Raw genomic sequence first — 72089 nt, 5'->3', positions numbered from 1 at the left:
CGGTGTAGATATTTCCGTGTTCATACAGATAGCGTTGTAGATATTTCCATGCTTATACCGATTGCAGTGAAGATGTATGCATGTTTACACAGACAGCGGTGTAGATATTTCCATGTTCATGCAGATAGCGGTGTAGATATTTCCATGTTCATCCAGATGTCTGTGTAGATATTTCCATGTTCATACAGATAGCGGTGTAGATATTTCCATGTTCATACAGATAGAGGTGTAGATATTTCACTGTTCTTACAGATAGCGGTGTAGCTATTTCCATGTTCATGCAGATAGCGGTGTAGATATTTCCATGTTCATAGAGATAGCAGTGTAGATATTTCCATGTTCATACAGATAGTGGTGCTGATATTTCCATGTTTATACTGGTAGCGGTGTAGATATTTCCATCTTTATACAGATAGCGGTGTAGATATTTCCAGGTTTATAAAGATGGCGGTGTAGATATTTCCAAGTTTATACAGATAGCGGTGAAGATATCTCCATCTTAATACAGATGGCGGTGTAGATATTTATATGTTCATACAGATGGCAGTGCAGATATTTCCATGTTCGTACAGATGGCGGTGTAGATATATCCATGTTTATAGAGATAGCGGTGTAGTTATTTCCATGTGTAAAGAGATTGGTTTGTAGATATTTCCATGTATATGTAGATAGCTGTGTAGATATTTCTATTTTCATGCATTTAGCGGTTTAGATATTTCCATGTTCAAACAGATAGCGGTGTAGATATTTCTATGTTCATACAGATAGCGGTGTAGATATTTCCATGTTTATACAGATAGCTGTGAAACGTATGCATGTTTACACAGATAGAGGTGTAGATATTTCCATGTTCATACAGATCGCGGTGTAGATATTTCCATGTTCATCCAGATGGCTGTGTAGACATATCTATGTTCATACAGATTGCGGTGAAGATATTTCCATGTTCATACAGATAGCGGTGTAGATATTTCCATGTTCATACAGATAGCGGTGTAGATATTTCCATGTTCATCCAGATGGCTGTGTAGATATATCCATGTTCATACAGATGGCAGTGAAGATAATTCCATGTTTATACATCTAGCGGTGTAGATATTTCCATGTTCATACAGATAGTGGTGTAGATATTTCCATGTTCATACAGATAGCAGTGCTGATATTTCCATGTTTATACAGGTAGCGTTGCTGATATTTCCATGTTTATACAGGTAGCGGTGTAGATATTTCCATGTTTATACAGATAGCGGTGTAGATATTTCCATGTTTATACAGATAGCGCTGTAGATATTTCCATGTTTATACAGATAGCTGTGTAGATATCTCCATCTTAATACAGATGGCGGTGTAGATATTAATATGTTCATACAGGTGGCCGTGCAGATATTTCCATGTTCATACAGATAGCGGTGTAGTTATTTCCATGTGTAAAGAAATAGCTGTGTAGATATTTCCTTGTATATGCAGATAGCTGTGTAGATATTTCCATTTTCATGCAGATAGCGGTTTAGATATTTCCATGTTCAAACAGATAGCGGTGTACATATTTCCATGTTTATACAGATAGCGGTGAAGATGTATGCATGCTTACACACTTAATGGTGTAGATATTTCCATGTTCATACAGATAGCGGTGTAGATATTTACATGTTCATCCAGATGGCTGTGTAGATATATCCATGTTCATACAGATAGCGGTGTAGATATTTCCATGTTCATACAGATAGTGTGTAGATATTTCCATGTTCATACAGATAGCGGTGTAGCTATTTCCATGTTCATACAGATAGCGGTGTAGATATTTCCATCTTCGTACACATAGCGGTGCAGATATTTCCATGTTCATACAGATAGCTGTGCTGATATTTCCATGTTTATACAGGTAGCGGTGTAGATATTTCCATGTTCATACAGATAGCTCTGTAGCTATTTCCATGTTCATACAGATAGCGGTGTAGATATTTCCATGTTCATCCAGATGGCTGTACAGATATATCCATGTTCATACAGATGGCGGTGATGATAATTCCATGTTCATACAGATAGCAGTTTAGATATTTCCATGTTCATACAGATTGTGGTGTAGATATTTCCATGTTCATACAGATAGCGGTGTAGCTATTTCCATGTTCATACAGATATCGGTGTAGATATTTCCATGTTCATCCAGATGGCTGTGTAGATATATCCATTTTCAAACAGATGGCGTTGTAGATATTTCCATGTTCATACAGATAGCGGTGTAGATATTTCCATGTTCATACAGATAGCGGAGTAGGTATTTCCACGTTCATACAGATAGAGGGGTTGATATTTCCATGTTCATACAGATAGCGGTGCTGATATTTCCATGTTTATACAGGTAGCGGTGTAGATATTTCCATGTTTATACAGATAGTGGTGTAGTTATTTCCATGTTTATATAGATAGCGGTGTAGATATTTCCATGTTTATACTGATAGCGCTGTAGATATCTCCATTTTAATACAGACGGCCGTGAAGATATTTGTATGTTCATACAGATGGCGGTGCAGATATTTCCATGTTCATACAGATGGCGGTGTAGATATTTCCATGTTCATACAGATAGCGGTGTAGTTATTTCCATGTGTAAAGAGATAGCTGTGTAGATATTTCCATGTATATGCAGATAGCTCTGTAGATATTTCCATTTTCATGCAGATAGCGGTGTAGATATTTCCATGTTTAAACAGATAGCGGTGTAGACATTTCCATGTTCATACAGATAGCGGTGAAGATATTTCCATGTTTATACAGATTGCGGTGAAGATGTATGCATATTTACACAGATAGCGGTGTAGATATTTCCATGTTCATACAGATAGCGGTGTAGATATTTCCATGTTCATTCAGATAGTGGTGTAGATATTTCCATGTTCATACAGATAGCGGTGTAGCTATTTCCATGTTCATACAGATAGCGGTGTAGATATTTCCATGTTCATAGAGATAGCGGGGTAGATATTTCCATGTTCATACAGATAGCGGTGCTGATATTTCCATGTTTATACTGGTAGCGGTGTAGATATTTCCATGTTTATACAGATAGCGGTGAAGATATGTCCATGTTTATACAGATAGCTGTGTAGATATTTCCAAGTATCTACAGATAGCGGTGAAGATATCTCCATCTTAATACAGATGGCGGTGTAGATATTTATATGTTCATACAGATGGCGGTGCAGATATTTCCATGTTCATTCAGATGGCGGTGTAGATATTTCCATGTTTATAGAGATAGTGGTGTAGTTATTTCCATGTGTAAAGAGATAGCTTTGTAGATATTTCCATGTATATGCAGATAGCTGTGTATATATTTCTATTTTCATGCAGATCGCAGTTTAGATATTTCCATGTTCAAACAGATTGCGGTGTAGATATTTCCATGTTCATACAGATAGCGGTGTAGATATTTCCATGTTTATATAGATAGCGGTGAAGATGTACGCATGTTTACAAAGATAGCGGTGTAGATATTTCCATGTTCATACAGATCGCGGTGTGGATATTTCCATGTTCATACAGATGGCTGTGTAGATGTATCCATGTTCATACAGATGGCGGTGAAGATATTTCCATGTTCATACAGACAGCGGTGTAGATATTTCCATGTTCATACAGATAGCGGTGTAGATGTTTCCATGTTCACACTGATAGCGGTGCTGATATTTCCATGTTTATACAGATAGCGGAGTAGATATTTCCATGTTTATACAGATAGCGGTGTAGATATTTCCATGTTTATACAGATAGCGGTGTAGATATCTCCTTTTTAATACAGATGGCGGTGCAGATATTTATATGCTCATACACATGCCGGTGCAGATATTTCCATGTTCATACAGATGGCGGAGTAGATATTTCCATGTTTATAGAGATAGCGGTGTAGTTATTTCCATGTGTAAAGAGACAGCTGTGTAGATATTTCCATGTATATGCAGATAGCTGTGTAGATATTTCCATTTTCATGCTGACAGCGGTGTAGATATTTCCATGTTCAAACAGATAGCGGTGTAGATATTTCCATGTTCATACAGATAGCGGTGTGGATATTTCCATGTTCATACAGATAGCGGTGTAGATATTTCCATGTTCATGCAGATAGCGGTGTAGATATTTCCATGTTCATACAGATAGCGGTGTAGATATTTCCATGTTCATCCAGATGGCTGTGTAGATATATCCATGTTCATCCAGATGGCGGTGAAGAAATTTCCATGTCCATACAGATAGCGGTGTAGCTATTTCCATGTTCATACAGATAGCGGTGTATGTATTTCCATGTTCATACAGATAGCGGTGTAGATATTTTCTTGTTCATACAGATACCGGTGTAGATATTTCCATGTTCATCCAGATGGCTGTGTAGATATATCCATGTTCATACAGATGGCGGTGTAGATATTTCCATGTTCATAGAGATAGCGGTGTAGATATTTCCATATTCATACAGATAGAGGGGCTGATATTTCCATGTTCATACAGATAGCGGTGCTGATATTTCCATGTTTATACAGGTAGTGGTGTAGATATTTCCATGTTTATACAGGTAGCAGTGTAGATATTTCCATGTTTATACAGATAGCGATGTGGATATTTCCAGGTTTATACAGATAGCGGTGTAGATATTTCCATCTTAATACAGATGGCGCTGTAGATATTTATGTGTTCATTCAGATGGCGGTGCAGATATTTCCATGTTCATACAGATGGCGGTGTAGATATTTCCATGTTCATACAGATAGCGGTGTAGTTATTTCCATGTGTAAAGAGATAGCTGTGTAGATATTTCCATGTATATGCAGATAGCTGTGTAGATATTTCTATTTTCATGCTGATAGCGGTTTAGATATTTCCATGTTCAAACAGATAGCGGTGTAGATATTTCCGTGTTCATACAGATAGCGTTGTAGATATTTCCATGCTTATACCGATTGCAGTGAAGATGTATGCATGTTTACACAGACAGCGGTGTAGATATTTCCATGTTCATGCAGATAGCGGTGTAGATATTTCCATGTTCATCCAGATGGCTGTGTAGATATTTCCATGTTCATACAGATAGCGGTGTAGATATTTCCATGTTCATACAGATAGAGGTGTAGATATTTCACTGTTCTTACAGATAGCGGTGTAGCTATTTCCATGTTCATGCAGATAGCGGTGTAGATATTTCCATGTTCATAGAGATAGCAGTGTAGATATTTCCATGTTCATACAGATAGTGGTGCTGATATTTCCATGTTTATACTGGTAGCGGTGTAGATATTTCCATCTTTATACAGATAGCTGTGTACATATTTCCAGGTTTATAAAGATGGCGGTGTAGATATTTCCAAGTTTATACAGATAGCGGTGAAGATATCTCCATCTTAATACAGATGGCGGTGTAGATATTTATATGTTCATACAGATGGCAGTGCAGATATTTCCATGTTCGTACAGATGGCGGTGTAGATATATCCATGTTTATAGAGATAGCGGTGTAGTTATTTCCATGGGTAAAGAGATTTGTTTCTAGATATTTCCATGTATATGTAGATAGCTGTGTAGATATTTCTATTTTCATGAATTTAGCGGTTTAGATATTTCCATGTTCAAACAGATAGCGGTGTAGATATTTCCATGTTCATACAGATAGCGGTGTAGATATTTCCATGTTTATACAGATAGCGGTGAAACGTATGCATGTTTACACAGATAGCGGTGTAGATATTTCCATGTTCATACAGATCGCGGTGTAGATATTTCCATGTTCATCCAGATGGCTGTGTAGACATATCTATGTTCATACAGATTGCGGTGTAGATATTTCCATGTTTATACAGATAGCGGTGTAGATATCTCCATCTTAATACAGCTGGCGGAGTAGATATTTCAATGTACATACAGATGGCGGTGCAGATATTTCCATGTTCATACAGATAGCGGTGTAGTTATATCCATGTGTAAAGAGATAGCTGTGTAGATATTTCCATGAATATGCAGATAGCTGTGTAGATATTCCCATTTTCATGCAGATAGCGGTTTAGATATTTCCATGTTCAAACAGATAGCGGTGTAGATGTTTCCATGTTCATACAGATAGCGGTGTAGATATTTCCATGTTTATACAGATAGCGCTGAAGATGTATGCATGTTTACACTGATAGCGGTGTAGATATTTCCACGCTCATACAGATAGCGGTGTAGATATTTCCATGTTCATCCAGATGGCTGTGTAGATATATCCATGTTCATACAGATAGCGGTGTAGTTATTTCCATATTCATACAGATAGCGGTGTAGATATTTCCATGTTTATACAGATAGCGGTGTAGATATTTCCATGTTTATACAGATAGCGGTGTAGATATTTCCAGGTTAATACAGATAGAGGTGTAGATATCTGCTTCTTAATACGGATGGCGGTGTAGATATTTATATGTTCATACAGATGGCGGTGCAGATATTTTCATGTTCATACAGATAGCGGTGTAGCTATTTCCATGTTCATACAGATAGCGGTGTAGATATTTCCATGTTCATCCAGATGGCTGTGTAGACATATCCATGTTCATACAGATGGCAGTGAAGATAATTCCATGTTTATACATCTAGCGGTGTAGATATTTCCATGTTCATACAGATAGTGGTGTAGATATTTCCATGTTCATACAGATAGCGGTGCTGATATTTCCATGTTTATACAGGTAGCGGTGCTGATATTTCCATGTTTATACAGGTAGCGGTGTAGATATTTCCATGTTTATACAGATAGCGGTGTAGATATTTCCATGTTTATACAGATAGCACTGTAGATATTTCCATGTTTATACAGATAGCGGTGTAGATATCTCCATCTTAATACAGATGGCGGTGTAGATATTAATATGTTCATACAGGTGGCCGTGCAGATATTTCCATGTTCATACAGATAGCGGTGTAGTTATTTCCATGTGTAAAGAAATAGCTGTGTAGATATTTCTTTGTATATGCAGATAGCTGTGTAGATATTTCCATTTTCATGAAGATAGCGGTTTAGATATTTCCATGTTCAAACAGATAGCGGTGTAGATATTTCCGTGTTTATACAGATAGCGGTGAAGATGTATGCATGCTTACACACTTAGTGGTGTAGATATTTCCATTTTCATGCAGATAGCGGTGTAGATATTTCCATGTTCAGATAGCGGTGTAGATATTTCCATGTTCATGCAGATAGCAGTGTAGATATTTCCATGTTTATACAGATAGCGGTGAAGATGTATGCATGTTTATACAGATAGCGGTGTAGATATTTCCATGTTCTTCCAGATGGCTGTGTTGATATATCCATGTTCATACAGATGGCGGTGAAGGTATTTCCATCTTCATACAGATAGCGGTTTAGTTTTTTCCGTGTGTAAAGAGATAGCTGTGTAGATATTTACATGCATATGCAGATAGCTGTGTAGATATTTCCATTTTCATGCAGATAGCGGTTTAGATATTTCCATGTTCAAACAGATAGTGGTGTAGATATTTCCATGTTCATACAGATAGCGGTGTAGATATTTCCATGTTTATACAGATAGCGGTGAAACGTATGCATGTTTACACAGATAGCGGTGTAGATATTTCCATGTTCATACAGATCGCGGTGTAGATATTTCCATGTTCATCCAGATGGCTGTGTAGACATATCTATGTTCATACAGATTGCGGTGAAGATATTTCCATGTTCATACAGATAGCGGCGTAGATATTTCCATGTTCATACAGATAGCGGTGTAGATATTTCCATGTTCATACAGATGGCTGTGTAGATATATCCATGTTCATACAGATGGTGGTGAATATATTTCCATGTTCCTACAGATAGCGGTGTAGATATTTCCATGTTCATACAGATAGCGGTGCAGATATTTCCATGTTCATACAGATATCGGTGCTGATATTTCCATGTTTATACAGATAGCGGTGTAGATATTTCCATGTTTATACAGATAGCGGTGTAGATATTTCCATGTTTATACAGTTAGCGGTGTAGATTTTTCCTTCTTAATACAGATGGCGGTGTAGATATTTATATGTTCATACAGATGGCGGTGAAGATATTTCCATGTTCATACAGATGGCGGTGTAGATATTTCCATGTTAATAGAGATAGCGGTGTAGTTAATTCCATGTGCAAAGAGATAGCTGTGTAGATATTTCCATGTATATGCAGATAGCTGTGTAGATATTTCCATTTTCATGCAGATAGCGGTGTAGATATTTCCATGTTCAAACAGATTGCGGTGTAGATATTTCCATGTTCATACAGATAGCGGTGTATATATATCCATGTTCATACAGATAGCGGTGTAGATATTTCCATGTTAATACAGATAGCGGTGTAGATATTTCCATGTTCATACAGATAGCGGTGCTGATATTTCCAAGTTTATACAGGTAGCGGTGTAGTTATTTCCATGTTTATACAAATAGCGGTGTAGATATTTCCATGTTTATACAGATAGCGGTGTAGATATTTCCATGTTTATACAGATAGCGGTGTAGATATCTCCATCTTAATACAGCTGGTGGAGTAGATATTTCTATGTACATACAGATGGCGGTGCAGATATTTCCATGTTCATACAGATAGCGGTGTAGTTATTTCCATGTGTAAAGAGATAGCTGTGTAGATATTTCCATGTATTTGCAGATAGCTGTGTAGATATTCCCATTTTCATGCAGATAGCGGTTTAGATATTTCCATGTTCAAACAGATAGCGGTGTAGATATTTCCATGTTCATACAGATAGCGGTGTAGATATTTCCATGTTTATACAGATAGCGCTGAAGATGTATGCATGTTTACACAGATAGCGGTGTAGATATTTCCACGCTCATACAGATAGCGGTGTAGATATTTCCATGTTCATCCAGATGGCTGTGTAGATATATCCATGTTCATACAGATAGCGGTGTAGTTATTTCCATATTCATACAGACAGCGGTGTAGATATTTCCATGTTTATACAGATAGCGGTGTAGATATTTCCATGTTTATACAGATAGCGGTGTAGATATTTCCAGGTTAATACAGATAGAGGTGTAGATATCTGCTTCTTAATACGGATGGCGGTGTAGATATTTATATGTTCATAAAGATGGCGGTGCAGATATTTTCATGTTCATACAGATAGCGGTGTAGCTATTTCCATGTTCATACAGATAGCGGTGTAGATATTTCCATGTTCATCCAGATGGCTGTGTAGACATATCCATGTTCATACAGATGGCAGTGAAGATAATTCCATGTTTATACATCTAGCGGTGTAGATATTTCCATGTTCATACAGATAGTGGTGTAGATATTTCCATGTTCATACAGATAGCGGTGCTGATATTTCCATGTTTATACAGGTAGCGGTGCTGATATTTCCATGTTTATACAGGTAGCGGTTTAGATATTTCCATGTTTATACAGATAGCGGTGTAGATATTTCCATGTTTATACAGATAGCGCGGTAGATATTTCCATGTTTATACAGATAGCGGTGTAGATATCTCCATCTTAATACAGATGGCGGTGTAGATATTAATATGTTCATACAGGTGGCCGTGCACATATTTCCATGTTCATACAGATAGCGGTGTAGTTATTTCCATGTGTAAAGAAATAGCTGTGTAGATATTTCTTTGTATATGCAGATAGCTGTGTAGATATTTCCATTTTCGTGAAGATAGCGGTTTAGATATTTCCATGTTCAAACAGATAGCGGTGTAGATATTTCCATGTTTATACAGATAGCGGTGTAGATATCTCCATCTTAATACAGATGGCGGTGTAGATATTAATATGTTCATACAGGTGGCCGTGCAGATATTTCCATGTTCATACAGATAGCGGTGTAGTTATTTCCATGTGTAAAGAAATAGCTGTGTAGATATTTCTTTGTATATGCAGATAGCTGTGTAGATATTTCCATTTTCGTGAAGATAGCGGTTTAGATATTTCCATGTTCAAACAGATAGCGGTGTAGATATTTCCGTGTTTATACAGATAGCGGTGAAGATGTATGCATGCTTACACACTTAGTGGTGTAGATATTTCCATTTTCATGCAGATAGCGGTGTAGATATTTCCATGTTCAGATAGCGGTGTAGATATTTCCATGTTCATGCAGATAGCAGTGTAGATATTTCCATGTTTATACAGATAGCGGTGAAGATGTATGCATGTTTATACAGATAGCGGTGTAGATATTTCCATGTTCTTCCAGATGGCTGTGTTGATATATCCATGTTCATACAGATGGCGGTGCAGATATTTTCATGTTCATATAGATAGCGGTGTAGCTATTTCCATGTTAATACAGATAGCGGTGTAGATATTTCCATGTTCATCCAGATGGCTGTGTAGACATATCCATGTTCATACAGATGGCAGTGAAGATAATTCCATGTTTATACATCTAGCGGTGTAGATATTTCCATGTTCATACAGATAGTTGTGTAGATATTTCCATGTTCATACAGATAGCGGTGCTGATATTTCCATGTTTATACAGGTAGCGGTGCTGATATTTCCATGTTTATACAGGTAGCGGTTTAGATATTTCCATGTTCATACAGATAGCGGTGTAGATATTTCCATGTTCATACAGATAGCAGTGTAGATATTTCCATGTTCAAACAGATAGCGGTGTAGATATCTCCATCTTAATACAGATGGCGGTGTAGATATTTATATGTTGATACAGATGGCAGTGCAGATATTTCCATGTTCATACAGATGGCGGTGTAGATATTTCCATGTTTATAGAGATAGCGGTGTAGTTATATCCATGTGTAAAGAGATAGGTTTGTAGATATTTCCATGTATATGCAGAGAGCTGTGTAGATATTTCTATTTTCATGCAGATAGCGGTTTAGATATTTCCATGTTCAAACAGATAGCGGTGTAGATATTTCTATGTTCATCCACATGGCTGTGTAGATATATCCATGTTCATACAGATAGCGGTGTAGATATTTCCATGTTCATACAGATAGCGGTGTAGATATTTCCATGTTTATACAGATAGCGGTGAAATGTATGCATGTTTACACAGGTAGCGGTGTAGATATTTCCATGTTCATACAGATCGCGGTGTAGATATTTCCATGTTCATCCAGATCGCTGTGTAGACATATCCATATTCATACAGATGGCGGTGAAGATATTTCCATGTTCATACAGATTGCGGTGTAGATATTTCCATGTTCATACAGATAGCGGTGTAGATATCTCCATGTTCATACAGATAGCGGTGTAGATATTTCCATGTTCATACAGATAACTGTGTAGTTATTTCCATGTGTAAAGAGATAGCTGTGTAGATATTTCCATGTATATGCAGATAGCTGTGTAGATATTTCCATTTTCATGCAGATAGTGGTTTAGATATTTCCATGTTCAAACAGATAGCGGTGTAGATATTTCCATGTTAATAGAGATAGCGGTGTAGATATTTCCATGTTCATACAGATAGAGGGGCTGATATTTCCATGTCCATACAGATAGCAGTTCTGATATTTCCATGTTTATACAGGTAGAGGTGTAGATATTTCCATGTTTATACAGATAGCAGTGTAGATATTTCCATGTTCATACGGATAGCGGTGTGGCTATTTCCATGTTCATACAGATAGTGGTGTAGATATTTCCATGTTCATCCGGATAGCTGTGTAGATATTTCCATGTTCATACAGATAGCGGTGATGATATTTCCATGTTTATACAGGTAGCGGTGTAGATATTTCCATGTTTATACAGATAGCGGTATAGATATTTCCATGTTTATACAGATAGCGGTGTAGATATTTCCATGTTTATGCAGATAGCGGTGTAGATATCTCCATCTTAATACAGATGGCTGTGTAGACATTTATATGTTCATACAGATGGATGTGCAGATATTTCCATGTTCATACAGATAGCGGTGTAGATATTTCTATGTTCATACAGATAGCGGTGTAGTTATTTCCATGTTTAATGAGATAGCTGTGTAGATATTTCCATGTATATGCAGATAGCAGAGTAGATATTTCCATTTTCAAGCAGGTAGCGGTGTAGATTTTTCCATGTTCAAACAGAGAGCGGTGTAGATATTTCCATGTTCATACAGATAGCGGTGTAGATATTTCCATGTTCATACAGACGGCGGTGTAGATATTTCCATGTTCATCCAGATGGCTGTGTAGATATATCCATGTTCATACAGATAGCGGTGTAGATATATCCATGTTCATACAGATAGCGGTGTAGATATTTCCATGTTTATACAGGCAGCGTAGTAGATATTTCCATGTTTATACAGATAGCGGTGTAGATATCTCCTTGTTAATACAGATGGCGGTGTAGATATTTAGAGGCTCATACAGATGGCGTTGCAGTTATTTCCATGTTCATACAGATGGCGGTGTAGCTATTTCCATGTTCATACAGATAGCGGTGTAGATATATCCATGTTCGTAGAGATAGCGGTGTAGATATTTCCATGTTCATACAGATAGCTGTGCTGATATTTCCAAGTTTATACAGATAGCAGTGAAGATATCTCCATCTTAATACAGATGGCGGTGTAGATATTTATATGTTCATACAGACGGCGGTGCACTTATTTCCATGTTAATACAGATGGCGGTGTAGATATTTCCACGTTTATAGAGATAGCGGTGTAGTTATTTCCATGTGTATAGAGATAGATTTGTAGATATTTCCATGTATATGCAGATAGCTGTGTAGGTATTTCTATTTTCATGCAGATAGCAGTTTAGATATTTCCATGTTCAAACAGATTGCGGTGTAGATATTTCCATGTTTATTCAGATAGCGGTGTAGATATCTCCACCTTAATACAGATGGCGGTGTAGATATTTATATGTTCATACAGATGGCGTTGCAGATATTTCCATGTTCATACAGATGGCGGTGTAGATATTTCCATGTTCATACAGATAGCGGTGTAGATATTTCCATGTTTATACAGATACCGGTGTAGATATTTCCATGTTCATACAGATAGCGGTGTAGATATTTCCATGTTCATACAGATAGCGGTGTAGATATTTCCATGTTCATACAGATAGCGGTGTAGATATTTCCATGTTCATACAGATAGCGGTGTAGATATTTCCATGTTCATACATATAGCAGTGCTGATATTTCCTTGTTTATACAGATAGCGGTGTAGATATTTCCATGTTTATACAGATAGCGGTGTAGATATTTCCATGTTCATACAGATAGCGGTGTAGATATTTCCATGTTCATACAGATAGCGGTGTAGATATTTCCATGTTCATACAGATAGCGGTGTAGATATTTCCATGTTCATACAGATAGCGGTGTAGATATTTTCATGTTCATACAGGTTGCCGTGTAGATATTTCCATGTTCATACAGATAGCAGTGCTGATATTTCCATGTTTATACAGGCAGCAGTGTAGGTATTTCCATGTATATACAGATAGCGGTTTAGATATCTCCTTCTTAATACAGATGGCGGTGTAGATATTTATATGTTCATACAGATGGCGGTGCAGATATTTCCATTTTCATACAGATGGCGGTGTAGATATTTCCATGTTTATAGATATAGCGGTGTAGTTATTTCCATGTGTAAAGAGATAGCTGTGTAGATATTTCCATGTATATGCAGATTGCTTTGTAGATATTTCCATTTTCATACAGATAGCGGTGTAGATATTTAAATGTTCAAACATATAGCGGTGTAGATATTTCCATGTTCATACAAATAGCGGTGAAGATGTTTCCATGTTCATACAGATAGCGGTGTAGATAATTCCATGTTCATACAGATAGCGGTGTAGATATTTCCATGTTCATACAGATAGCGGTGCTGAGATTTCCATGTTTATGCAGATAGCGGTGCTGATGTTTCCATGTTTATACAGGTAGCAGTGTAGATATTTCCATGTTTATTCAGATAGCAGTGTAGATATTTCCATCTTAATACTGATGGCGGAGTAGATATTTATATGTTCATACAGATGGCGGTGCAGATATTTCCATGTTCATACAGATGGCGGTGTAGATGTTTCCATGTTCATACAGATAGCGGTGTAGTTATTTCCATGTGTAAAGAGATAGCTTTGTAGATATTTCCATGTATATGCAGATAGCTGTGTAGATATTTCCATTTTCATGCAGAGAGTGGTGTATATATTTCCATCTTCAGATAGAGGTGTATATATTTCCATGTTCATACAGATAGCGGTGTAGATATTTCCAAGTTTATGCAGAGAGCGGTGAAGATGTATGCATGTTTACACAGATAGCGGTGTGGAGATTTCCATGTTCATACAGAGGGCTGTGCAGATATATCCATGTTCATTCAGATAGCGGTGTAGATATTTCCATTTTCATACAGATAGCGGTGTAGATATTTCCATGTTCATACAGATGGCTGCGTAGATATATCCATGTTCATACCGATTGCGGTGAAGATATTTCCTTGTCCATACAGATAGCGGTGTAAATATTTCCATGTTCTTACAGATAGAGTTGTAGCTATTTCCATGTTCATACAGATAGCGGTGTATGTATTTCCATGTTGATACAGATAGCGGTGCAGATATTTCCATGTTCATACAGATAGCAGTTTAGATATTTCCATGTTCATCCAGGAGGCTGTTTAGATATATCCATGTTCATCCAGATGGCGTTGAAGATATTTCCTTGTTTATACAGATAGCGGTGTAGTTATTTCCATGTGTAAAGAGATAGCTGTGTAGATATTTCCATGTATATGCAGATAGCTGTGTGGATATTTCCATTTTCATGCAGATTGCGGTTTAGATATTTCCATGTTCAAACAGACAGCGGTGTAGATATTTCCATGTTTATAGAGATAGCGGTGTAGATATATCCATGTTCATACAGATAGAGGGGCTGATATTTCCATGTTCATACAGATAGCGGTGCTGATATTTCCATGTTTCTACAGGTAGCGGTGTAGATATTTCCATGTTTATACAGGTAGCAGTGTAGATATTTCCATGTTTATACAGAGAGCGGTGTAGATATATCCATGTTTATACAGATAGCGGTGTAGATATCTCCTTCTTAATACAGATGGCGGTGTAGATAATTATATGTTCATACAGATGGCGGTGCAGATATTTCCATGTTCATACAGATGGCGGTGTGGATATTTCCATATTCATACAGATAGCGGTGTTGATATTTCCATGTTTATACAGATAGCGGTGTAGATATTTCCATGTTCATACAGATGGCCTTGCAGATATTTCCATGTTCATACAGATGGCGGTGTAGATATTTCCATGTTCATAGAGATAGCGGTGTAGTTATTTCCATGTGTAAAGAGATAGCTGTGTAGATATTTCCAGATATATGCAGATAGCTATGTAGATATTTCCATTTTCATGCAGATAGCGGTGTAGATATTTCCATGTTCAAACAGATAGCGTGTAGATATTTCCATGTTCATACAGATTGCGGTGTAGATATTTCCAAGTTTATACAGATTGCGGTGAAGATGTATGCATATTTACTCAGAGAGCGGTGTAGATATTTCCATGTTCATACAGATAGCGGTGTAGATATTTCCATGTTCATCCAGATGGCGGTGTAGATATTTCCATGTTCATCCAGATAGCTGTGTAGATATATCCATGTTCATACAGAGAGCTGTGTAGATATTTCCATGTTCATACAGGTAGTGGTGTAGATATTTCCATGTTCATACAGATAGCAGTGTAGCTCTTTCCATGTTCATGGAGATAGCGGTGTAGGTATTTCCATGTTCATACAGATAGCGGTGTAGATATTTCCCTGTTTATACAGATATCGGTGCTGATATTTCCATGTTTATACAGGCAGCGGTGTAGATATTTCCATGTTTATACAGATAGCGGTGTAGATATTTCCATGTTTATACAGATAGCAGTGTAGTTATTGCTAAGTTTATACAGATAGCGTTGTGGATATTTCCATCTTAATATAGATGGGGGTGTAGATATTTATATGTTCATACAGATGGCGGTGCAGATATTACCATGTTCATACAGATGGCGGTGTAGATATTTCCATGTTCATACAGATTGCGGTGTAGATATTTCTATGTTCATACAGATAGCGGTGTAGTTATTTCCATGTGTAAAGAGATAGCTGTGTAGATATTTCCATGTATATGCAGATAGCAGAGTAGATATTTCCATTTTCAAGCAGATAGCAGTGTAGATATTTCCATGTTCAAACAGATAGCGGTGTAGATATTTCCATGTTCATACAGATAGCGGTGTAGATATTTCCATGTTCATACAGATCGCGGTGTAGATATTTCCATGTTCATCCAGATGGCTGTGTAGATATATCCATGTTCATACAGATAGCGGTGTAGATATATCCATGTTCATACAGATAGCGGTGTAGATATTTCCATGTTTATACAGGCAGCGGTGTAGATATTTCCATGTTTATACAGATAGCGGTGTAGATTATTCCTCGTTAATACAGATGGCGGTGTAGATATTTAGAGGCTCATACAGATGGCGTTGCAGATATTTCCATGTTCATACAGATGGCGGTGTAGCTATTTCCATGTTCATACAGATAGCGGTGTAGATATATCCATGTTCATAGAGATAGCGGTGTAGATATTTCCATGTTCATACAGATAGCGGTGCTGATATTTCCAAGTTTATACAGATAGCGGTGAAGATATCTCCTTCTTAATACAGATGGCGGTGTAGATATTTATAATTTCATTCAGATGGCGGTGCAGATATTTCCATGTTCATACAGATGGCAATGTAGATATTTCCATGTTCATACAGATAGCGGTGTAGATACTTCCATGTTCATACAGACAGCGGTGTAGATATTTCCATGTTTATACAGACTGCGGTGAAGATGTATGCATGTTTACACAGATAGCGGTGTAGATATTTCCATGTTCATCCAGATGGCTGTGTAGATATTTCCATGTTTATACAGATAGCGGTGTAGATATTTCCATGTTCATACAGATAGCGGTGTAGATATTTCCATGTTCATACAGATAGCAGTGTAGAAATTTCCATTTTCAAACAGATAGCGGTGTAGATATCTCCATCTTAATACAGATGGCGGTGTAGATATTTATATGTTCATACAGATGGCAGTGCAGATATTTCCATGTTCATACAGATAGCGGTGTAGATATTTCCATGTTCATACAGATAGCGGTGTAGATATTTCCATGTTTATACAGATAGCGGTGAAATGTATGCATGTTTACACAGATAGCGGTGTAGATATTTCCATGTTCATGCAGATCGCGGTGTAGATATTTCCATGTTCATCCAGATCGCTGTGTAGACATATCCATATTCATACAGATGGCGGTGAAGATATTTACAAGTTCATACAGATTGCGGTGTAGATATTTCCATGTTCATACAGATAGCGGTGTAGATATTTTCATGTTCATACAGATGGCGGTGCAGATATTTCCATGTTCATACTGATAGCGGTGCTGATATTTCCATTTTTATACAGATAGCGGTGTAGATATTTCCATGTTTATACGGGTAGCGGTGTAGATATTTCCATGTTTATACAGATAGCGGTGTAGATAACTCCTTAATACAGATGGCGGTGTAGATATTTATATATTCATACAGATGGCAGTGAAGATATTTCCATGTTCATACAGATCTCGGTGTAGATATTTCCATGTTTATAGAGATAGCGGTGTAGTTATTTCCACGTGTAAAGAGATAGCTGTATAGATATTTCCATGTATATGCAGGCAGCTGTGTAGATATTTCCATTTTCATGCAGAGAGTGGTGTAGATATTTCCATGTTCAAACAGATAGCGGTGTAGATATTTCCATGTTCATACAGACAGAGGTTTAGATATTTCCATGTTCATAGAGATAGCGGTGTAGATATTTCCATGTTTATACCGATAGCGGTGAAGATGTATGCATGCTTACACACTTAGTGGTGTAGATATTTCCATGTTCATACAGATAGCGGTGTAGATATTTCCATGTTCATCCAGATGGCTGTGTAGGTATACCCATGTTCATACAGATAGCGGTGCAGATATTTCCATGTTCATACAGATAGCGGTGTAGTTATTGCCATTGGTAAAGAGATAGCTGTGTAGATATTTCCATGTATATGCAGATAGCTCTGTAGATATTCCCATTTTCATGCAGATAGCGGTTTAGATATTTCCATGTTCAAACAGATAGCGGTGTAGATATTTCCATGTTCATACAGATAGCGGTGTAGATGTTTCCATGTTTATACAGATAGCGCTGAAGATGTACGCATGTTTACACAGATAGCGGTGTAGATATTTCCACGCTCATACAGATAGCGGTGTAGATATTTCCATGTCCATCCAGATGGCTGTGTAGATATATCCATGTTCATACTGATAGCGGTGTAGTTATTTCCATATTCATACAGAGAGTGGTGTAGATATTTCCATGTTCATACAGATAGCGGTGTAGCTATTTCCATGTTCATACAGGTAGCGGTGTATATATTTCCATGCTCGTACAGATAGCGGTGTAGATATTTCCAAGTTCATACAGATAGCTGTGCTGATATTTCCATGTTTATACAGGTAGCGGTGTAGATATTTCCATGTTTATACAGTTAGCGGTGTAGATATTTCCATGTTTATACAGATAGCGGTGTAGATATTTCCAGGTTTATACAGATAGAGGTGTAGATATCTGCTTCTTAATACGGATGGCGGTGTAGATATTTATATGTTCACACAGATGGCGGTGCAGATATTTCCATGTTCATACAGATAGCGGTGTAGATATTTCCATGTTTATAGAGATAGCGGTGTAGTTATTTCCATGTGTAAAGAGATAGCTGTGTAGATATTTCCATGTATATGCAGATAGCTGTGTAGATATTTCCATTTTCATGCAGACAGCGGTGTAGATATTTCCATGTTCAAACAGATAGCGGTGTGGATATTTCCATGTTCATACATATAGCGGTGTAGATATTTCCATGTTCATACAGACAGCGGTGTAGATATTTCCATGTTCATATAGATAGCGGTGTATATATTTCCATGTTCATACAGATAGCGGTGCTGTTATTTACATGTTTATACAGGTAGCGGTGTAGATATTTCCATGTTTATACAGATAGCGGTGTAGATATTTCCATGTTTATACAGATAGCGCTGTAGATATTTCCATGTTTATACAGATAGCGGTGTAGATATCTCCATCTTAATACAGATGGCGGTGTAGATATTTATATGTTCATACAGATGGCCGTGCAGATATTTCCATGTTCATACAGATAGCGGTGTAGTTATTTCCATGTGTAAAGTGATAGCTGTGTAGATATTTCCATTTATATGCAGATAGCTGTGTAGATATTTCCATTTTCATGCAGATAGCGTGTAGATATTTCCATGTTCAAACAGGTAGCGGTGTAGATATTTCCATGTTTATACAGATAGCGGTGAAGATGTAAGCATGCTTACACACATAGTGGTGTAGATATTTATATATTCATACAGATATCGGTGTAGATATTTCCATGTTCATCCAGATGGTTGTGTAGATATATCCATGTTCATACAGATAGCGGTGTAGATATTTCCATGTTCATACAGATAGTTGTGTAGATATTTCCATGTTCATACAGATAGCGGTGTAGCTATTTCCATGTTCATACAGATAGCGGTGTAGATATTTCCATCTTCGTACACATAGCGGTGTAGATATTTCCATGTTCATACAGATAGCTGTGCTGATATTTCCATGTTTATACTGGTAGTGGTGTAGATATTTCCATGTTCATACTGATAGCTCTGTAGCTATTTCCATGTTCATACAGATAGCGGTGTAGATATTTCCATGTTCATCCAGATGGCTGTGTAGATATATCCATGTTCATACAGATAGCGGTGTAGATATTTCCATGTTCATACAGATAGTGGTGTAGATATTTCCATGTTCATACAGATAGCGGTGTAGCTATTTCCATGTTCATACAGATAGCGGTGTAGATATTTCCATCTTCGTACACATAGCGGTGTAGATATTTCCATGTTCATACAGATAGCTGTGCTGATATTTCCATGTTTATACTGGTAGCGGTGTAGATATTTCCATGTTCATACAGATAGCTCTGTAGCTATTTCCATGTTCATACAGATAGCGGTGTAGATATTTCCATGTTCATCCAGATGGCTGTACAGATATATCCATGTTCATACAGATGGCGGTGATGATAATTCCATGTTCAGATAGCGGTGTAGATATTTCCATGTTCATACAGATAGTGGTGTAGATATTTCCATGTTCATACAGATAGCGGTGTAGCTATCTCCATGTTCATACAGATATCGGTGTAGATATTTCCATGTTCATCTAGATGGCTGTGTAGATATATCCATGTTCAAACAGATGGCGTTGTAGATATTTCCATGTTCATACAGATAGCGGAGTAGATATTTCCATGTTCATACAGATAGCGGAGTAGGTATTTCCACGTTCATACAGATAGAGGGGCTGATATTTCCATGTTCATACAGATAGCGGTGCTGATATTTCCATGTTTATACAGGTAGCGGTGTAGATATTTCCATGTTTATACTGATAGCGGTGTAGATATCTCCATTTTAATACAGACGGCCGTGAAGATATTTGTATGTTCATACAGATGGCGGTGCAGATATTTCCATGTTCATACAGATGGCGGTGTAGATATTTCCATGTTCATGCAGATAGCGGTGTAGTTATTTCCATGTGTAAAGTGATAGCTGTGTAGATATTTCCATGTATATGCAGATAGCTCTGTAGATATTTCCATTTTCATGCAGATAGCGGTGTAGATATTTCCATGTTTAAACAGATAGCGGTGTAGACATTTCCATGTTCATACAGATAGCGGTGAAGATATTTCCATGTTTATACAGATTGCGGTGAAGATGTATGCATATTTACACAGACAGCGGTGTAGATATTTCCATGTTCATACAGATAGCGGTGTAGATATTTCCATGTTCATCCAGATGGCTGTGTAGATATATCCATGTTCATACAGAGAGCGGTGTAGATATTTCCATGTTTATACAGATAGCGGTGTAGATATTTCCATGTTTATACAGATAGCGGTGTAGATATTTCCATGTTTATACATATAGCGGTGTAGATATCTCCATCTTAATATAGATTGGGGTGTAGATATTTATATCTTCATACAGATGGCGGTGCAGATATTTCCATGTTCATACAGATGGCGGTGTAGATATTTGCATGTATATAGAGATAGCGCTGTAGTTATTTCCATGTGAAAAGAGATAGCTTTGTAGATATTTCCATGTATATGCAGATCGATGTGTAGATATTTCCATTTTCATGCAGATAACTGTGTAGATATTTCCATGTTCCGATAGCGGTGTAGATATTTCCATGTTCATGCAGATAGCAGTGTAGATATTTCCATGTTTATACAGATAGCGGTGAAGATGTATGCGTGTTTATACAGATAGCGGTGTAGATATTTCCATGTTCTTCCAGATGGCTGTGTTGATATATCCATGTTCATACAGATGGCGGTGAAGATATTTCCATCTTCATACAGATAGCGGTGTAGTTTTTTCCGTGTGTAAAGAGATAGCTGTGTAGATATTTCCATGCATATGCAGATAGCTGTGTAGATATTTCCATTGTCATGCAGATAGCGGTTTAGATATTTCCATGTTCAAACAGATAGAGGTGTAGTTATTTCCATGTTCATAGAGAGAGCGGTGTAGATATTTCCATGTTCATACAGATAGCGGTGTAAATATTTCCATGTTTATACAGATAGTGGTGAAGATATTTGCATGTTTACACAGATAGCGGTGTAGATATTTCCATGTTCATACAGATAGCGGTGTAGATATTTCCATGTTCATCCAGATGGCTGTGTAGACATATCCATGTTCATACAGATGGCGGTGAAGGTATTTCCATGTTCATACAGATAGCGGTGTAGATATTTCCATGTTCATCCAGATGGCTGTGTAGATATTTCCATGTTCATACAGATAGCGGTGTAGATATTTCCATGTTCATACAGATAGCGGTGTATATATTTCCATGTTCATACAGATAGCGGTGTAGATATTTCCATGTTCATACAGACGGCGGTGTAGATATTTCCATGTTTATAGATATAGCGGTGTAGATATTTCCATGTGTAAAGAGATAGCAGTGTATATATTTCCATGTATATGCAGATATCTTTGTAGATATTTCCATTTTCATGCAGTTAGCGGTGTAGATATTTACATGTTCAAACAGATAGCGGTGTAGATATTTCCATGTTCATTCAGATAGCTTTGTAGATATTTCCATGTTCATACAGATAGCGGTGTAGATATTTCCATGTTCATACAGATAGCGGTGTAGATATTTCCATGTTCATACAGATAGCGGTGGTGATATTTCCATGTTTATACATGTAGCGGTGTAGATATTTCCATGTTTATACAGATAGCGGTGTAGATATTTCCATGTTTATACAGATAGCAGTGTAGATATTTCCATGTTTATAGAGATAGCGGTGTAGATATCTCCTTCTTAATACAGATGGCGGTGTAGATAATTATATGTTCATACAGATGGCGGTGCAGATATTTCCATGTTCATACAGATGGCGGTGTAGATATTTCCATATTCATACAGATAGCGGTGTAGATATTTCCATGTTTATACAGATAGCGGTGTAGATATTTCCATGTTCATACAGATGGCGGTGCAGATATTTCCATGTTCATACAGATGGCGGTGTAGATATTTCCATGTTCATAGAGATAGCGGTGTAGTTATTTCCATGTGTAAAGAGATAGCTGTGTAGATATTTCCATGTATATGCAGATAGCTCTGTAGATATTTCCATTTTCATGCAGATAGCGGTGTAGATATTTCCATGTTCAAACAGAGAGTGGTGTAGATATTTCCATGTTCATACAGATAGCGGTGTAGATATTTCCATGTTTATACAGATTGCGGTGAAGATGTATGCATATTTACTCAGATAGCGGTGTAGATATTTCCATTTTCATACAGATAGCGGTGTAGATATTTCCATGTTCATCCAGATGGCGGTGTAGATACTTCCATGTTCATCCAGATGGCTGTGTAGATATTTCCAATTACATACAGGTAGTGGTGTAGATATTTCCATATTCATCCAGATAGCGGTGTAGATACTTCCATGTTCATCCAGATGGCTGTGTAGATATTTCCAATTTCATACAGGTAGTGGTGTAGATATTTCCATGTTCATACAGATAGCAGTGTAGCTCTTTCCATGTTCATAGAGATATCAGTGTAGATATTTCCATGTTCATACAGATAGCGGTGTAGATATTTCCATGTTCATACAGATAGCGGTGCTGATATTTCCATGTTTATACAGGTAGCGGTGTAGATATTTCCATGTTTATATAGCGGTGTAGTTATTTCCATGTGTAAAGAGATAGCTGTGTAGATATTACCATGTATATGCAGATAGCTGTGTAGATATTTCCATTTTCATGCAGACAGCGGTGTAGATATTTCCATGTTCAAACAGATAGCGGTGTAGATATTTCCATGTTCATACAGATAGCGGTGTAGATATTTCCATGTTCATAGAGATATCGGTGTAGTTATTTCCATGTTCATACAGATAGCGGTGTAGATATTTCCATGTTCATACAGATAGCGGTGTAGATATTTCCATGTACATACAGGTAGCGGTGTAGGTATTTCCATGTTTATACAGATTGCGGTGAAGATGTATGCATATTTACACAGATAGCGGTGTAGGTATTTCCATGTTCATACAGATAGCGGTGTAGATATTTCCATGTTCATACAGATAGCGGTGTAGATATTTCCATGTTCATACAGATGGCTGTGTAGATATATCCATGTTCATACAGATGACGGTGAATATATTTCCATGTTCATACAGATAGCGGTGCTGATATTTCCATGTTTATACAGGTAGCGGTGTAGATATTTCCATGTTTATACAGATAGCGGTGTAGAGATTTCCATGTTTATACAGATAGCGGTGTAGATATTTCCATGTTTATACAGATAGCGGTGTAGATATCTCCTTCTTAATACAGATGGTGGTGTAGATGTTTATGTGTTCATACAGATGGCGGTGCAGATATTTCCATGTGCATACAGATGGCAGTGTAGATATTTCCAAGTTTATAGAGATATCGGTGTAGTTATTTGCATGTGTAAAGAGGTAGCTGTGTAGATATTTCCATGTATATGCAGATAGCTGTGTAGATATTTCCATTTTCATGCAGACAGCGGTGTAGATATTTCCATGTTCAAACACATAGCGGTGTAGATATTTCCACGTTCATACAGATAGCGGTGTAGATATTTCCATGTTCATACAGATAGCGGTGCTGATATTTCCATGTTTATACAGGTAGCGGTGTAGATATTTCCATGTTTATACAGATAGCGGTGTAGATATTTCCATGTTTATACAGATAGCGGTGTAAATATTTAAATGTTTATACAGATAGCGGTGTAGATATCTCCATGTTAATAAAGATGGCGGTGTAGATATTTATATGTTCATAAAGTTGGCGGTGCAGATATTTCCATGTTCATACAGATGGCGGTGTAGATATTTCCATGTTCATACAGATAGCGGTGTAGTTATTTCCATGTGTAAAGAGATAGCTGAGTAGATATTTCCATGTATATGCAGATAGCAGTATAGATATTTCCATTTTCATGCAGATAGCAGTGTAGATATTTCCATGTTCAAACAGATGGCAGTGTAGATATTTCCATGTTCATACAGATAGCGGTGTAGATATTTCCATGTTCAGATAGCGGTGTAGATATTTCCATGTTTATACAGATAGCGGTGAAGATGTATGCATGTTTACACAGATAGCGGTGTAGATATTTCCATGTTCATCCAGATGGCTGTGTAGATATATCCATGTTCTTACAGATAACGGTGTAGATATTTCCATGTTCATACAGATAGCATTGTAGATATTTCCATGTTCATCCAGATGGCTGTGTAGTTATATCCATGTTCATACAGATAGCGGTGTAGGTATTTCCATGTTCATACAGATAGCCGTGTATATATTTCCATGTTCATACAGATAGCGGTGTAGATATTTCCATTTTCATACACATAGCAGTGTAGATATTTCCATGTTTATACAGATAGCGGTGAAGGTTTATGCATGTTTACACAGATAGCGGTGTAGATATTTCCATGTTCAAACAGAAAGCGGTGTAGATATTTCCATGTTCATACAGGTAGCGGTGTAGGTATTTCCATGTTTATACAGATTGCGGTGAAGTTGTATGCATATTTACACAGATAGCGGTGTAGATATTTCCATGTTCAAACAGATAGTGGTGTAGATATTTCCATGTTCATACAGATAGCGGTGTAGATATTTCCATGTTCATACAGATAGCTGTGCTGATATTTCCATGTTTATACAGGTAGCGGTGTAGATATTTCCATGTTTATACAGATAGCGGTGTAGATATTTCCATGTTTATACAGATAGCGGTGTAGATATCTCCATCTTAATAAAGATGACGGTGTAGATAGTTATATGTTCATACAGTTGGCGGTGCAGATATTTCCATGTTCATACAGATGGCGGTGTAGATATTTCCATGTTCATACAGATAGCGGTGTAGTTATTTCCATGTGTAAAGAGATAGCTGAGTAGTTATTTCCATGTATATGCAGATAGCAGTGTAGATATTTCCATTTTCATGCAGATAGCGGTGTAGATATTTCCATGTTCAAACAGATAGCGGTGTAGATATTTCCATGTTCATACAGATAGCGGTGTAGATATTTCCATGTTCATACAGATAGCGGTGTACAGATTTCCATGTTCATACAGATAGCGGTGAAGATGTATGCATGTTTACACAGATAGCGGTGTAGATATTTCCATGTTCATCCATATGGCTGTGTAGATATAACCATGTTCATACAGATAACGGTGTAGATATTTCCATGTTCATACAGATAGCGGTGAAGATATTTCCATGTTCATCCAGATGGCTGTGTAGATATATCCATGTTCATACAGATAGCGGTGTAGATAATTCCGTGTTCATACAGAAAGCCTTGTACATATTTCCATTTTCATACAGATAGCGGTGTAGATATTTCCATTTGCATACAGATAGCAGTGTAGATATTTCCATGTTTATACAGATAGCGGTGAAGATGTATGCATGTTTACACAGATAGCGGTGTAGATATTCCCATGTTCAAACAGATAGCGGTGTAGATATTTCCATGTTCATACAGATAGCAGTGTAGATATTTCCATGTTTATACAGATTGCGGTGAAGATGTATGCATATTTACACAGATAGCGGTGTAGATATTTCCATGTTCATACGGATGGCTGTGTAGATATATCCATGTTCATACAGATAGCGGTGTAGGTACTTCCATTTTCATACAGGTAGTGGTGTAGATATTTCCATGTTCATAGAGATAGCGGTGTAGATATTTCCATGTTCATAGAGATAGCGGTGTAGATATTTCCATGTTCATACAGATAGCGGTGCTGATATTTCCATGTTTATAGTGGTAGCGGTGTAGATATTTCCATGTTTATACAGATAGCGGTGTAGATATTTCCATGTTTTTACATATAGCAGTGTAGATATTTCCAAGTTTATACAGATAGCGGTGTAGATATCTCCATCTTAATATAGATGGGGGTGTAGATATTTATATCTTCATAAAGATGGCGGTGTAGATATTTCCATGTTCATACAGATGACGGTGTAGATATTTGCATGTTTATAGAGATAGCGCTTTAGTTATTTCCATGTGTAAAGAGATAGCTTTGTAGATATTTCCATGTATATGCAGATCGCTGTGTAGATATTTCCATTTTCATGCAGATATCGGTGTAGATATTTCCATGTTCAAACAGATAGCGGTGTAGTTATTTCCATGTTCATGCACATAGCAGTGTAGATATTTCCATATTTATACAGATGGCGGTGAAGAAGTCTGCATGTTTACAAAGATAGCGGTGTAGATATTTCCATGTTCATACAGATAGCGGTGTAGATATTTCCATTTGCATACAGATAGCAGTGTAGATATTTCCATGTTTATACAGATAGCTGTGAAGGTGTATGCATGTTTACACATATAGCGGTGCTGATATTTCCATGTTTATACTGGTAGCGGTGTAGATATTTCCATGTTTATACAGATAGCAGTGTAGAGATTTCCATGTTTATACAGATGGCGGTGAAGATGTATGCATGTTTACAAAGATAGCGGTGTAGATATTTCCATGTTCATACAGATAGCGGTGTAGATATTTCCATGTTCATCCAGGTGGCTGTGTAGATATATCCATGTTCATACAGATGGCGGTGAAGATATTTCCATGTTCATACAGATAGCGGTGTAGTTATTTCCATGTGTAAAGAGATAGCTGTGTAGATATTTCCATGAATATGCAGATAGCTGTGTAGATATTTCCATTTTGTATGCAGATAGCGGTTTAGATATTTCCATGTTCAAACAGATAGCGGTGTAGATATTTCCATGTTCATAGAGATAGCGGTGTAGATATTTCCATGTTCATACAGATAGCGGTGCTGATATTTCCATGTTTATACAGGTAGCGGTGTAGATATTTCCATGTTTATACAGGTAGCGGTGTAGATATTTTCATGTTTATACATATAGCGGTGTAGATATTTCCAAGTTTATACAGAGAGCGGTGAAGATATCTCCATCTTAAAGCAGTTGGCGGTGTAGATATTTATATGTTCATACAGATGGCGGTGCAGATATTTCCACGTTCATACAGATGGCGCTGTAGATATTGGCATGTTAATAGATATAGCGGTGTCGTTATTTCCATGTGTATAGAGATAGCTTTGTAGATATTTCCATGTATATGCAGATAGCTGTGTAGATATTTCTATTTTCATGCAGATAGGGGATCAGATATTTCCATGTTCAAACAGATAGCGGTGTAGATATTTCCATGTTCATACAGATAGCGGTGTAGATATTTCCATGTTTATACAGATAGCGGTGAAGATGTATGCATGTTTACACAGATAGCGGTGTAGATATTTCCGTGTTCATAGAGATCGCGGTGTAGATATTTCCATGTTCATCCAGATGGCTGTGTAGACATATCCATGTTCATACAGATGGCGGTGAAGATATTTCCATGTTCATACAGACAGCGGTGTAGATATTTCCATGTTCATACAGATAGCGGTGTAGATATTTCCATGTTCATACAGATGTCTGTGTAGATATATCCATGTTCATACAGATGACGATGAAGATATTTCCATTTCATACAGATAGCGGTGTAGATCTTTCCATGTTCATACAGATAGCGGTGTAGATATTTCCATGTTCATACCGATAGCGGTGCTGATATTTCCATGTTTATGCAGATAGCGGTGTAGATATCTCCATCTTAATAAAGATGGCAGTGTAGATATTTATATATTCATACAGTTGGCGGTGCAGATATTTCCATGTTCATACAGATGGCGGTGTAGATATTTCCATGTTCATACAGATAGCGGTGTAGTTATTTCCATGTGTAAAGAGATAGCTGTGCAGATATTTCCAAGTATATGCAGATAGCTGTGCAGATATTTCCATTTTCTTGCAGATAGCGGTTTAGATATTTCCATGTTCAAAGAGATAGCGGTGTAGATATTTCCATGTTCATACAGATAGCGGTGTAGATATTTCCGTGTTTATACAGATAGCGCTGAAGATGTATGCATGTTTACACAGATAGCAGTGTACATATTTCCACGTTCATACAGATAGCGGTGTAGATATTTCCATGTTCATCCAGATGGCTGTGTAGATATATCCATGTTCATACAGATAGCGGTGTAGATATTTCCATGTTCATACAGGTAGTGGTGTAGATATTTCCTTGTTCATACAGATAGCGGTGTAGCTATTTCCATGTTCATACAGATAGCGGTGTAGATATTTCCATGTTCATACAGATAGCGGTGTAGATATTTCCATGTTCATACAGATAGCGGTTCTGATATTTCCATGTTTATATAGGTAGCAGTTTAGATATTTCCATGTTTATACAGATAGCGGTGTAGATATTTCCATGTTTATACAGATAGCGGTGTAGATATTTCCAGGTTTATACAGATAGCGGTGTAGGTATCTCCATCTTAATACAGATGGCGGTGTATTTATATGTTCATACAGATGGCGGTGCAGATATTTCCATGTTCATACAGATGGCGGTGTAGATATTTCCATGTTTATAGAGATAGCGGTGTAGTTATTTCCATGTGTAAAGAGATAGCTTTGTAGACATTTCCATGTATATGCAGATAGCTCTGTAGATATTTCCATTTTCATGCAGATATCGGTGTAGATGTTTCCATGTTCAAAGAGATAGCGGTGTAGATATTTCCATGTTCATACAGATAGCGGTGTAGATATTTCCATGTTTATACAGATAGCGGTGAAGATGTATGCATGTTTACACAGATAGCGGTGTATATATTTCCATATTCATACAGATAGCTGTGTAGATATTTCCATGTTCATCCAGATGGCTGTGTAGATATATCCATGTTCATTCAGATGGCGGTGAAGATATTTCCATGTTCATACAGATAGCGGTGTAGCTATTTCCATGTTCATACAGATAGCGGTGTAGATATTTCCATGTTCATCCAGATGGCTGTGTAGATACATCCATGTTCATACAGATGGCGGTGAAGATATTTCCATGTTCATACAGATAGCGGTGTAGATATTTCCATGTACATACAGATAGCGGTGTAGATATTTCCCTATTCTTACAGATAGCGGTGTAGCTATTTCCATGTTCATACAGATAGCGGTGTAGATATTTCCAAGTTCACCCAGATGGCTGTGTAGATATATCCATGTTCATACAGATGGCGGTGAAGATATTTCCATGTTCATACGGATAGCGGTGTAGATATTTCCATGTTCATACAGATAGCGGTGTAGATATTTCCATGTTCATACAGATAGAGGGGCTGATATTTCCATGTTCATACAGGTAGCGATTCTGATATTTCCATGTTTATACAGGTAGCGGTGTAGATATTTCCATGTTTATACAGGTAGCGGTATAGATATTTCCATGTTTATACAGGTAGCGGTGTAGATATTTCCATGTTTATACAGATAGCGGTGTAGATATTTCCATGTTTATACAGATAGCGGTGTAGATATCTCTATCTTAATACAGATGGCCGTGTAGTTATTTATATGTTCATACAGATGGCGGTGCAGATATTTCCATGTTCATACAGATGGCGGTGTAGATATTTCCATGTTCATACAGATAGAGGTGTAGTTATTTCCATGTGTAAAGAGATAGCTGTGTAGATATTTCCATGTATATGCAGATAGCTCTGTAGATATTTCCATTTTCATGCAGATAACGGTTTAGATATTTCAATGTTCTAACAGATAGCGGTGTAGATATTTCCATGTTCATACAGACAGCGGTGTAGATATTTCCATGTTTATACAGATAGCGGTGATGATGTATGCATGTTTACACAGATAGCGGTGTAGATATTTCCATGTTCGTACAGATCGCGGTGTAGATATTTCCATGTTCATATAGATGGCTGTGTAGGCATACCCATGTTCATACAGATGGCTGTGTAGATATTTCCATGTATATGCAGATAGCTTTGTAGATATTTCCACATTCATGCAGATAGCGGTGTAGATATATACATGTTCAAACAGATAGCGGTGTAGATATTTCCATGTTCATCCAGATGGCTGTGTAGATATATCCAAGTTCATAGAGATAGAGGTGTAGATATTTCCATGTTCATACAGGTAGTGGTGTAGATGTTTCCATGTTCATACAGATAGCGGTGTAGCTATTTCCATGTTCATACAGGTAGTGGTGTTGATATTTCCATGTTCATAGAGAAAGCGGTGTAGATATTTCCATGTTCATACAGATAGCGGTGCTGATATTTAAATGTTTATAAAGATAGCGGTGTAGATATTTCCATGTTCATACAGATAGCGGTGTAGATATTTCCAAGTTCATCCAGATGGCTGTGTAGATATATCCATGTTCATACAGATGGCGGTGAAGATATTTCCATGTTCATACAGATAGCGGTGTAGTTATTTCCATTTGTAAAGAGATAGCTGTGTAGATATTTCCATGTATGTGCAGATAGCTGTGTAGATATTTCCATTTTCATGCAGATAGCGGTTTAGATATTTCCATGTTCAAACAGATAGCGGTGTAGATATTTCCATGTTCATAGAGATACCGGTGTAGATATTTCCATGTTCATACAGATAGAGGGGCTGATATTTCCATGTTCTTACAGATAGCGGTGCTGATATTTCCATGTTTATACAGGTAGCGGTGTAGATATTTCCATGTTTATACACATAGCAGTGTAGATATTTCCATGTTTATACAGATAGCGGTGTAGATATTTCCATGTTTTTACAGATAGCGGTGTAGATATCTCCATCTTAATACAGATGGCGGTGAAGATATTTATATGTTCATACAGATGGCGGTGCAGATATTTCCATGTTCATACAGATGGCGGTGTAGATATTTCCATGTTCATACAGATAGCAGTGTAGTTATTTCCATGTGTAAAGAGATAGCTCTGTAGATATTTCCATGTATATGCAGATAGCTGTGTAGATATTTCCATTTTCATGCTAATAGCGGTTTAGATATTTAAATGTTCAAACAGATAGCGGTGTAGATATTTCCATGTTCATACAGATAGCGGTGCAGATATTTCCATGCTTATACAGATAGCGGTGAAGATATATGCATGTTTACACAGATAGCGGTGTAGATATTTCCATGTTCATGCAGATAGCGGTGTAGATATTTCCAGGTTCATCCAGATGGCTGTGTAGATATTTCTATGTTCATACAGATGGCGGTGTAGATATTTCCATGTTCATACAGATAGTGGTGTAGATATTTCCATGTTCATACAGATAGCGTTGTAGCTATTTCCATGTTCATACAGATAGTGGTGAAGATATTTCCATGTTCATAGAGATAGCGGTGTAGATGTTTCCATGTTCATACAGATAGCGGTGCTGATATTTCCGTGTTTATACAGGTTGCGCTGTAGATATTTCCATGTTTATACAGATAGCGGTGTAGATATTTCCATGTTCATACAGATAGCGGTGTAGATATTTCCAAGTTTATACAGATAGCGGTTAAGATATCTCCATCTTAATACAGATGGCGGTGTAGATATTTATATGTTCATAAAGATGTCGGTGTAGATATTTCCATGTTCATACAGATAGCGGTGTAGATATTTCCATGTTTATACAGATAGCGGTGAAAAGTATGCATGTTTACACTGATAGTGGTGTAGATATTTCCATGTTCATACAGATCGCGGTGTAGATATTTCCATGTTCATCCAGATGGCTGTGTAGACATATCCATGATCATACAGATGGCAGTGAAGATATTTCCATGTACATACAGATAGCGGTGTAGATATTTCCATGTTCATACAGATAGCGTTGTAGATATCTCCATCTTCATACAGATAGAGGGGTTACTTCCATGTTCATGCAGATAGCGGTGCTGATATTTCCATGTTTATACAGGTAGCATTGTAGATATTTCCATGTTTATACAGATAGCGCTGTAGATATTTCCATGTTTATACAGATAGCGGTGTAGATATTTCCATGTTTATAGAGATAGCGGTGTAGATATCTCCATCTTAATACAGATGGCCGTGTAGATATGTATATGTTCATACAGATGTCGGTGCAGATATTTCCATGTTCATACAGATGGCGGTATAAATATTTCCATGTTCTTACAGATAGCGGTGTAGTTATTTCCATGTGTAAAGTGATTGCTGTGTAAATATTTCCATGTTTATGCAGATAGCTGTGTAGATATTTCCATTTTCATGCAGATAGCGGTGTAGATATTTCCATGTTCAAACAGATAGCGGTGTAGATATATCCATGTTCATACAGATAGCGGTGTGGATATTTCCATGTTCATTCAGATAGTGGTGTAGATATTTCCATGTTCATACAGATAGCGGTGTAGCTATTTCCATGTTCATACAGATAGTGGTGTAGATATTTCCATGTTCATGCAGATAGCGGTGTAGATATTTCCATGTTCATACAGATAGCGGTGCTGATATTTCCATGTTTATACAGGTGGCGGTGTAGATATTTCCATGTTTATACAGATAGCAGTGAAGATATGTCCATGTTTATACAGATAGCTGTGTAGATATTTCCAAGTTTATACAGATAGCGGTGAAGATATCTCCATCTTAATACAGATGGCAGTGTAGATATTTATATGTTCATGCAGATGGCGGTGCAGATATTTCCATGTTTATAGAGATAGCGGTGTAGTTATTTCCATGTGAAAAGAGATAGCTTTGTAGATATTTCCATGTATATGCAGATAGCTGTGTAGATATTTTTATTTTCATGCAGATAGCAATTTAGATATTTCCATGTTCAAACAGATTGCGCTGTAGATATTTCCATGTTCATACAGATAGCGGTGTAGACATTTCCATGTTTATACAGATAGCGGTGAAGATGTATGCATGTTTACACAGATAGCGGTGTAGATATTTCCATGTTCATACAGATCGGGGTGTAGATATTTCCATGTTCATCTTGATGGCTGTGTAGACATATCCATGTTCATACAGATGGCGGTGAAGATATTTCCATGTTCATACAGATAGCGGTGTAGATATTTCCATGTTCAAACAGATAGCGGTGTAGATATTTCCATGTTCATAGAGATAGCGGTGCAGATATTTCCATTTTCATGCTTATAGCGGTGTAGATATTTCCATGTTCATCCAGATAGCGGTGTAGCTATTTCCATGTTCATACAGATAGCGGTGTAGATATTTCCATGTTCATACAGATATCGGTGTAGGTATTTCCATGTTCATCCAGATGGCTGTGTAGATATATCCATGTTCATACAGATAGCGGTGTAGATATTTCCATGTTTATACAGATAGCGGTGAAGATGTATGCATGTTTACACAGATAGCGGTGTATATATTTCCATGTTCATACAGATAGCTGTGTAGATATTTCCATGTTCATCCAGATGGCTGTGTAGATATATCCATGTTCATACAGATGGCGGTGAAGATATTTCCATGTTCATACAGATAGCAGTGTAGATATTTCCATGTTCATACAGATAGCGGTGTAGATATTTCCATGTTCATACAGATAGCTGTGTTGCTATTTCCATGTTCATACTGATAGCGGTGTAGATATTTCCATGTTCATCCAGATGGCTGTGTAGATATATCCATGTTCATACAGATGGCGGTGAAGATAATTCCATGTTCATACAGATAGCGGTGTAGATATTTCCATTTTCATACAGATAGTGGTGTAGATATTTCCATGTCCATACATATAGCGGTGCTGATATTTCCATGTTTATACAGATAGCGGTGTAGATATCTACAACTTAATACAGATGGCGGTGTAGATATTTATATGTTCATACAGTTGGCGGTGCAGATATTTCCATGTTCAAACAGATGGCGGTGTAGATATTTCCATGTTCATACAGATAGCGGTGTAGTTATTTCCATGTGTAAAGAGATAGCTGTGTAGATATTTCCATGAATATGCAGGTAGCAGTGTAGATATTTACATTTTCATGCAGATAGCGGTGTAGATATTTCCATGTTCAAACAAATAGCGGTGTAGATATTTCCATGTTCATACAGATAGCGGTGTAGATATTTCCATGTTCATACAGATAGCAGTGTAGATATTTCCATGTTTATACAGATAGCGGTGAAGATGTATGCATGTTTACACAGATAGCGGTGTAGATATTTCCATGTTCAAACAGCGGTGTAGATATTTCCATGTTCATACAGATAGCGGTGTAGATATTTCCATGTTTATACAGATTGCGGTGAAGATGTATGCATATTTACGCAGATAGCGGTGTAGATATTTCCATGTTCATACAGATAGCGGTGTAGATATTTCCATGTTCATCCAGATGGCTGTGTAGATATATCCATGTTCATACAAATAGCGGTGTAGATATTTCCATTTTCATACAGGTAGTGGTGTAGATATTTCCATGTTCATACAGATAGCGGTGTAGCTATTTCCATTTTCATACAGATAGCGGTGTAGATATTTCCATGTTCATAGAGATAGCGGTGTAGATATTTCCATGTTCATACAGATAGCGGTGCTGATATTTCCATGTTTATACAGGTAGCGGTGCAGATATTTCCATGTTTATACAGATAGCGGTGTAGATATCTCCATCTTAATATAGATGGGGGTGTAGATATTTATATCTTCATACTGATGTCGGTGCAGATATTTCCATGTTCATACAGATGGCGGTGTAGATATTTGCATGTTTATAGAGATAACGCTGTAGTTATTTCCATGTGTAAAGAGATAGCTTTGTAGATATTTCCATGTATATGCAGATCGCTGTGTAGATATTTCCATTTTCATGCAGATAGCGGTGAAGATATTTCCATGTTCAACCAGATAGCGGTGCAGATATTTCCATGTTCATGCTGATAGCAGTGTAGATATTTCCATGTTTATACAGATGGCGGTGAAGATGTATGCATGTTTACACAGATAGCGGAGTAGATATTTCCATGTTCATATAGATAGCGGTGTAGATATTTCCATGTTCATCCAGATGGCTGTGTAGATATATCCATGTTCATACAGATGGTGGTGAAGATATTTCCATGTTCATACAGATAGCGGTGTAGTTATTTCCATGTGTAAAGAGATAGCTGTGTAGATATTTCCATGTATATGCAGATAGCTGTGTAGATATTTCCATTTTCATGCAGATAGCGGTGTAGATATTTCCATGTTCATACAGATAGTGGTGCTGATATTTCCATGTTTATACAGGTAGCGGTGTAGATATTTCCAAGTTTATACAGAGAGCGGTGAAGATATCTCCATCTTAAAGCAGATGGCGGTTTAGATATTTATATGTTCATACAGATGGCGGTGCAGATATTCCCATGTTCATACAGATGGCGCTGTAGATATTTCCATGTTTATAGAGATAGCGGTGCAGTTATTTCCATGTGTATAGAGATAGCTTTGTAGATATTTCCATGTATATGCAGATAGCTGTGAAGATATTTCTATTTTCATGCAGATAGGGGTTTAGATATTTCCATGTTCAAACAGATAGCGGTGTAGATATTTCCATGTTCATACAGATCGCGGTGTAGATATTTCCATGTTGATACAGATGGCTGTGTAGACATATCCATGTTCATACAGATGGCGGTGAAGATATTTCCATGTTCATACAGACAGTGGTGTAGATATTTCCATGTTCATACAGATAGCGGTGTAGATATTTCTATGTTCATACAGATGGCTGTGTAGATATATCCATGTTCATACAGATGACGGTGAAGATATTTCCATGTTCATACAGATAGCGGTGTAGATATTTCCATGTTCATACAGATAGCGGTGTAGATATTTCCATGTTCATACCGATAGCGGTGCTGATATTTCCATGTTTATACAGGCAGCGGTGTAGATATTTCCATGTTTATACAGATAGCGGTGTAGAGATTTCCATGTGTAAAGAGATAGCTGTGTAGATATTTCCATGTATATGCAGATAGCTGTGTAGATATTTCCATTTTCATGCAGATAGCGGTTTAGATATTTCCATGTTCAAACAGATAGCGGTGTAGATATTTCCATGTTCATAGAGATAGCGGTGTAGATATTTCCATGTTCATACAGATAGCGGTGCTGATATTTCCATGTTTATACAGGTAGCGGTGTAGATATTTCCATGTTCATTCAGATGGCTGTGCAGATATATCCATGTTCATACAGATAGCGGAGTAGGTATTTCCACGTTCATACAGATAGAGGGGCTGATATTTCCATGTTCATACACATAGCGGTGCTGATATTTCCATGTTTATACAGGTAGCGGTGTAGATATTTCCATGTTTATACAGATAGCGGTGTAGTTATTTCTATGTTTATATAGATAGCGGTGTAGATATTTCCATGTTTATACTGATAGCGGTGTAGATATCTCCATTTTAATACAGACGGCCGTGAAGATATTTGTATGTTCATACAGATGGCGGTGCAGATATTTCCATGTTCATACAGATGGCGGTGTAGATATTTCCATGTTCATACAGATAGCGGTGTAGTTATTTCCATGTGTAAAGAGATAGCTGTGTAGATATTTCCATGTATATGCAGATAGCTCTGTAGATATTTCCATTTTCATGCAGATAGCGGTGTAGATATTTCCATGTTCATACAGATAGCGGTGAAGTTATTTCCATGTTTATACAGATTGTGGTGAAGATGTATGCATATTTACACAGATAGCGGTGTAGATATTTCCATGTTCATACAGATAGCGGTGTAGATATTTCCATGCTCATCCAGATGGCTTTGTAGATATATCCATGTTCATACAGATAGCTGTGTAGATATTTCCATGTTCCTACAGATAGCGGTGTAATTATTTCCATGTTCATAGAGATAGCGGTGTAGATATTTCCGTGTTCATACAGATAGCGGTGCTGATATTTCCATGTTTATACAGGTAGCGGTGTAGATATTTCCATGTTTATACAGATAGCGGTGTAGATATTTCCATGTTTATACAGATAGCGGTGTAGATATTTCCATGTTTATACATATAGCGGTGTAGATATCTCCATCTTAATATAGATTGGGGTGTAGATATTTATATCTTCATACAGATGGCGGTGCAGATATTTCCATGTTCATACAGATGGCGGTGTAGATATTTGCATGTATATAGAGATAGCGCTGTAGTTATTTCCATGTATAAAGAGATAGCTTTGTAGATATTTCCATGTATATGCAGATCGCTGTGTAGATATTTCCATTTTCATGCAGATAGCGGTGTAGATATTTCCATGTTCAGATAGCGGTGTAGATATTTCCATGTTCATGCAGATAGCTGTGTAGATATTTCCATGTTTATACAGATAGCGGTGAAGATGTATGCATGTTTATACAGATAGCGGTGTAGATATTTCCATGTTCTTCCAGATGGCTGTGTTGATATATCCATGTTCATACAGATGGCGGTGCAGATATTTCCATGTTCATACTGATGGCGGTGTAGATATTTCCATGTTCATACAGATAGCGGTGTAGTTATTTCCTTGTGTAAAGAGATAGCTGTGTAGATATTTCCATGTATATGCAGATAGCTCTGTAGATATTCCATTTTCATGCAGATAGAGGTGTAGATATTTCCATGTTTAAACAGATAGCGGTGTAGACATTTCAATGTTCATACAGATAGCGGTGAAGATATTTCCATGTTTATACAGATTGCGGTGAAGATGTATGCATATTTACACAGATAGCGGTGTAGATATTTCCATGTTCATACAGAGAGCGGTGTAGATATTTCCATGTTCATACAGATAGCGGTGTAGCTATTTCCATGTTCATACAGATAGCGGTGTAGTTATTTCCATGTTCATAGAGATAGCGGTGTAGATATTTCCATGTTCATACAGATAGCGGTGTAGTTATTTCCATGTGTAAAGAGATAGCTGAGTAGATATTTCCATGTATATGCAGATAGCAGTGTAGATCTTTCCATTTTCATGCAGATAGCCGTGTAGATATTTCCATGTTCAAACAGATAGCGGTGTAGATATTTCCATGTTCATACAGATAGCGGTGCAGATATTTCCATGTTCATACAGATAGCGGTGTAGATATTTCCATGTTTATACAGATAGCGGTGAAGATGTATGCATGTTTACACGGATAGCGGTGTAGATATTTCCATGTTCATCCATATGGCTGTGTAGATATATCCATGTTCATACAGATAACGGTGTAGATATTTCCATGTTCATACAGATAGCGGTGTAGATATTTCCATGTTCATCCAGATGGCTGTTTAGATATTTCCATGTTCATACAGATAGCGGTGTAGATATTTCCATGTTCATACAGATAGCGGTGTAGATATTTCTATGTTCAAACAGATAGCGGTGTAGATATTTCCATGTTCATACAGATAGCGGTGTAGATATTTCCATGTTCATACAGGTAGCGGTGTAGATTTTTCCATGTTCATAGAGATAGTGGTGCTGATATTTCCATGTTTATACAGGCAGCGGTGTAGATATTTCCATGTTTATACAGATAGCGGTGTAGATATCTCCTTCTTTATACAGATGGCGGTGTAGATATTTATATGTTCATACAGATGGCGGTGAAGATATTTCTATGTTCATACTGATGGCGGTGTAGATATTTCCATGTTTATAGAGATAGCGGTGTGGTTATTTCCATGTGTAAGGAGATAGCTGTGTAGATATTTCCATTTATATGCAGATAGCAGTGTAGATATTTCCATTTTCGTGGAGATAGCGGTGTAGATATTTCCATGTTCAAACAGATAGCGGTGTAGATATTTCCATGTTCATACAGATAGCGGTGTAGATGTTTCCATGTTTATACAGATAGCGCTGAAGATGTACGCATATTTACACAGATAGCGGTGTAGATACTTCCACGCTCATTCAGATAGCGGTGTAGATATTTCCATGTTTATACAGATAGCCGTGTAGATATTTCCTGGTTTATACAGATAGAGGTGTAGATATCTGCTTCTTAATACGGATGGCGGTGTAGATATTTCCATGTTCATACAGATAGCGGTGTAGATATTTCCATGTTTATAGAGATAGCGGTGTAGTTATTTCCATGTGTAAAGAGATAGCTGTGTAGATATTTCCATGTATATGCAGATAGCTGTGTAGATATTTCCATTTTCATGCAGACAGCGGTGTAGATATTTCCATGTTCAAACAGATAGCGGTGTAGATATTTCCATGTTCATACATATAGCTGTGTAGATATTTCCATGTTCATACAGACAGCGGTGTAGATATTTCCATGTTCATACAGATTGCGGTGTATATATTTCCATGTTCATACAGATAGCGGTGCTGTTATTTACATGTTTATACAGGTAGCGGTGTAGATATTTCCATGTTTATACAGATAGCGGTGTAGATATTTTCATGTTTATACAGATAGCGGTGTAGATGTTTCCAGGTTTATACAGATAGCGGTGTAGATATCTCCATGTTAATACAGATGATGGTGTAGATATTTATATGTTCATACAGATGGCGGTGCAGATATTTTCATGTTCATACAGATAGCGGTGTAGCTATTTCCATGTTCATACAGATAGCGGTGTAGATATTTCCATGTTCATCCAGATGGCTGTGTAGACATATCCATGTTCATACAGATGGCAGTGAAGATAATTCCATGTTTATACATCTAGCGGTGTAGATATTTCCATGTTCATACAGATAGTGGTGTAGATATTTCCATGTTCATACAGATAGCGGTGCTGATATTTCCATGTTTATACAGGTAGTGGTGCTGATATTTCTATGTTTATACAGGTAGCGGTGTAGATATTTCCATGTTTATTCAGATAGCGGTGTAGATATTTCCATGTTTATACAGATAGCGCTGTAGATATTTCCATGTTTATACAGATAGCGGTGTAGATATCTCCATCTTAATACAGATGGCAGTGTAGATATTTATATGTTCATACAGATGGCCGTGCAGATATTTCCATGTTCATACAGATAGCGGTGTTGTTATTTCCATGTGTAAAGAGATAGCTGTGTAGATATTTCCATTTATATGCAGATAGCTGTGTAGATATTTCCATTTTCATGCAGATAGCGGTTTAGATATTTCCATGTTCAAACAGATAGCGGTGTAGATATTTCCATGTTTATACAGATAGCGGTGAAGATGTATGCAGGCTTACACACATAGTGGTGTAGATATTTCCATGTTCATACAGATAGCGGTGTAGATATTTCCATGTTCATCCACATGGCTGTGTAGATATATCTATGTTCATACAGATAGCGGTGTAGATATTTCCATGTTCATACAGATAGTGGTGTAGATATTTCCATGTTCATACAGATAGCAGTGTAGCTATTTCCATGTTCATACAGATAGCGGTGTAGATATTTCCATCTTCGTACACATAGCGGTGTAGATATTTCCATGTTCATACAGATAGCTGTGCTGATATTTCCATGTTCATACAGGTAGCAGTGTAGATATTTCCATGTTCATACAGATAGCTCTGTAGCTATTTCCATGTTCATACAGATAGCGGTGTAGATATTTCCATGTTCATCCAGATGGCTGTACAGATATTTCCATGTTCATACAGATGGCGGTGATGATAATTTCATGTTCAGATAGCGGTGTAGATATTTCCATGTTCATACAGATAGTGGTGTAGATATTTCCATGTTCATACAGATAGCGGTGTAGCTATTTCCATGTTCATACAGATATCGGTGTAGATATTTCCATGTTCATCCAGATGGCTGTGTAGATATATCCATGTTCAAACAGATGGCGTTGTAGATATTTCCATGTTCATACAGATAGCGGTGTAGATATTTCCATGTTCATACAGATAGCGGAGTAGGTATTTCCATGTTTATACAGGTAGCGGTGTAGATATTTCCATGTTTATACAGATAGCGGTGTAGTTATTTCCATGTTTATATAGATAGCGGTGTAGATATTTCCATGTTTATACTGATAGCGGTGTAGATATCTCCATTTTAAAACAGACGGCCGTGAAGATATTTGTATGTTCATACAGATGGCGGTGCAGATATTTCCATGTTCATACAGATAGCGGTGTAGTTATTTCCTTGTGTAAAGAGATAGCTGTGTAGATATTTCCATGTATATGCAGATAGCTCTGTAGATATTCCATTTTCATGCAGATAGCGGTGTAGATATTTCCATGTTTAAACAGATAGCGGTGTAGACATTTCCATGTTCATACAGATAGCGGTGAAGATATTTCCATGTTTATACAGATTGCGGTGAAGATGTATGCATATTTACACAGATAGCGGTGTAGATATTTCCATGTTCATACAGATAGCTGTGTAGATATTTCCATGTTCATCCAGATGGCTGTGTAGATATATCCATGTTCATACAGAGAGCGGTGTAGATATTTCCATGTTCATACAGATAGCGGTGTAGCTATTTCCATGTTCATACAGATAGCGGTGTAGTTATTTCCATGTTCATAGAGATAGCGGTGTAGATATTTCCGTGTTCATACAGATAGCGGTGCTGATATTTCCATGTTTATACAGGTAGCGGTGTAGATATTTCCATGTTTATACAGATAGCGGTGTAGATATTTCCATGTTTATACAGATAGCGGTGTAGATATCTCCATCTTAATATAGATTGGGGTGTAGATATTTATATCTTCATACTGATGGCGGTGCAGATATTTCCATGTTCATACAGATGGCGGTGTAGATATTTGCATGTATACAGAGATAGCGCTGTAGTTATTTCCATGTGTAAAGAGATAGCTTTGTGGATATTTTCATGTATATGCAGATCGCTGTGTAGATATATCCATTTTCATGCAGATAGCGGTGTAGATATTTCCATGTTCAGATAGTGGTGTAGATATTTCCATGTTCATACAGATAGTGGTGTAGATATTTCCATGTTCATACAGATAGAGGGGCTGATATTTCCATGTTCATACAGATAGCAGTGCTGATATTTCCATGTTTATACAGGTAGCGGTGTAGATATTTCCATGTTTATACAGATAGCGGTGTAGATATTTCCATGTTTATACAGATAGCGCTGAAGATGTATGCATGTTTACACAGATAGCGGTGTAGATATTTCCACGCTCATACAGATAGCGGTGTAGATATTTCCATGTTCATCCAGATGGCTGTGTAGATATATCCATGTTCATACAGATAGCGGTGTAGTTATTTCCATATTCATACAGATAGCGGTGTAGATATTTCCATGTTTATACAGATAGCGGTGTAGATATTTCCATGTTTATACAGATAGCGGTGTAGATATTTCCAGGTTTATACAGATAGAGGTGTAGATATCTGCTTCTTAATACGGATGGCGGTGTAGATATTTATATGTTCATACAGATGGCGGTGCAGATATTTTCATGTTCATACAGATAGCGGTGTAGCTATTTCCATGTTCATACAGATAGCGGTGTAGATATTTCCATGTTCATCCAGATGGCTGTGTAGACATATCCATGTTCATACAGATGGCAGTGAAGATAATTCCATGTTTATGCATCTAGCGGTGTAGATATTTCCATGTTCATACAGATAGTGGTGTAGATATTTCCAAGTTCATACAGACAGCGGTGCTGATATTTCCATGTTTATACAGGTAGCGGTGCTGATATTTCCATGTTTATACAGGTAGCGGTGTAGATATTTCCATGTTTATACAGATAGCGGTGTAGATATTTCCATGTTTATACAGATAGCGCTGTAGATATTTCCATGTTTATACAGATAGCGGTGTAGATATCTCCATCTTAATACAGATGGCGGTGTAGATATTAATATGTTCATACAGATGGCCGTGGAGATATTTCCATGTTCATACAGATAGCGGTGTAGTTATTTCCATGTGTAAAGAAATAGCTGTGTAGATATTTCCATGTATATGCAGAAAGCTGTGTAGATATTTCCATTTTCATGCAGATAGCGGTTTAGATATTTCCATGTTCAGATAGCGGTGTAGATATTTCCATGTTTATACAGATAGCGGTGAAGATGTATGCATGCTTACACACTTAGTGGTGTAGATATTTCCATGTTCATACAGATAGCGGTGTAGATATTTCCATGTTCATCCAGATGGCTGTGTAGATATATCCATGTTCATACAGATAGCGGTGTAGATATTTCCATGTTCATACAGATAGTGGTGTAGATATTTCCATGTTCATACAGATAGCGGTGTAGCTATTTCCATGTTCATTCAGATAGCGGTGTAGATATTTCCATCTTCGTACACATAGCGGTGTAGATATTTCCATGTTCATACAGATAGCTGTGCTGATATTTCCATGTTTATACAGGTAGTGGTGTAGATATTTCCATGTTCATACAGATAGCTCTGTAGCTATTTCCATGTTCATACAGATAGCGGTGTAGATATTTCCATGTTCATCCAGATGGCTGTACAGATATATCCATGTTCATACAGATGGCGGTGATGATAATTCCATGTTCATACAGATAGCGGTGTAGATATTTCCATGTTCATACAGATAGTGGTGTAGATATTTCCATGTTCATAGAGATAGCAGTGTAGATATTTCCAAGTTCATACAGATAGTGGTGCTGATATTTCCATGTTTATACTGGTAGCGGTGTAGATATTTCCATCTTTATACAGATAGCGGTGTACATATTTCCAGGTTTATAAAGATGGCGGTGTAGATATTTCCAAGTTTATACAGATAGCGGTGAAGATATCTCCATCTTAATACAGATGGCGGTGTAGATATTTATATGTTAATACAGATGGCAGTGCAGATATTTCCATGTTCGTACAGATGGCGGTGTAGATATATCCATGTTTATAGAGATAGCGGTGTAGTTATTTCCATGGGTAAAGAGATTGGTTTGTAGATATTTCCATGTATATGTAGATAGCTGTGTAGATATTTCTATTTTCATGCATTTAGCGGTTTAGATATTTCCATGTTCAAACAGATAGCGGTGTAGATATTTCCATGTTCATACAGATAGCGGTGTAGATATTTCCATGTTTATACAGATAGCGGTGAAACGTATGCATGTTTACACAGATAGCGGTGTAGATATTTCCATGTTCATACAGATCGCGGTGTAGATATTTCCATGTTCATCCAGATGTCTGTGTAGACATATCTATGTTCATACAGATTGCGGTGAAGATATTTCCATGTTCATACAGATAGCGGTGTAGATATTTCCATGTTCATACAGATAGCGGTGTAGATATTTCCATGTTCATACAGATGGCTGTGTAGATATATCCATGTTCATACAGATGGTGGTGAATATATTTCCATGTTCATACAGATAGCGCTGTAGATATTTCCATGTTCATACAGATAGCGGTGCAGATATTTCCATGTTCATAGAGATAGCGGTGCTGATATTTCCATGTTTATACAGATAGCGGTGTAGATATTTCCATGTTTATACAGATAGCGGTGTAGATATTTCCATGTTTATACAGATAGCGGTGTAGATTTTTCCTTCTTAATACAGATGGCGGTGTAGATATTTATATGTTCATACAGATGGCGGTGAAGATATTTCCATGTTCATACAGATGGCGGTGTAGATATTTCCATGTTAATAGAGATAGCGGTGTAGTTAATTCCATGTGCAAAGAGATAGCTGTGTAGATATTTCCATGTATATGCAGATAGCTGTGTAGATATTTCCATTTTCATGCAGATAGCGGTGTAGATATTTCCATGTTCAAACAGATAGCGGTGTAGATATTTCCATGTTCATACAGATAGCGGTGCATATATATCCATGTTCATACAGATAGCGGTGTAGATATTTCCATGTTAATACAGATAGCGGTGTATATATTTCCATGTTCATACAGATAGCGGTGCTGATATTTCCAAGTTTATACAGGTAGCGGTGTAGATATTTCCATGTTTATACAAATAGCGGTGTAGATATTTCCATGTTTATACAGATAGCGGTGTAGATATTTCCATGTTTATACAGATAGCGGTGTAGATATCTCCATCTTAATACAGCTGGCGGAGTAGATATTTCTATGTACATACAGATGGCGGTGCAGATATTTCCATGTTCATACAGATAGCGGTGTAGTTATTTCCATGTGTAAAGAGATAGCTGTGTAGATATTTCCATGTATATGCAGATAGCTGTGTAGATATTCCCATTTTCATGCAGATAGCGGTTTAGATATTTCCATGTTCAAACAGATAGCGGTGTAGATATTTCCATGTTCATACAGATAGCGGTGTAGATATTTCCATGTTTATACAGATAGCGCTGAAGATGTATGCATGTTTACACAGATAGCGGTGTAGATATTTCCACGCTCATACAGATAGCGGTGTAGATATTTCCATGTTCATCCAGATGGCTGTGTAGATATATCCATGTTCATACAGATAGCGGTGTAGTTATTTCCATATTCATACAGATAGCGGTGTAGATATTTCCATGTTTATACAGATAGCGGTGTAGATATTTCCATGTTTATACAGATAGCGGTGTAGATATTTCCAGGTTAATACAGATAGAGGTGTAGATATCTGCTTCTTAATACGGATGGCGGTGTAGATATTTATATGTTCATACAGATGGCGGTGCAGATATTTTCATGTTCATACAGATAGCGGTGTAGCTATTTCCATGTTCATACAGATAGCGGTGTAGATATTTCCATGTTCATCCAGATGGCTGTGTAGACATATCCATGTTCATACAGATGGCAGTGAAGATAATTCCATGTTTATACATCTAGCGGTGTAGATATTTCCATGTTCATACAGATAGTGGTGTAGATATTTCCATGTTCATACAGATAGCGGTGCTGATATTTCCATGTTTATACAGGTAGCGGTGCTGATATTTCCATGTTTATACAGGTAGCGGTGTAGATATTTCCATGTTTATACAGATAGCGGTGTAGATATTTCCATGTTTATACAGAAAGCGCTGTAGATATTTCCATGTTTATACAGATAGCGGTGTAGATATCTCCATCTTAATACAGATGGCGGGGTAGATATTAATATGTTCATACAGGTGGCCGTGCAGATATTTCCATGTTCATACAGATAGCGGTGTAGTTATTTCCATGTGTAAAGAAATAGCTGTGTAGATATTTCTTTGTATATGCAGATAGCTGTGTAGATATTTCCATTTTCATGCAGATAGCGGTTTAGATATTTCCATGTTCAAACAGATAGCGGTGTAGATATTTCCGTGTTTATACAGATAGCGGTGAAGATGTATGCATGCTTACACACTTAGTGGTGTAGATATTTCCATGTTCATGCAGATAGCGGTGTAGATATTTCCATGTTCATCCAGATGGCTGTGTAGATATATCCATGTTCATACAGATAGCGGTGTAGATATTTCCATGTTCATACAGATAGTGGTGTAGATATTTCCATATTCATACAGATAGCGGTGTAGCTATTTCCATGTTCATACAGATAGCGGTGTAGATATTTCCATCTTCGTACACATAGCGGTGCAGATATTTCCATGTTCATACAGATAGCTGTGCTGATATTTCCATGTTTATACAGGTAACGGTGTAGATATTTCCATGTTCATACAGATAGCTCTGTAGCTATTTCCATGTTCATACAGATAGCGGTGTAGATATTTCCATGTTCATCCAGATGGCTGTACAGATATATCCATGTTCATACAGATGGCGGTGATGATAATTCCATGTTCATACAGATAGCAGTGTAGATATTTCCATGTTCATACAGACTGTGGTGTAGATATTTCCATGTTCATACAGATAGCGGTGTAGCTATTTCCATGTTCATACAGATATCGGTGTAGATATTTCCATGTTCATCCAGATGGCTGTGTAGATATATCCATTTTCAAACAGATGGCGTTGTAGATATTTCCATGTTCATACAGATAGCGGTGTAGATATTTCCATGTTCATACAGATAGCGGAGTAGGTATTTCCACGTTCATACAGATAGAGGGGTTGATATTTCCATGTTCATACAGATAGCGGTGCTGATATTTCCATGTTTATACAGGTAGCGGTGTAGATATTTCCATGTTTATACAGATAGTGGTGTAGTTATTTCCATGTTTATATAGATAGCGGTGTAGATATTTCCATGTTTATACTGATAGCGGTGTAGATATCTCCATGTTTATACAGATTGCGGTGAAGATGTATGCATATTTACACAGATAGCGGTGTAGATATTTCCATGTTCATACAGATAGCGGTGTAGATATTTCCATGTTCATTCAGATAGTGGTGTAGATATTTCCATGTTCATACAGATAGCGGTGTAGATATTTCCATGTTCATTCAGATAGTGGTGTAGATATTTCCATGTTCATACAGATAGCGGTGTAGCTATTTCCATGTTCATACAGATAGCGGTGTAGATATTTCCATGTTCATAGAGATAGCGGGGTAGATATTTCCGTGTTCATACAGATAGCGGTGCTGATATTTCCATGTTTATACAGGTAGCGGTGTAGATATTTCCATGTTTATACAGACAGCGTTGAAGATATGTCCATGTTTATACAGATAGCTGTGTAGATATTTCCAAGTTTCTACAGATAGCGGTGAAGATATCTCCATCTTAATACAGATGGCGGTGTAGATATTTATATGTTCATACAGATGGCGGTGCAGATATTTCCATGTTCATTCAGATGGCGGTGTAGATATTTCCATGTTTATAGAGATAGTGGTGTAGTTATTTCCATGTGTAAAGAGATAGCTTTGTAGATATTTCCATGTATATTCAGATAGCTGTGTATATATTTCTATTTTCATGCAGATAGCAGTTTAGATATTTCCATGTTCAAACAGATTGCGGTGTAGATATTTCCATGTTCATACAGATAGCGGTGTAGATATTTCCATGTTTATATAGATAGCGGTGAAGATGTACGCATGTTTACAAAGATAGCGGTGTAGATATTTCCATGTTCATACAGATAGCGGTGTAGATATTTCCATGTTCATAGAGATGGCTGTGTAGATGTATCCATGTTCATACAGATGGCGGTGAAGATATTTCCATGTTCATACAGACAGCGGTGTAGATATTTCCATGTTCATACAGATAGCGGTGTAGATGTTTCCATGTTCACACTGATAGCGGTGCTGATATTTCCATGTTTATACAGATAGCGGAGTTGATATTTCCATGTTTATACAGATAGCGGTGTAGATATTTCCATGTTTATACAGATAGCGGTGTAGATATCTCCTTTTTAATACATATGGCGGTGCAGATATTTATATGCTCATACACATGCCGGTGCAGATATTTCCATGTTCATACAGATGGCGGAGTAGATATTTCCATGTTTATAGAGATAGCGGTGTAGTTATTTCCATGTGTAAAGAGACAGCTGTGTAGATATTTCCATGTATATGCAGATAGCTGTGTAGATATTTCCATTTTCATGCTGACAGCGGTGTAGATATTTCCATGTTCAAACAGATAGCGGTGTAGATATTTCCATGTTCATACAGATAGCGGTGTGGATATTTCCATGTTCATACAGATAGCGGTGTAGATATTTCCATGTTCATGCAGATAGCGGTGTAGATATTTCCATGTTCATACAGATAGCGGTGTAGATATTTCCATGTTCATCCAGATGGCTGTGTAGATATATCCATGTTCATCCAGATGGCAGTGAAGAAATTTCCATGTCCATACAGATAGCGGTGTAGCTATTTCCATGTTCATACAGATAGCGGTGTATGTATTTCCATGTTCATACAGATAGCGGTGTAGATATTTCCTTGTTCATACAGATAGCGGTGTAGATATTTCCATGTTCATCCAGATGGCTGTGTAGATATATCCATGTTCATACAGATGGCGGTGTAGATATTTCCATGTTCATAGAGATAGCGGTGTAGATATTTCCATATTCATACAGATAGAGGGGCTGATATTTCCATGTTCATACAGATAGCGGTGCTGATATTTCCATGTTTATACAGGTAGTGGTGTAGATATTTCCATGTTTATACAGGTAGCAGTGTAGATATTTCCATGTTTATACAGATAGCGATGTGGATATTTCCAGGTTTATACAGATAGCGGTGTAGATATTTCCATCTTAATACAGATGGCGCTGTAGATATTTATGTGTTCATTCAGATGGCGGTGCAGATATTTCCATGTTCATACAGATGGCGGTGTAGATATTTCCATGTTCATACAGATAGCGGTGTAGTTATTTCCATGTGTAAAGAGATAGCTGTGTAGATATTTCCATGTATATGCAGATAGCTGTGTAGATATTTCTATTTTCATGCTGATAGCGGTTTAGATATTTCCATGTTCAAACAGATAGCGGTGTAGATATTTCCGTGTTCATACAGATAGCGTTGTAGATATTTCCATGCTTATACCGATTGCAGTGAAGATGTATGCATGTTTACACAGACAGCGGTGTAGATATTTCCATGTTCATGCAGATAGCGGTGTAGATATTTCCATGTTCATCCAGATGTCTGTGTAGATATTTCCATGTTCATACAGATAGCGGTGTAGATATTTCCATGTTCATACAGATAGAGGTGTAGATATTTCACTGTTCTTACAGATAGCGGTGTAGCTATTTCCATGTTCATGCAGATAGCGGTGTAGATATTTCCATGTTCATAGAGATAGCAGTGTAGATATTTCCATGTTCATACAGATAGTGGTGCTGATATTTCCATGTTTATACTGGTAGCGGTGTAGATATTTCCATCTTTATACAGATAGCGGTGTAGATATTTCCAGGTTTATAAAGATGGCGGTGTAGATATTTCCAAGTTTATACAGATAGCGGTGAAGATATCTCCATCTTAATACAGATGGCGGTGTAGATATTTATATGTTCATACAGATGGCAGTGCAGATATTTCCATGTTCGTACAGATGGCGGTGTAGATATATCCATGTTTATAGAGATAGCGGTGTAGTTATTTCCATGTGTAAAGAGATTGGTTTGTAGATATTTCCATGTATATGTAGATAGCTGTGTAGATATTTCTATTTTCATGCATTTAGCGGTTTAGATATTTCCATGTTCAAACAGATAGCGGTGTAGATATTTCTATGTTCATACAGATAGCGGTGTAGATATTTCCATGTTTATACAGATAGCGGTGAAACGTATGCATGTTTACACAGATAGAGGTGTAGATATTTCCATGTTCATACAGATCGCGGTGTAGATATTTCCATGTTCATCCAGATGGCTGTGTAGACATATCTATGTTCATACAGATTGCGGTGAAGATATTTCCATGTTCATACAGATAGCGGTGTAGATATTTCCATGTTCATACAGATAGCGGTGTAGATATTTCCATGTTCATCCAGATGGCTGTGTAGATATATCCATGTTCATACAGATGGCAGTGAAGATAATTCCATGTTTATACATCTAGCGGTGTAGATATTTCCATGTTCATACAGATAGTGGTGTAGATATTTCCATGTTCATACAGATAGCAGTGCTGATATTTCCATGTTTATACAGGTAGCGTTGCTGATATTTCCATGTTTATACAGGTAGCGGTGTAGATATTTCCATGTTTATACAGATAGCGGTGTAGATATTTCCATGTTTATACAGATAGCGCTGTAGATATTTCCATGTTTATACAGATAGCGGTGTAGATATCTCCATCTTAATACAGATGGCGGTGTAGATATTAATATGTTCATACAGGTGGCCGTGCAGATATTTCCATGTTCATACAGATAGCGGTGTAGTTATTTCCATGTGTAAAGAAATAGCTGTGTAGATATTTCCTTGTATATGCAGATAGCTGTGTAGATATTTCCATTTTCATGCAGATAGCGGTTTAGATATTTCCATGTTCAAACAGATAGCGGTGTACATATTTCCATGTTTATACAGATAGCGGTGAAGATGTATGCATGCTTACACACTTAATGGTGTAGATATTTCCATGTTCATACAGATAGCGGTGTAGATATTTACATGTTCATCCAGATGGCTGTGTAGATATATCCATGTTCATACAGATAGCGGTGTAGATATTTCCATGTTCATACAGATAGTGTGTAGATATTTCCATGTTCATACAGATAGCGGTGTAGCTATTTCCATGTTCATACAGATAGCGGTGTAGATATTTCCATCTTCGTACACATAGCGGTGCAGATATTTCCATGTTCATACAGATAGCTGTGCTGATATTTCCATGTTTATACAGGTAGCGGTGTAGATATTTCCATGTTCATACAGATAGCTCTGTAGCTATTTCCATGTTCATACAGATAGCGGTGTAGATATTTCCATGTTCATCCAGATGGCTGTACAGATATATCCATGTTCATACAGATGGCGGTGATGATAATTCCATGTTCATACAGATAGCAGTTTAGATATTTCCATGTTCATACAGATTGTGGTGTAGATATTTCCATGTTCATACAGATAGCGGTGTAGCTATTTCCATGTTCATACAGATATCGGTGTAGATATTTCCATGTTCATCCAGATGGCTGTGTAGATATATCCATTTTCAAACAGATGGCGTTGTAGATATTTCCATGTTCATACAGATAGCGGTGTAGATATTTCCATGTTCATACAGATAGCGGAGTAGGTATTTCCACGTTCATACAGATAGAGGGGTTGATATTTCCATGTTCATACAGATAGCGGTGCTGATATTTCCATGTTTATACAGGTAGCGGTGTAGATATTTCCATGTTTATACAGATAGTGGTGTAGTTATTTCCATGTTTATATAGATAGCGGTGTAGATATTTCCATGTTTATACTGATAGCGCTGTAGATATCTCCATTTTAATACAGACGGCCGTGAAGATATTTGTATGTTCATACAGATGGCGGTGCAGATATTTCCATGTTCATACAGATGGCGGTGTAGATATTTCCATGTTCATACAGATAGCAGTGTAGTTATTTCCATGTGTAAAGAGATAGCTGTGTAGATATTTCCATGTATATGCAGATAGCTCTGTAGATATTTCCATTTTCATGCAGATAGCGGTGTAGATATTTCCATGTTTAAACAGATAGCGGTGTAGACATTTCCATGTTCATACAGATAGCGGTGAAGATATTTCCATGTTTATACAGATTGCGGTGAAGATGTATGCATATTTACACAGATAGCGGTGTAGATATTTCCATGTTCATACAGATAGCGGTGTAGATATTTCCATGTTCATTCAGATAGTGGTGTAGATATTTCCATGTTCATACAGATAGCGGTGTAGCTATTTCCATGTTCATACAGATAGCGGTGTAGATATTTCCATGTTCATAGAGATAGCGGGGTAGATATTTCCATGTTCATACAGATAGCGGTGCTGATATTTCCATGTTTATACTGGTAGCGGTGTAGATATTTCCATGTTTATACAGATAGCGGTGAAGATATGTCCATGTTTATACAGATAGCTGTGTAGATATTTCCAAGTATCTACAGATAGCGGTGAAGATATCTCCATCTTAATACAGATGGCGGTGTAGATATTTATATGTTCATACAGATGGCGGTGCAGATATTTCCATGTTCATTCAGATGGCGGTGTAGATATTTCCATGTTTATAGAGATAGTGGTGTAGTTATTTCCATGTGTAAAGAGATAGCTTTGTAGATATTTCCATGTATATGCAGATAGCTGTGTAGATATTTCCATTTTCATGCAGATAGCGGTGTAGATATTTCCATGTTCATACAGACAGCGGTGTAGATATTTCCATGTTCATACAGATAGCGGTGAAGATATTTCCATGTTCATCCAGATGGCTGTGTAGACATATCTATGTTCATACAGATTGCGGTGTAGATATTTCCATGTTTATACAGATAGCGGTGTAGATATCTCCATCTTAATACAGCTGGCGGAGTAGATATTTCAATGTACATACAGATGGCGGTGCAGATATTTCCATGTTCATACAGATAGCGGTGTAGTTATATCCATGTGTAAAGAGATAGCTGTGTAGATATTTCCATGAATATGCAGATAGCTGTGTAGATATTCCCATTTTCATGCAGATAGCGGTTTAGATATTTCCATGTTCAAACAGATAGCGGTGTAGATGTTTCCATGTTCATACAGATAGCGGTGTAGATATTTCCATGTTTATACAGATAGCGCTGAAGATGTATGCATGTTTACACTGATAGCGGTGTAGATATTTCCACGCTCATACAGATAGCGGTGTAGATATTTCCATGTTCATCCAGATGGCTGTGTAGATATATCCATGTTCATACAGATAGCGGTGTAGTTATTTCCATATTCATACAGATAGCGGTGTAGATATTTCCATGTTTATACAGATAGCGGTGTAGATATTTCCATGTTTATACAGATAGCGGTGTAGATATTTCCAGGTTAATACAGATAGAGGTGTAGATATCTGCTTCTTAATACGGATGGCGGTGTAGATATTTATATGTTCATACAGATGGCGGTGCAGATATTTTCATGTTCATACAGATAGCGGTGTAGCTATTTCCATGTTCATACAGATAGCGGTGTAGATATTTCCATGTTCATCCAGATGGCTGTGTAGACATATCCATGTTCATACAGATGGCAGTGAAGATAATTCCATGTTTATACATCTAGCGGTGTAGATATTTCCATGTTCATACAGATAGTGGTGTAGATATTTCCATGTTCATACAGATAGCGGTGCTGATATTTCCATGTTTATACAGGTAGCGGTGCTGATATTTCCATGTTTATACAGGTAGCGGTGTAGATATTTCCATGTTTATACAGATAGCGGTGTAGATATTTCCATGTTTATACAGATAGCACTGTAGATATTTCCATGTTTATACAGATAGCGGTGTAGATATCTCCATCTTAATACAGATGGCGGTGTAGATATTAATATGTTCATACAGGTGGCCGTGCAGATATTTCCATGTTCATACAGATAGCGGTGTAGTTATTTCCATGTGTAAAGAAATAGCTGTGTAGATATTTCTTTGTATATGCAGATAGCTGTGTAGATATTTCCATTTTCATGAAGATAGCGGTTTAGATATTTCCATGTTCAAACAGATAGCGGTGTAGATATTTCCGTGTTTATACAGATAGCGGTGAAGATGTATGCATGCTTACACACTTAGTGGTGTAGATATTTCCATTTTCATGCAGATAGCGGTGTAGATATTTCCATGTTCAGATAGCGGTGTAGATATTTCCATGTTCATGCAGATAGCAGTGTAGATATTTCCATGTTTATACAGATAGCGGTGAAGATGTATGCATGTTTATACAGATAGCGGTGTAGATATTTCCATGTTCTTCCAGATGGCTGTGTTGATATATCCATGTTCATACAGATGGCGGTGAAGGTATTTCCATCTTCATACAGATAGCGGTTTAGTTTTTTCCGTGTGTAAAGAGATAGCTGTGTAGATATTTACATGCATATGCAGATAGCTGTGTAGATATTTCCATTTTCATGCAGATAGCGGTTTAGATATTTCCATGTTCAAACAGATAGTGGTGTAGATATTTCCATGTTCATACAGATAGCGGTGTAGATATTTCCATGTTTATACAGATAGCGGTGAAACGTATGCATGTTTACACAGATAGCGGTGTAGATATTTCCATGTTCATACAGATCGCGGTGTAGATATTTCCATGTTCATCCAGATGGCTGTGTAGACATATCTATGTTCATACAGATTGCGGTGAAGATATTTCCATGTTCATACAGATAGCGGCGTAGATATTTCCATGTTCATACAGATAGCGGTGTAGATATTTCCATGTTCATACAGATGGCTGTGTAGATATATCCATGTTCATACAGATGGTGGTGAATATATTTCCATGTTCCTACAGATAGCGGTGTAGATATTTCCATGTTCATACAGATAGCGGTGCAGATATTTCCATGTTCATACAGATATCGGTGCTGATATTTCCATGTTTATACAGATAGCGGTGTAGATATTTCCATGTTTATACAGATAGCGGTGTAGATATTTCCATGTTTATACAGTTAGCGGTGTAGATTTTTCCTTCTTAATACAGATGGCGGTGTAGATATTTATATGTTCATACAGATGGCGGTGAAGATATTTCCATGTTCATACAGATGGCGGTGTAGATATTTCCATGTTAATAGAGATAGCGGTGTAGTTAATTCCATGTGCAAAGAGATAGCTGTGTAGATATTTCCATGTATATGCAGATAGCTGTGTAGATATTTCCATTTTCATGCAGATAGCGGTGTAGATATTTCCATGTTCAAACAGATTGCGGTGTAGATATTTCCATGTTCATACAGATAGCGGTGTATATATATCCATGTTCATACAGATAGCGGTGTAGATATTTCCATGTTAATACAGATAGCGGTGTAGATATTTCCATGTTCATACAGATAGCGGTGCTGATATTTCCAAGTTTATACAGGTAGCGGTGTAGTTATTTCCATGTTTATACAAATAGCGGTGTAGATATTTCCATGTTTATACAGATAGCGGTGTAGATATTTCCATGTTTATACAGATAGCGGTGTAGATATCTCCATCTTAATACAGCTGGTGGAGTAGATATTTCTATGTACATACAGATGGCGGTGCAGATATTTCCATGTTCATACAGATAGCGGTGTAGTTATTTCCATGTGTAAAGAGATAGCTGTGTAGATATTTCCATGTATTTGCAGATAGCTGTGTAGATATTCCCATTTTCATGCAGATAGCGGTTTAGATATTTCCATGTTCAAACAGATAGCGGTGTAGATATTTCCATGTTCATACAGATAGCGGTGTAGATATTTCCATGTTTATACAGATAGCGCTGAAGATGTATGCATGTTTACACAGATAGCGGTGTAGATATTTCCACGCTCATACAGATAGCGGTGTAGATATTTCCATGTTCATCCAGATGGCTGTGTAGATATATCCATGTTCATACAGATAGCGGTGTAGTTATTTCCATATTCATACAGACAGCGGTGTAGATATTTCCATGTTTATACAGATAGCGGTGTAGATATTTCCATGTTTATACAGATAGCGGTGTAGATATTTCCAGGTTAATACAGATAGAGGTGTAGATATCTGCTTCTTAATACGGATGGCGGTGTAGATATTTATATGTTCATAAAGATGGCGGTGCAGATATTTTCATGTTCATACAGATAGCGGTGTAGCTATTTCCATGTTCATACAGATAGCGGTGTAGATATTTCCATGTTCATCCAGATGGCTGTGTAGACATATCCATGTTCATACAGATGGCAGTGAAGATAATTCCATGTTTATACATCTAGCGGTGTAGATATTTCCATGTTCATACGGATAGTGGTGTAGATATTTCCATGTTCATACAGATAGCGGTGCTGATATTTCCATGTTTATACAGGTAGCGGTGCTGATATTTCCATGTTTATACAGGTAGCGGTTTAGATATTTCCATGTTTATACAGATAGCGGTGTAGATATTTCCATGTTTATACAGATAGCGCGGTAGATATTTCCATGTTTATACAGATAGCGGTGTAGATATCTCCATCTTAATACAGATGGCGGTGTAGATATTAATATGTTCATACAGGTGGCCGTGCACATATTTCCATGTTCATACAGATAGCGGTGTAGTTATTTCCATGTGTAAAGAAATAGCTGTGTAGATATTTCTTTGTATATGCAGATAGCTGTGTAGATATTTCCATTTTCGTGAAGATAGCGGTTTAGATATTTCCATGTTCAAACAGATAGCGGTGTAGATATTTCCATGTTTATACAGATAGCGGTGTAGATATCTCCATCTTAATACAGATGGCGGTGTAGATATTAATATGTTCATACAGGTGGCCGTGCAGATATTTCCATGTTCATACAGATAGCGGTGTAGTTATTTCCATGTGTAAAGAAATAGCTGTGTAGATATTTCTTTGTATATGCAGATAGCTGTGTAGATATTTCCATTTTCGTGAAGATAGCGGTTTAGATATTTCCATGTTCAAACAGATAGCGGTGTAGATATTTCCGTGTTTATACAGATAGCGGTGAAGATGTATGCATGCTTACACACTTAGTGGTGTAGATATTTCCATTTTCATGCAGATAGCGGTGTAGATATTTCCATGTTCAGATAGCGGTGTAGATATTTCCATGTTCATGCAGATAGCAGTGTAGATATTTCCATGTTTATACAGATAGCGGTGAAGATGTATGCATGTTTATACAGATAGCGGTGTAGATATTTCCATGTTCTTCCAGATGGCTGTGTTGATATATCCATGTTCATAAAGATGGCGGTGCAGATATTTTCATGTTCATATAGATAGCGGTGTAGCTATTTCCATGTTAATACAGATAGCGGTGTAGATATTTCCATGTTCATCCAGATGGCTGTGTAGACATATCCATGTTCATACAGATGGCAGTGAAGATAATTCCATGTTTATACATCTAGCGGTGTAGATATTTCCATGTTCATACAGATAGTTGTGTAGATATTTCCATGTTCATACAGATAGCGGTGCTGATATTTCCATGTTTATACAGGTAGCGGTGCTGATATTTCCATGTTTATACAGGTAGCGGTTTAGATATTTCCATGTTCATACAGATAGCGGTGTAGATATTTCCATGTTCATACAGATAGCAGTGTAGATATTTCCATGTTCAAACAGATAGCGGTGTAGATATCTCCATCTTAATACAGATGGCGGTGTAGATATTTATATGTTGATACAGATGGCAGTGCAGATATTTCCATGTTCATACAGATGGCGGTGTAGATATTTCCATGTTTATAGAGATAGCGGTGTAGTTATATCCATGTGTAAAGAGATAGGTTTGTAGATATTTCCATGTATATGCAGAGAGCTGTGTAGATATTTCTATTTTCATGCAGATAGCGGTTTAGATATTTCCATGTTCAAACAGATAGCGGTGTAGATATTTCTATGTTCATCCACATGGCTGTGTAGATATATCCATGTTCATACAGATAGCGGTGTAGATATTTCCATGTTCATACAGATAGCGGTGTAGATATTTCCATGTTTATACAGATAGCGGTGAAATGTATGCATGTTTACACAGGTAGCGGTGTAGATATTTCCATGTTCATACAGATCGCGGTGTAGATATTTCCATGTTCATCCAGATCGCTGTGTAGACATATCCATATTCATACAGATGGCGGTGAAGATATTTCCATGTTCATACAGATTGCGGTGTAGATATTTCCATGTTCATACAGATAGCGGTGTAGATATCTCCATGTTCATACAGATAGCGGTGTAGATATTTCCATGTTCATACAGATAACTGTGTAGTTATTTCCATGTGTAAAGAGATAGCTGTGTAGATATTTCCATGTATATGCAGATAGCTGTGTAGATATTTCCATTTTCATGCAGATAGTGGTTTAGATATTTCCATGTTCAAACAGATAGCGGTGTAGATATTTCCATGTTAATAGAGATAGCGGTGTAGATATTTCCATGTTCATACAGATAGAGGGGCTGATATTTCCATGTCCATACAGATAGCAGTTCTGATATTTCCATGTTTATACAGGTAGAGGTGTAGATATTTCCATGTTTATACAGATAGCAGTGTAGATATTTCCATGTTCATACGGATAGCGGTGTGGCTATTTCCATGTTCATACAGATAGTGGTGTAGATATTTCCATGTTCATCCGGATAGCTGTGTAGATATTTCCATGTTCATACAGATAGCGGTGATGATATTTCCATGTTTATACAGGTAGCGGTGTAGATATTTCCATGTTTATACAGATAGCGGTATAGATATTTCCATGTTTATACAGATAGCGGTGTAGATATTTCCATGTTTATGCAGATAGCGGTGTAGATATCTCCATCTTAATACAGATGGCTGTGTAGACATTTATATGTTCATACAGATGGATGTGCAGATATTTCCATGTTCATACAGATAGCGGTGTAGATATTTCTATGTTCATACAGATAGCGGTGTAGTTATTTCCATGTTTAATGAGATAGCTGTGTAGATATTTCCATGTATATGCAGATAGCAGAGTAGATATTTCCATTTTCAAGCAGGTAGCGGTGTAGATTTTTCCATGTTCAAACAGAGAGCGGTGTAGATATTTCCATGTTCATACAGATAGCGGTGTAGATATTTCCATGTTCATACAGACGGCGGTGTAGATATTTCCATGTTCATCCAGATGGCTGTGTAGATATATCCATGTTCATACAGATAGCGGTGTAGATATATCCATGTTCATACAGATAGCGGTGTAGATATTTCCATGTTTATACAGGCAGCGTAGTAGATATTTCCATGTTTATACAGATAGCGGTGTAGATATCTCCTTGTTAATACAGATGGCGGTGTAGATATTTAGAGGCTCATACAGATGGCGTTGCAGTTATTTCCATGTTCATACAGATGGCGGTGTAGCTATTTCCATGTTCATACAGATAGCGGTGTAGATATATCCATGTTCGTAGAGATAGCGGTGTAGATATTTCCATGTTCATACAGATAGCTGTGCTGATATTTCCAAGTTTATACAGATAGCAGTGAAGATATCTCCATCTTAATACAGATGGCGGTGTAGATATTTATATGTTCATACAGACGGCGGTGCACTTATTTCCATGTTAATACAGATGGCGGTGTAGATATTTCCACGTTTATAGAGATAGCGGTGTAGTTATTTCCATGTGTATAGAGATAGATTTGTAGATATTTCCATGTATATGCAGATAGCTGTGTAGGTATTTCTATTTTCATGCAGATAGCAGTTTAGATATTTCCATGTTCAAACAGATTGCGGTGTAGATATTTCCATGTTTATTCAGATAGCGGTGTAGATATCTCCACCTTAATACAGATGGCGGTGTAGATATTTATATGTTCATACAGATGGCGTTGCAGATATTTCCATGTTCATACAGATGGCGGTGTAGATATTTCCATGTTCATACAGATAGCGGTGTAGATATTTCCATGTTTATACAGATACCGGTGTAGATATTTCCATGTTCATACAGATAGCGGTGTAGATATTTCCATGTTCATACAGATAGCGGTGTAGATATTTCCATGTTCATACAGATAGCGGTGTAGATATTTCCATGTTCATACAGATAGCGGTGTAGATATTTCCATGTTCATACAGGATGCGGTGTAGATATTTCCATGTTCATACATATAGCAGTGCTGATATTTCCTTGTTTATACAGATAGCGGTGTAGATATTTCCATGTTTATACAGATAGCGGTGTAGATATTTCCATGTTCATACAGATAGCGGTGTAGATATTTCCATGTTCATACAGATAGCGGTGTAGATATTTCCATGTTCATACAGATAGCGGTGTAGATATTTCCATGTTCATACAGATAGCGGTGTAGATATTTTCATGTTCATACAGGTTGCCGTGTAGATATTTCCATGTTCATACAGATAGCAGTGCTGATATTTCCATGTTTATACAGGCAGCAGTGTAGGTATTTCCATGTATATACAGATAGCAGTTTAGATATCTCCTTCTTAATACAGATGGCGGTGTAGATATTTATATGTTCATACAGATGGCGGTGCAGATATTTCCATTTTCATACAGATGGCGGTGTAGATATTTCCATGTTTATAGATATAGCGGTGTAGTTATTTCCATGTGTAAAGAGATAGCTGTGTAGATATTTCCATGTATATGCAGATTGCTTTGTAGATATTTCCATTTTCATACAGATAGCGGTGTAGATATTTAAATGTTCAAACATATAGCGGTGTAGATATTTCCATGTTCATACAAATAGCGGTGAAGATGTTTCCATGTTCATACAGATAGCGGTGTAGATAATTCCATGTTCATACAGATAGCGGTGTAGATATTTCCATGTTCATACAGATAGCGGTGCTGAGATTTCCATGTTTATGCAGATAGCGGTGCTGATGTTTCCATGTTTATACAGGTAGCAGTGTAGATATTTCCATGTTTATTCAGATAGCAGTGTAGATATTTCCATCTTAATACTGATGGCGGAGTAGATATTTATATGTTCATACAGATGGCGGTGCAGATATTTCCATGTTCATACAGATGGCGGTGTAGATGTTTCCATGTTCATACAGATAGCGGTGTAGTTATTTCCATGTGTAAAGAGATAGCTTTGTAGATATTTCCATGTATATGCAGATAGCTGTGTAGATATTTCCATTTTCATGCAGAGAGTGGTGTATATATTTCCATCTTCAGATAGAGGTGTATATATTTCCATGTTCATACAGATAGCGGTGTAGATATTTCCAAGTTTATGCAGAGAGCGGTGAAGATGTATGCATGTTTACACAGATAGCGGTGTGGAGATTTCCATGTTCATACAGAGGGCTGTGCAGATATATCCATGTTCATTCAGATAGCGGTGTAGATATTTCCATTTTCATACAGATAGCGGTGTAGATATTTCCATGTTCATACAGATGGCTGCGTAGATATATCCATGTTCATACCGATTGCGGTGAAGATATTTCCTTGTCCATACAGATAGCGGTGTAAATATTTCCATGTTCTTACAGATAGAGTTGTAGCTATTTCCATGTTCATACAGATAGCGGTGTATGTATTTCCATGTTGATACAGATAGCGGTGCAGATATTTCCATGTTCATACAGATAGCAGTTTAGATATTTCCATGTTCATCCAGGAGGCTGTTTAGATATATCCATGTTCATCCAGATGGCGTTGAAGATATTTCCTTGTTTATACAGATAGCGGTGTAGTTATTTCCATGTGTAAAGAGATAGCTGTGTAGATATTTCCATGTATATGCAGATAGCTGTGTGGATATTTCCATTTTCATGCAGATTGCGGTTTAGATATTTCCATGTTCAAACAGACAGCGGTGTAGATATTTCCATGTTTATAGAGATAGCGGTGTAGATATATCCATGTTCATACAGATAGAGGGGCTGATATTTCCATGTTCATACAGATAGCGGTGCTGATATTTCCATGTTTCTACAGGTAGCGGTGTAGATATTTCCATGTTTATACAGGTAGCAGTGTAGATATTTCCATGTTTATACAGAGAGCGGTGTAGATATATCCATGTTTATACAGATAGCGGTGTAGATATCTCCTTCTTAATACAGATGGCGGTGTAGATAATTATATGTTCATACAGATGGCGGTGCAGATATTTCCATGTTCATACAGATGGCGGTGTGGATATTTCCATATTCATACAGATAGCGGTGTTGATATTTCCATGTTTATACAGATAGCGGTGTAGATATTTCCATGTTCATACAGATGGCCTTGCAGATATTTCCATGTTCATACAGATGGCGGTGTAGATATTTCCATGTTCATAGAGATAGCGGTGTAGTTATTTCCATGTGTAAAGAGATAGCTGTGTAGATATTTCCAGATATATGCAGATAGCTATGTAGATATTTCCATTTTCATGCAGATAGCGGTGTAGATATTTCCATGTTCAAACAGATAGCGTGTAGATATTTCCATGTTCATACAGATTGCGGTGTAGATATTTCCAAGTTTATACAGATTGCGGTGAAGATGTATGCATATTTACTCAGAGAGCGGTGTAGATATTTCCATGTTCATACAGATAGCGGTGTAGATATTTCCATGTTCATCCAGATGGCGGTGTAGATATTTCCATGTTCATCCAGATAGCTGTGTAGATATATCCATGTTCATACAGAGAGCTGTGTAGATATTTCCATGTTCATACAGGTAGTGGTGTAGATATTTCCATGTTCATACAGATAGCAGTGTAGCTCTTTCCATGTTCATGGAGATAGCGGTGTAGGTATTTCCATGTTCATACAGATAGCGGTGTAGATATTTCCCTGTTTATACAGATATCGGTGCTGATATTTCCATGTTTATACAGGCAGCGGTGTAGATATTTCCATGTTTATACAGATAGCGGTGTAGATATTTCCATGTTTATACAGATAGCAGTGTAGTTATTGCTAAGTTTATACAGATAGCGTTGTGGATATTTCCATCTTAATATAGATGGGGGTGTAGATATTTATATGTTCATACAGATGGCGGTGCAGATATTACCATGTTCATACAGATGGCGGTGTAGATATTTCCATGTTCATACAGATTGCGGTGTAGATATTTCTATGTTCATACAGATAGCGGTGTAGTTATTTCCATGTGTAAAGAGATAGCTGTGTAGATATTTCCATGTATATGCAGATAGCAGAGTAGATATTTCCATTTTCAAGCAGATAGCAGTGTAGATATTTCCATGTTCAAACAGATAGCGGTGTAGATATTTCCATGTTCATACAGATAGCGGTGTAGATATTTCCATGTTCATACAGATCGCGGTGTAGATATTTCCATGTTCATCCAGATGGCTGTGTAGATATATCCATGTTCATACAGATAGCGGTGTAGATATATCCATGTTCATACAGATAGCGGTGTAGATATTTCCATGTTTATACAGGCAGCGGTGTAGATATTTCCATGTTTATACAGATAGTGGTGTAGATTATTCCTCGTTAATACAGATGGCGGTGTAGATATTTAGAGGCTCATACAGATGGCGTTGCAGATATTTCCATGTTCATACAGATGGCGGTGTAGCTATTTCCATGTTCATACAGATAGCGGTGTAGATATATCCATGTTCATAGAGATAGCGGTGTAGATATTTCCATGTTCATACATATAGCGGTGCTGATATTTCCAAGTTTATACAGATAGCGGTGAAGATATCTCCTTCTTAATACAGATGGCGGTGTAGATATTTATAATTTCATTCAGATGGCGGTGCAGATATTTCCATGTTCATACAGATGGCAATGTAGATATTTCCATGTTCATACAGATAGCGGTGTAGATACTTCCATGTTCATACAGACAGCGGTGTAGATATTTCCATGTTTATACAGACTGCGGTGAAGATGTATGCATGTTTACACAGATAGCGGTGTAGATATTTCCATGTTCATCCAGATGGCTGTGTAGATATTTCCATGTTTATACAGATAGCGGTGTAGATATTTCCATGTTCATACAGATAGCGGTGTAGATATTTCCATGTTCATACAGATAGCAGTGTAGAAATTTCCATGTTCAAACAGATAGCGGTGTAGATATCTCCATCTTAATACAGATGGCGGTGTAGATATTTATATGTTCATACAGATGGCAGTGCAGATATTTCCATGTTCATACAGATAGCGGTGTAGATATTTCCATGTTCATACAGATAGCGGTGTAGATATTTCCATGTTTATACAGATAGCGGTGAAATGTATGCATGTTTACACAGATAGCGGTGTACATATTTCCATGTTCATGCAGATCGCGGTGTAGATATTTCCATGTTCATCCAGATCGCTGTGTAGACATATCCATATTCATACAGATGGCGGTGAAGATATTTACAAGTTCATACAGATTGCGGTGTAGATATTTCCATGTTCATACAGATAGCGGTGTAGATATTTTCATGTTCATACAGATGGCGGTGCAGATATTTCCATGTTCATACTGATAGCGGTGCTGATATTTCCATTTTTATACAGATAGCGGTGTAGATATTTCCATGTTTATACGGGTAGCGGTGTAGATATTTCCATGTTTATACAGATAGCGGTGTAGATAACTCCTTAATACAGATGGCGGTGTAGATATTTATATATTCATACAGATGGCAGTGAAGATATTTCCATGTTCATACAGATCTCGGTGTAGATATTTCCATGTTTATAGAGATAGCGGTGTAGTTATTTCCACGTGTAAAGAGATAGCTGTATAGATATTTCCATGTATATGCAGGCAGCTGTGTAGATATTTCCATTTTCATGCAGAGAGTGGTGTAGATATTTCCATGTTCAAACAGATAGCGGTGTAGATATTTCCATGTTCATACAGACAGAGGTTTAGATATTTCCATGTTCATAGAGATAGCGGTGTAGATATTTCCATGTTTATACCGATAGCGGTGAAGATGTATGCATGCTTACACACTTAGTGGTGTAGATATTTCCATGTTCATACAGATAGCGGTGTAGATATTTCCATGTTCATCCAGATGGCTGTGTAGGTATACCCATGTTCATACAGATAGCGGTGCAGATATTTCCATGTTCATACAGATAGCGGTGTAGTTATTGCCATTGGTAAAGAGATAGCTGTGTAGATATTTCCATGTATATGCAGATAGCTCTGTAGATATTTCCATTTTCATGCAGATAGCGGTTTAGATATTTCCATGTTCAAACAGATAGCGGTGTAGATATTTCCATGTTCATACAGATAGCGGTGTAGATGTTTCCATGTTTATACAGATAGCGCTGAAGATGTACGCATGTTTACACAGATAGCGGTGTAGATATTTCCACGCTCATACAGATAGCGGTGTAGATATTTCCATGTCCATCCAGATGGCTGTGTAGATATATCCATGTTCATACTGATAGCGGTGTAGTTATTTCCATATTCATACAGAGAGTGGTGTAGATATTTCCATGTTCATACAGATAGCGGTGTAGCTATTTCCATGTTCATACAGGTAGCGGTGTATATATTTCCATGCTCGTACAGATAGCGGTGTAGATATTTCCAAGTTCATACAGATAGCTGTGCTGATATTTCCATGTTTATACAGGTAGCGGTGTAGATATTTCCATGTTTATACAGTTAGCGGTGTAGATATTTCCATGTTTATACAGATAGCGGTGTAGATATTTCCAGGTTTATACAGATAGAGGTGTAGATATCTGCTTCTTAATACGGATGGCGGTGTAGATATTTATATGTTCATACAGATGGCGGTGCAGATATTTCCATGTTCATACAGATAGCGGTGTAGATATTTCCATGTTTATAGAGATAGCGGTGTAGTTATTTCCATGTGTAAAGAGATAGCTGTGTAGATATTTCCATGTATATGCAGATAGCTGTGTAGATATTTCCATTTTCATGCAGACAGCGGTGTAGATATTTCCATGTTCAAACAGATAGCGGTGTGGATATTTCCATGTTCATACATATAGCGGTGTAGATATTTCCATGTTCATACAGACAGCGGTGTAGATATTTCCATGTTCATATAGATAGCGGTGTATATATTTCCATGTTCATACAGATAGCGGTGCTGTTATTTACATGTTTATACAGGTAGCGGTGTAGATATTTCCATGTTTATACAGATAGCGGTGTAGATATTTCCATGTTTATACAGATAGCGCTGTAGATATTTCCATGTTTATACAGATAGCGGTGTAGATATCTCCATCTTAATACAGATGGCGGTGTAGATATTTATATGTTCATACAGATGGCCGTGCAGATATTTCCATGTTCATACAGATAGCGGTGTAGTTATTTCCATGTGTAAAGTGATAGCTGTGTAGATATTTCCATTTATATGCAGATAGCTGTGTAGATATTTCCATTTTCATGCAGATAGCGTGTAGATATTTCCATGTTCAAACAGGTAGCGGTGTAGATATTTCCATGTTTATACAGATAGCGGTGAAGATGTAAGCATGCTTACACACATAGTGGTGTAGATATTTATATATTCATACAGATATCGGTGTAGATATTTCCATGTTCATCCAGATGGTTGTGTAGATATATCCATGTTCATACAGATAGCGGTGTAGATATTTCCATGTTCATACAGATAGTTGTGTAGATATTTCCATGTTCATACAGATAGCGGTGTAGCTATTTCCATGTTCATACAGATAGCGGTGTAGATATTTCCATCTTCGTACACATAGCGGTGTAGATATTTCCATGTTCATACAGATAGCTGTGCTGATATTTCCATGTTTATACTGGTAGTGGTGTAGATATTTCCATGTTCATACTGATAGCTCTGTAGCTATTTCCATGTTCATACAGATAGCGGTGTAGATATTTCCATGTTCATCCAGATGGCTGTGTAGATATATCCATGTTCATACAGATAGCGGTGTAGATATTTCCATGTTCATACAGATAGTGGTGTAGATATTTCCATGTTCATACAGATAGCGGTGTAGCTATTTCCATGTTCATACAGATAGCGGTGTAGATATTTCCATCTTCGTACACATAGCGGTGTAGATATTTCCATGTTCATACAGATAGCTGTGCTGATATTTCCATGTTTATACTGGTAGCGGTGTAGATATTTCCATGTTCATACAGATAGCTCTGTAGCTATTTCCATGTTCATACAGATAGCGGTGTAGATATTTCCATGTTCATCCAGATGGCTGTACAGATATATCCATGTTCATACAGATGGCGGTGATGATAATTCCATGTTCAGATAGCGGTGTAGATATTTCCATGTTCATACAGATAGTGGTGTAGATATTTCCATGTTCATACAGATAGCGGTGTAGCTATCTCCATGTTCATACAGATATCGGTGTAGATATTTCCATGTTCATCTAGATGGCTGTGTAGATATATCCATGTTCAAACAGATGGCGTTGTAGATATTTCCATGTTCATACAGATAGCGGTGTAGATATTTCCATGTTCATACAGATAGCGGAGTAGGTATTTCCACGTTCATACAGATAGAGGGGCTGATATTTCCATGTTCATACAGATAGCGGTGCTGATATTTCCATGTTTATACAGGTAGCGGTGTAGATATTTCCATGTTTATACTGATAGCGGTGTAGATATCTCCATTTTAATACAGACGGCCGTGAAGATATTTGTATGTTCATACAGATGGCGGTGCAGATATTTCCATGTTCATACAGATGGCGGTGTAGATATTTCCATGTTCATGCAGATAGCGGTGTAGTTATTTCCATGTGTAAAGTGATAGCTGTGTAGATATTTCCATGTATATGCAGATAGCTCTGTAGATATTTCCATTTTCATGCAGATAGCGGTGTAGATATTTCCATGTTTAAACAGATAGCGGTGTAGACATTTCCATGTTCATACAGATAGCGGTGAAGATATTTCCATGTTTATACAGATTGCGGTGAAGATGTATGCATATTTACACAGACAGCGGTGTAGATATTTCCATGTTCATACAGATAGCGGTGTAGATATTTCCATGTTCATCCAGATGGCTGTGTAGATATATCCATGTTCATACAGAGAGCGGTGTAGATATTTCCATGTTTATACAGATAGCGGTGTAGATATTTCCATGTTTATACAGATAGCGGTGTAGATATTTCCATGTTTATACATATAGCGGTGTAGATATCTCCATCTTAATATAGATTGGGGTGTAGATATTTATATCTTCATACAGATGGCGGTGCAGATATTTCCATGTTCATACAGATGGCGGTGTAGATATTTGCATGTATATAGAGATAGCGCTGTAGTCATTTCCATGTGAAAAGAGATAGCTTTGTAGATATTTCCATGTATATGCAGATCGATGTGTAGATATTTCCATTTTCATGCAGATAACTGTGTAGATATTTCCATGTTCCGATAGCGGTGTAGATATTTCCATGTTCATGCAGATAGCAGTGTAGATATTTCCATGTTTATACAGATAGCGGTGAAGATGTATGCGTGTTTATACAGATAGCGGTGTAGATATTTCCATGTTCTTCCAGATGGCTGTGTTGATATATCCATGTTCATACAGATGGCGGTGAAGATATTTCCATCTTCATACAGATAGCGGTGTAGTTTTTTCCGTGTGTAAAGAGATAGCTGTGTAGATATTTCCATGCATATGCAGATAGCTGTGTAGATATTTCCATTGTCATGCAGATAGCGGTTTAGATATTTCCATGTTCAAACAGATAGAGGTGTAGTTATTTCCATGTTCATAGAGAGAGCGGTGTAGATATTTCCATGTTCATACAGATAGCGGTGTAAATATTTCCATGTTTATACAGATAGTGGTGAAGATATTTGCATGTTTACACAGATAGCGGTGTAGATATTTCCATGTTCATACAGATAGCGGTGTAGATATTTCCATGTTCATCCAGATGGCTGTGTAGACATATCCATGTTCATACAGATGGCGGTGAAGGTATTTCCATGTTCATACAGATAGCGGTGTAGATATTTCCATGTTCATCCAGATGGCTGTGTAGATATTTCCATGTTCATACAGATAGCGGTGTAGATATTTCCATGTTCATACAGATAGCGGTGTATATATTTCCATGTTCATACAGATAGCGGTGTAGATATTTCCATGTTCATACAGACGGCGGTGTAGATATTTCCATGTTTATAGATATAGCGGTGTAGATATTTCCATGTGTAAAGAGATAGCAGTGTATATATTTCCATGTATATGCAGATATCTTTGTAGATATTTCCATTTTCATGCAGTTAGCGGTGTAGATATTTACATGTTCAAACAGATAGCGGTGTAGATATTTCCATGTTCATTCAGATAGCTTTGTAGATATTTCCATGTTCATACAGATAGCGGTGTAGATATTTCCATGTTCATACAGATAGCGGTGTAGATATTTCCATGTTCATACAGATAGCGGTGGTGATATTTCCATGTTTATACATGTAGCGGTGTAGATATTTCCATGTTTATACAGATAGCGGTGTAGATATTTCCATGTTTATACAGATAGCAGTGTAGATATTTCCATGTTTATAGAGATAGCGGTGTAGATATCTCCTTCTTAATACAGATGGCGGTGTAGATAATTATATGTTCATACAGATGGCGGTGCAGATATTTCCATGTTCATACAGATGGCGGTGTAGATATTTCCATATTCATACAGATAGCGGTGTAGATATTTCCATGTTTATACAGATAGCGGTGTAGATATTTCCATGTTCATACAGATGGCGGTGCAGATATTTCCATGTTCATACAGATGGCGGTGTAGATATTTCCATGTTCATAGAGATAGCGGTGTAGTTATTTCCATGTGTAAAGAGATAGCTGTGTAGATATTTCCATGTATATGCAGATAGCTCTGTAGATATTTCCATTTTCATGCAGATAGCGGTGTAGATATTTCCATGTTCAAACAGAGAGTGGTGTAGATATTTCCATGTTCATACAGATAGCGGTGTAGATATTTCCATGTTTATACAGATTGCGGTGAAGATGTATGCATATTTACTCAGATAGCGGTGTAGATATTTCCATTTTCATACAGATAGCGGTGTAGATATTTCCATGTTCATCCAGATGGCGGTGTAGATACTTCCATGTTCATCCAGATGGCTGTGTAGATATTTCCAATTACATACAGGTAGTGGTGTAGATATTTCCATATTCATCCAGATAGCGGTGTAGATACTTCCATGTTCATCCAGATGGCTGTGTAGATATTTCCAATTTCATACAGGTAGTGGTGTAGATATTTCCATGTTCATACAGATAGCAGTGTAGCTCTTTCCATGTTCATAGAGATATCAGTGTAGATATTTCCATGTTCATACAGATAGCGGTGTAGATATTTCCATGTTCATACAGATAGCGGTGCTGATATTTCCATGTTTATACAGGTAGCGGTGTAGATATTTCCATGTTTATATAGCGGTGTAGTTATTTCCATGTGTAAAGAGATAGCTGTGTAGATATTACCATGTATATGCAGATAGCTGTGTAGATATTTCCATTTTCATGCAGACAGCGGTGTAGATATTTCCATGTTCAAACAGATAGCGGTGTAGATATTTCCATGTTCATACAGATAGCGGTGTAGATATTTCCATGTTCATAGAGATATCGGTGTAGTTATTTCCATGTTCATACAGATAGCGGTGTAGATATTTCCATGTTCATACAGATAGCGGTGTAGATATTTCCATGTACATACAGGTAGCGGTGTAGGTATTTCCATGTTTATACAGATTGCGGTGAAGATGTATGCATATTTACACAGATAGCGGTGTAGGTATTTCCATGTTCATACAGATAGCGGTGTAGATATTTCCATGTTCATACAGATAGCGGTGTAGATATTTCCATGTTCATACAGATGGCTGTGTAGATATATCCATGTTCATACAGATGACGGTGAATATATTTCCATGTTCATACAGATAGCGGTGCTGATATTTCCATGTTTATACAGGTAGCGGTGTAGATATTTCCATGTTTATACAGATAGCGGTGTAGAGATTTCCATGTTTATACAGATAGCGGTGTAGATATTTCCATGTTTATACAGATAGCGGTGTAGATATCTCCTTCTTAATACAGATGGTGGTGTAGATGTTTATGTGTTCATACAGATGGCGGTGCAGATATTTCCATGTGCATACAGATGGC

The sequence above is a fragment of the Gorilla gorilla genome, chromosome 6 (genome assembly GCF_029281585.2).
Source record: "Gorilla gorilla gorilla isolate KB3781 chromosome 6, NHGRI_mGorGor1-v2.1_pri, whole genome shotgun sequence".
NCBI lineage: Eukaryota > Metazoa > Chordata > Mammalia > Primates > Hominidae > Gorilla > Gorilla gorilla.
This window is presented reverse-complemented; position numbering follows the sequence as displayed.